The sequence below is a fragment of the Heterodontus francisci genome, unplaced genomic scaffold (genome assembly GCF_036365525.1).
Source record: "Heterodontus francisci isolate sHetFra1 unplaced genomic scaffold, sHetFra1.hap1 HAP1_SCAFFOLD_377, whole genome shotgun sequence".
Lineage (NCBI taxonomy): Eukaryota > Metazoa > Chordata > Chondrichthyes > Heterodontiformes > Heterodontidae > Heterodontus > Heterodontus francisci.
The window spans coordinates 1,613,731-1,685,819 of record NW_027142041.1 but is presented as its reverse complement, the minus strand read 5'-3'; the positions used below and the strand labels follow the sequence as shown (position 1 = coordinate 1,685,819).

At 49.4% G+C, this 72,089-nt stretch overlaps 1 protein-coding gene across 2 annotated transcripts; it reads left to right on the top strand.

The window, feature by feature from the left end:
* Nucleotides 1-15,384: 15,384 nt before the first annotated feature.
* Nucleotides 15,385-54,595, top strand: LOC137366361 (putative leucine-rich repeat-containing protein DDB_G0290503). Of its 2 annotated transcripts, none has more exons than XM_068028264.1 (2): nucleotides 15,385-15,473; nucleotides 46,727-54,595. In XM_068028264.1, the coding sequence occupies exon 2, from the start codon at nucleotides 46,738-46,740 to the stop codon at nucleotides 48,262-48,264; it is 1,527 nt and encodes a 508-aa protein (XP_067884365.1). In that variant the 5' UTR covers nucleotides 15,385-15,473; nucleotides 46,727-46,737; the 3' UTR covers nucleotides 48,265-54,595. The 2 variants fall into 2 exon arrangements, with proteins under 2 accessions (XP_067884365.1, XP_067884366.1); XM_068028265.1 differs by having other exon boundaries at nucleotides 15,391-15,464.
* Nucleotides 54,596-72,089: the final 17,494 nt, after the last annotated feature.

Below are 72,089 nucleotides of genomic sequence, written 5' to 3'. Positions count from 1 at the left end.
AAATATTACATTTCGTTCTGTCATCTAAATCATAAATATATATTGTGAATAGCTGGGGTCCGAGCACCGATCCCTGCGGTACCCCACTAGTCACTGCCTGTCATTCGGAAAAAGACCTATTTATTCCTACTCTTTGTTTCCTGCCTGCCAACCAATTTTTTGTCCATCACAATACACTACCCCCAATCCCCTGCACTTTAATTTTACATGCTAATCTCTTATGTGGGACTTTGTCGAAAGTATTCTGAAAGTCCAAATAAACCACATCCACTGGCTGTCCCTCATCAACTCTACTAGTTACATCCTCGAAGAATTCTAGTAGATTTGTCAAGCATGATTTCCCTTTCGTAAATCCATGCTGACTCTGCCCGATTCTACCACTGTTCTCCAAGTGCTCTGCTACAAAATCTTTGATAATGGACTCTAGAATTTTCCCCACTACTGACGTCAGGCTGACTGGTCTATAATTCCCTGCTTTCTCTCTACCTCCCTTTTTAAATAGTGGGGTTACATTAACTACCCTCCAATCTGTAGGAACTGTTCCAGAGTCTATAGAATCTTGGAAGATGACCACCAATGCATCCACTATTTCTAGGGCCACTTCCTTAAGTACTCTGGGATGTAGATTATCAGGCCCTGGGGATTTATCAGCCTTCAATCCCATCAATTTCCTCAACACCATTTCTCTACTAATACTGATTTCTTTCAGTTCCTCTCTCTCACTAACCCGTGTGTTCCCCAACATTTCTGGTATGATATTTTTGTCCTCCTTTGTGATGACAGAACCAAAGTATGCATTTAGTTGGTCAGCCATTTTTTTGTTCCCCATAATAAATTCCCCTGTTTCTGACTGTAAGGGACCTACATTTGTCTTCACCAATCTTTTCCTCTTCACATACCTATAGAAACTTTTACAGTCAGTTTTTATGTTCCCCACAAGCTTGCTCTCGTCCCCTTGTAAGCCATGGTTTGGCTACCTTTCCTGTTTTACTTTTGCGCCAGATAGGGATAAACAATTGTTGCAGTTCATCCATGAGCTCTTTAAATGTTTGCCATTGTCTATCCACCATCATCCCTTTAAGTAACGTTTCAAAATCCATCATAGCCTACTCGTGCCTCATACCTTCGTAGTTTCCTTTATTAAGATTCAGGACCCTAGTCTCAGAATCAACTACGCTGACCCCTGGACGCCTTCCTCGCCAGGTCGTAACACCGCCCATTCCAGGTATTAGTCTAGTAAACCTTCTCTGAACTGCTTCCAATGCATTTACATCCTTCCATAAATAAAGAGACCAGTACTGTACACAGTACTCCAGATGTGGTCTCACCAATGCCCTGTATAACTGAAGCATAACCTCCCTACTTTTATATTCAATTCCCCTCACAATAAATTATAGCATTCTATTTTACTTCCTAATTACTTGCTGTACCTGCATACTAACCTTTTGTAATTCATGCATGAGGACACCCAGATCCCTCTGCATCTCAGAGCTCTGCAATCTCTCACCATTTAGATAATATGCTAATTTTTTATTCTTCCTGCCAAAATGGACAATTTCACATTTTCCCACATTATACTCCATTTGCCAGATCTTTGCCCACTCACTTAACCTATCTATATCCATTTGTAGCCTCCTTATGTCCTCTTCACAACTTACTTTCCGACCTATCTTTGTGTCATCAGCAAATTTAGCAATCATACCTTCGGTCTCTTCATCCAAATCATTTATATAAATTGTAAATAGTTGAGGTCCCAGCACTGATCCCTGTGGCACACCACTCGTTACATCTTGCCAACCAGAAAATGACCCATTTATGCCTACTCTCTGTTTCCTGTTAGCTCGCCAATCTTCTATCCATGCCAGTATGTTACCCCCTGCATCATGAGTTTTTATTTTCCACAATAGCCTTTGATGTTGCACCTTATCAAATGCCTTTGGGAAATCTAAGTACAATATATCCACCAGTTCCCCTCAATGCACAGCACATGTTACCTCTTCAAAGAAATCCAATAAGTTGGTTCAACGTGATTTCCCTTTCACAAAACCATGTTGACTCTGCCTGATTACTTGAATTTTTCTAAGTGCCCTGCTATAACATCTTTAATAATAGCTTCTAACATTTTCCCTCTGACGGATGTTAAGCTAACTGGCCTGTAGTTTCCTGCTTTCTCTCTCCCTCCCTTTTTGAATAAAGGAGTTACATATTTTATTTTCCAATCTAATGGAGCCTTCCCCGAATCTAAGGAATTTTGGAAAATTAAAACTAAGCACCAACTACCTCACTAGCCACTTCTTTTAACAGCCTAGGATGAAGTCCATCAGGACCCGGGGATTTGTCAGCCCACAGCTCCAACAATTTGTTCAGTACCACTTCCCTGGTGATTGTAATTTTCTTGAGTTCCTTCCTCCTTCCATTTCCTGATTTACAGCTAATACTGGGATGTTACTTGTATCCTCAATATGAAGACTGATGCAAAATATCTGTTCAATTCATCTGCCATCTCCTTATTTTCCCTATTAATTCCCCAGACTCACGTTGTATCAGACCAACGCTCACTTTTTTAACTTTTCTTTTTTAAATATCTTCAGAAGCTCTATCTGTCTTTATATTTCTTGACAGCTTCCTCTCATACTCTCATTTTCCCTCTTTATTAATCTTTTAGTCGTTTTTTGCTGCTTTTCTGTCCAATCTTCTGACCTGACACCCATCATTGCACAATTATAGGCTTTTTTATTGCTGAAAATAGAGAAATGTTGTCAAAGTTTTTCATCTTGCCCTCATCAGGGCAATCAGCAAGAATACCAATATAAGGCAAAACAACAACTTTATACTGTATGAGAAGAGCGTGCTGATTGGTCAGCAACACCTCTACCTATCAAAGTTCACTTGCCAACCAATCAGCACTCTCTTCTCATGCAGTATAAAGTTGTTGTTTTCCCTTACATCGGTATTCTTGCGGATTGTCCTGCTAAGTACAAGACGAAAAGCATCGACAACATGTCTCCATTTTCAGCAATATATGCTTTTTCTTTAAGTTTGATACGATCTTTAACTTTTTAGCTAACCACAGATGATGGATCCTCCCCTTGCAATGTTTCTTTCTCATTGGAATGTAACTATTCTGTATATTCTGAATTATCCCCATAAATGTCTGCCACTGCATCTGTATTGATCTATTCCTTAACCTACTTTGCCACTTCACTTGTGCTAGCTCAGCTTTCATGCCCTCATAATTTCCCTTATTTAAGTTTAAAATACTGGAATCAGAATACTGAGGAAGAGAGAATCTTCTCTCCCTCAAACTAATTGTAAAATTCACTCATATTATGATCACTGCTGCCTATGGGTGCCTTCACTATGAGGTCATGAATTAATCCTATCTTGTTGCTCAATACCAGGTCTAGTATAGCCTGCTCTCTGGTTGGCTCCAGAACGTGCTGCTCTAAGAAACTATTCTGAACACATTCTATGAACTCCTCATCTAGGCTACCTTTGCCCACCAGATCTTTCCAGTCTATATGTAGATTAAAATCCCCCATGATTATCGCCATACCTTTCTGACAAAATCCCATTATTTCTCCCTTTATACACCTGTCCTACCATGTGGTTACTTTGAGGGGGCCTGTACACCACTCCCAGAAGTGACTTCTTGCCATTATCATTTCCCATCTCAACCCAAACTGCTTCTATATCCTGGTTTCCTGAACGTAGGTCATCCCTCTCCATTGTGCTAATAACATATACCACAAAAAGTAGGGGACCTTGTACTGAGCCGTGCGGAAATCCACCAGAAACAGCCCTCCAGTTGCACAAACATCCGTCAACAATTACCCTTTGTTTCCTGCCACTGAGCCAATTTTGTATCTAGCTTGCTACATTCCCCTGGATTCTATGGGCTTTTTAAAAAATCTGTCATGTGGGACCTATTCAAAAGCCTTTGTTATGATCAGGTGAGGAGGGGTCAAAAGAATCCCATCTTTTCCCTCTCCTTGTTGGATCGCAACGGAGTTTATTTCTTTCAAACAGTGAATGTGCTTACCAGTTCAGTGAGTGTTTAACCCTTTTTGTGCTATGATCATAAAAGAATGAATTGGACAGGTTTTCCTGTGTTTAAACAAGAAAGAAGTTAGTTTATTGTACATAAAATCAAAACCCGATCTAAGTAAAATAATAAAACTACATTCGAACGTTTACACACGCACACAACAATCACACATACAAATAAGTTACAGATTGATGAAGAATAATTTGGTTTTATTAGAATCCAGAACAAATAAAAATAATATACAGTCTGTGGGGTCTGGTAATTCAGTTGTCTTTTGGCTGAATTTGTGGTTCTGAAGTTCCTGGCTGATAGAAGTGCACTGGCAGCTGGTCCACCTGGTTCAGGATTTTCTTGGGGACAGTGATCTAGGTGGCTTTCTCCCCCAGGGTCTGAGTCTGTAGCAAGGATAGGCTTGGACAGGGTTCAAAGTTTGCAGTATACCAGGAGAGAGAGAGAGAGAAAGAGAGAGAGACAGCCCCACTGGGGTCCTGCACTGATTAGCTCTCAAAGTTTGTCTGCTGTGTGTCAGAAACTACAACTTTTCACACAGACTGGGGCGACTGTCACATGATTCTTTCAGTGCATTCTTTTGTTCACTTTAATGAGATCTAAATTCTAAGAATCTGAAATCTCACTCAGGTCTTATTGTTTCAATGTTCACCTCCTGGAGGTATGTCTCCACTAGTGAATGCTCCAAGATGACTTTGAATGACATGCTGACAAGAGCGATACCAGATAATTCACTCAACTGTTCGAACCACAGTTCTGGATGCCAGCTTTTTAGACATGCGTCTCCATTTCGATGCCTTGGAATGTGAGGTATTTCAATACAAATTATGGTGGCCCTCTTAGCTGCAGTTTTAAAAGTTGAATGCAGGATTCCAGCTTTCCTTTTTAAAAGTTTCATGTAGGTTTCTAACCGATGAGTTAAAAATCCTCATTTAGTACAGCAAATTTTCCTGACACCTTGCTAAAATCCAATGTCTTGGGTTACAGGAAGATATAGACGGGATGGTCAAATGGGCAGAAAAGTGGCAGATGGAATTTAACCCTGAAAAGTGTGAGGTGATACACTTTGGAAGGAGTAATGTGACACGGAAGTATTCAATGAATGGCCTGACATTGGGAAGTTCAGAGGAACAAAGTGACCTTGGCGTTTTTGTCCATAGATCTCTGAAGGCAGAAGGGCAGGTTAATAGGGTGGTGAAAAAGGCATATGGGACACTTGCCTTTATCATTCGAGGCATAGATTACAAAAGCAGGGAGGTCATGTTGGAGTTGTATAGAACTTTGGTAAGGCCACAGCTGGAGTACTGTGTGCAATTCTGGTCGCCACATTATAGTAAGGATGTGATTGCACTGGAGGGGGTGCAGAGGCGATTTCACCAGGATGGTGCCTGGGATTCACAGGGTGGCTTTCGTGCTGGACAAAGAACAGTCAAAATATTCTTTGTGGCACGTCTAACTCAAGAAATGTCCCGCAAACCAAGGTCTTTGACAGAGTAAACCATGAAGGCCTGTGAAAGGTGCTGTACAAATAGGAGTGCCCTGAAAAGATGATCAGGGTCATCCATTCAGTTCATGATGGTCAATGTGATGCAGAATGGTGCCTTATCAGATGCCTTTCCTGTCACTAATAGCACCAAACAAGGCTGCGTAATGGCTCCAGTTCTGTTTGCCATCTACTTTTTGGCCATGCTCTTTTCTGCCTTTAAAGGTCTCGACATAGGAGTACACATTCAGTTCAGGATAGATGGCAATCTCTGCAATCTGCAAAGGCTCAAGGCTCCCCCAAAGATCAAGGAACAGCTATTGAGTGAACTCTGCTTGTCGACAACTGTGCTCTTGTAGCACACACTCGAGGCTCAAGCCTCAGAATGTTTCGGCCTTACAATAAGTCTGAAAAAGAAAGAGATCTTGTACCAGCCTCCCCCTGGCCACAAACTCTAAGACCCCATAGTCACTATCAACAATACACCCCTCAACTCAGTTCAGAATTCTGCTCTCTTGGGAATACCCTCTGTAACATCACCATGTTGGATTATGAACTCACCCATCATCTGGCAAATACAAGCTCAGCATTCGGCAGGTTCACCCACAGGATTTGGAGAGAACATGGACTCTGTCTCAAAACAAAGATCAAAATCTAGCAGGCAGTGGTTCTCACATAACTGCTCTGTGGCTGTGAAGCATGGACAATCTACCAGTGTCACATAAAGCAACTAGATTCATTCTAGCTTCACTGTTTAAGATCTATCAAGTGGCAGGACCCATACCTGATATCGAGAGCACGATGATCAGAGCTCAGCTTCGCCGGGTCAGTCATTTGATTCATATGGAGGATTGCCGCATACCAAAGGCAGTATTATACAGCCAGCTGCATTTGGGAACCCACACCATAGGACGTCCCAAACTCAGATACAAAGACATCCTGAAAGCCAATCTCAGAGCCTATAAATTGGAGCCCCCCCCCCACCCCCCAACCCCTACATGGGAAAAAAACCATGGACAGGTCCAAATGGAAAAGTCTCTGTCGTTAAGCGATCTCAACATTTGAGGAAAACAGAGTCAGGTCCCTACAGGATAATTGAGCATGTTGCAAAGCCAACGCCTTCACCCATCCCTCCAACAGTGATTTCATATGTAATACCTGCAATTGGATCTGCAAATCAAGATTGGCTTTAACATTTGAGACGACACCAACCTAGACACTGAACAACCAGTCTCCTTGTAGAACTCTCATCCGTCAAAGCGACAGGAGAATCCATCACTCCAGGGTTTCAAATTCATTCCTTTAACCATCTCATGGTTCCTGGCTGAACTTGGCCACTCAATGGGCCTGACTTAATCCTTAAGACAGGCACCAAAAATTCCAGATCTAAAAGAACAAAATCTGTCTGCAAACTCTCTCCATCACAAAGATTTCCGTTTCCGCCTTGGTGCCAAGTTTCCTGAGCCCTGGGAAACTGGTTAGTGTTACATTTAAATCAGGCTCCTGATTGTAGTGAGGGACACAGACAAGTCTCGCAACATTGTAAAAAACAGTGGCAAGTGAGTTCACCTTGAGTTGGGGGTTGCATTACATGATTTTAATTTTTAACCCCCCCCCCCTCAGCCCCCCGACCCTCTCCAGTCTGTTGTGGGAGGATGTTAGTATCAACCCCAATGTCTTTCCTTTCTGTACTGCAGCTTAGCAACATATTGGTTAGTAAATATTCACCAGAGCTGATAGTTTGAACTCAATCCCTTACTGAATTTGGAGAATTGAAGAAAAGGGTTAATCTCCATCTCAGCTGAACAGATATAGAGCTTGTCGGGCTGAGAATGGATAGAATCAGTCACTTGCTGTAGGCAAATATATTTCACACAGAGATTTGAACAGTTCAATTTGATTTAGATACAGGTATCATCTTGACTTTGCTCAGTTTTTAACTCTTTAACGGCTGGAATTTATAAGCTCGTTCAAAAATGGTGGCCCAGGTATGCCAAAGAGCCACTGCAATCTCAAGCATGGGGGCTCATTTCTTCCTTCTCATATAACTGTCTAATTCCCTTCTGAATGCTTCAATTGAAAATGCCTCCACCATGCTCTCAGGCAGTGAATTCCGGATCTTAACCACTCGCTGCGTGAAAAAGTTTTTCCTCATGTCACTTTTACTTCTCTTACCAAATACTTTAAATCTGTGCCCTCTCGTTCTTGATCTTTTCACGAGTGGAAACAGTTTCTCTCTATCTACTCTGTCCAGACCCCTCATGATTTTGAATACCTCTATCAAATCTCCTCTCAGCCTTCTCTTCTCCAAGGAAAACAGTTCTAATTTCTCCAATCTATCTTCATAACTGAAATTCCTCATCCCTGGAACCATTCTGGTGAATCTCTTGTGTACTCTCTCCAATGCCCTCATGTCTTTCCTCAAGTACAGAACTGGACACAATACTCCAGCTGAGGCCGAACTAGTGTCTTATACAAGTTCAACATAACTTCCTTGCTCTTGTACTCGATGCCCCTATTAATAAAGCCCAGGATACTGTATGCTTTATTAACTGCTCTCTCAACCTGTCCTGCCACCTTCAATGACTTATTCATTTGCATATGTTAATTCAGGTCCCGTTGCCCAGCAGGGGGTGGGGGGGGTGGTGGTTGGTGGTAGTGGTGGGCCATCCTGGTGCCTCGCTGCCACCAGGAGGATTGGGCTGGGCCCTGCCGGCGTTGAGGTCCATGGTGAGCCTCATCCGGGGCCATCTTCAGGCCTCCCCCCTGCCACGAATCCTGATGTCAAGGGCTCCTTAAAATCCAGCCCTTTGTGTATTTCATAATTACATCCTGATCATTTATAAGTCTGCCACAATTAAATTAACAAAATAAAACTCACCCAAAGATTGTGACACAATTAAAAACAGGGAAATGATTTTCTCAGTCAAGTGTATATGAATTCTATCAAAGAACATTCAGCCTGTGTGGGTTGAGGCTCCTTTTTGCTAACTGTTAATGTGCAGAGGCAATTTTCCAACATTGTTAGTGAAGGGATACAGATTTTCCAATTTCTAGCATTGCTGCCAGGATTGGGAATCTCACAGTTACTCTGGATATTTAAATTAAAGCAAGGTTTCAACATTCAAAACCTGTATCCTTCAGGAATGAAAATCTCTTAAAGAGAAGCAATAGGTTAATTGATTACAGCATCACGGTATCTATCCTTTGCTGTATAACACAATCCTGTTGCTGGGGACAGAACTGGTGTTTATCTCAATTAAAAAGTAGAGTTTCTTTGGCCAGTTTCAGGTATCCAATATATCCACAACTTGTTCCGATTACTCTCTGTCCCGTTAGTAAATGAGTCATTTTTTGACATCTCCCTCTTGTTTTCACTCCCTCACTGTCTTGTCCTAATCTTTATGATTCTTACCTCTGACAAAGGAAGATTTTTCTCATGCTTTGTGTCCAGTGCAAGAACTCATTATAAACTAAAGCTCTTTGATTGTCTCTGTCTGGAATTCCTTTGAATTTGAGTTTCCCACCTGCCTTATGATGACACTTTCACTGTTTGAACAGATTCACTAAACAAGCTAAAGGTGTAAGTTAATGTTACTACAATATAAGTGTTGTGAAACTGAGTAGCCAAGCACTGCTAAAGAGGCTAATTGAAGATTTCCATGTGTAAGATGCAGCTCTGGTCACATGCTGTGCAGCTTGCGAGGGGTTAATGAATGAGAATGACACACATGGGTGCATGGTCTCTTGGTGGTGGAAGGGTGTGGATTGACGCTATCATCACCTCATTCAGCTGAATGTGCTGATGCAGTGCCAGGATCCCAAATTTGGTCAATTCTTAAGTTGCAAACATTCTGAAGAAAGATGGGCCTTGTTCTGGGGCTATTTAAAGTGTCATAGGCTCATAGGAAATAGGAGCAGGAGTCAGCCATTCAGCCCCTCAAGCCTGCTCTGCCATTCAACTAGATCATGGCTGATCTTCCATCTCAGTGCCATTTTGCTGCACTATCTCCATATCCCTTGATATCTTTAAAATCTAGGGGTGAATTTTACAGACCCCCCCCCCCCCAACGTCAGGGATCGTGGTGGGGGAGGGGGTGTGGAAAATGCCTTCGGCAGAGGCCCGCCACGGGCCTTGACACCAGGAAGGCCTGGCTCCATATCGCCGGTGGCAGCCCCCTGCAACTTGGCCGGGACACACATTAACATATTTAAATCCATTAAAATTAATGAATTAATCAGACCTGTGCCTCTGCCTTTTGTCTCGCTGCGATAGTGGTGCCAGTGGCAGGCACTCCCGCGCCTTCAGCTCTCCACTGGGGATCTGAGGTGGAATACTGGTGGAGAGGGGGAGCAGGTAAGTTTTTCAGTGCGTCAGTGGGGAGAGTGGGGTCAAACTCATCCGATTGGTGCAGGGGATGGTTGGAAGGGTTACAGTGCACAGGTTATGAACTTTGAGGGGGGAAAGGCCAGGTGCACAAGGTAAGTATTGTGAGGGTGGGGGAGAGGGCAAGGAATGAATTCTATGGTGATTGGGGAGGTGAAAGAGGGGCAATTTAAATAGATTTGAATTTTTTCATTAAACTTACCTTTAAATATTAAAATTGAAAGTTAGGGCTTGAAGCCCTTTACAAATAGCGTCAGTGCCTGTGCAAAGGCAGCTGGTGCCATTGCCGGGGACAGAAAGCCTCCCCCTCCACGTCATCCGGTTGGGAGGTCCGTCCTGTCCATTTAAATGAACTGCCACATTTAATATCGCGGTAGCTCTTCAACGTGCGGCCCGCATGGGCAGACAACCATTGTTGATTACAGCAGCGAGACTAGAAATTTCAGCTTCAGAAATCTGTTGATCTCTGTCTTGATCATACTGAATGACTGAGTCTCCACAGCCCTCTGGGGTTAGAGAATTCCAAAGGTACACAACCCTCTGAGTGAAGAAATTCCTCCTTATCTCGGTCCGAAATGGCCTCCCCCTCATTCTGAGACTGTGTCCCCTGGTTCTAGACTCACCAAACAGAGGAAACATCCTTCCTGCATCTACCCTGTTGAGCCCTGTAAGACTTTTGTAGGTTTCAGTGCAATCACCTCTCATTCTTCGAAACTCTGGAGAATACAGGCCCAACCTCCTCAATCTCTCCTCACAGGACAATCCCTCCATCCCAGGAATTAGTCTGGTGAACTTTTGTTGCATTCCTGCTATGGACTGGACTGGACCAGACAGGACAAGACTGGAGTGGACTGGACTAGACTGAAATGGACTGCTCTGGAGTGGACTGGACTGCATAGACTGGACTGGACCGTACTGGACTAAAGTGGACCGTACTGGACTAAAGTAGAGCGGACTGGACTGGATAGACTGAACTGGACCGTACTGGACTAAAGTGGACCGTACTGGACTAAAGTGGAGCGGACTGGACTGGATAGACTGAACTGGACCGTACTGGACTAAAGTGGACCGTACTGGACTAAAGTAGAGCGGACTGGACTGGATAGACTAAAGTGGACCGTACTGGACTAAAGTGGAGCGGACTGGACTGGATAGACTGAACTGGACCGTACTGGACTAAAGTGGACCGTACTGGACTAAAGTGGAGCGGACTGGACTGGATAGACTGAACTGGACCGTACTGGACTAAAGTGGACCGTACTGGACTAAAGTAGAGCGGACTGGACTGGATAGACTGAACTAGACCGGACTAGATCAGTCTGGACTGAACTGGATTGGACCAGACTGGACTGGACTGGATTGGACCGGACTTGACTGAACTGGACTCGACTGCTCTTTTAGGCACTGCTGGCTGTCTCCGGGCCAACCATGACTCATGGCCCTCCTGCCTTGGGCGCTATGGCATTGGAAGGATGAATGAGAATGGACACAGACTGCTTGAGTTGTGTACCTATCACAACCTCTGCATCACCAACTCGTTCTTTCACACGAAAACCTGTCACCAGGTTTCTTGGAGGCACCCAAGGTCACGTCGTTGGCACCAGTTGGACCTCATCGTCACAAGGTGAGCCTCTTTAAATAGTGTTCAAATCACACGCAGCTTCCACAGTGCGGACTGCGACACCGACCACTCCCTGGTGTGCAGCAAGGTTAGCCTCAAACCAAAGAAGCTGCATCACATATGGGATTAATGTAGGATTAGTGTAAATGAGTGGTTGATGGCCAGCACAGACTCGGTGGGCCGAAGGGCCTGTTTCAGTGCTGTATCTCTCTATGACTGTATGACTCCAAGCAGAAGGGCCGCCCGCGCATCAACACTAACAGAATTTCTTATCCACAGCTGTTACATAAGTTTCTAAATTCACTTGAAAAAGCCCTTCAAAACACTCCTACAGGGGATGCAGAGACCAAGTGGGCCCACATCAGACACGCCATCTATGACTCAGCAATGACCACCTTTGGCAAACGTGTGAAGCAGAATGCAGACTGATTTCAATCTCACTTTGAGGAGCTGGAACCTGTCATAGCCGCTAAGCACATTGCACTGTTGAACTACAAGGAAGCCCCCAGCGAGTTAACAGCTGTAGCACTTAAAGCAGCCAGAAGCACTGCACAAAGAACAGCCAGGTGCTGTACAAATGACTACTGACAACACCTATTCAGTCATATTCAGCTGGCCTCAGACACCAGAAACATCAGAGGAATGTATGATGGCATTAAGAGAGCTTTTGGGCCAACCATCAAGAAGATCTCCCCCCCCCCTCAAGTCTAATACAAGGGAAACGATCACTGACCAACGCAAGCAAATGGACCGCTGGGTGGAGCACTACCTAGAACTGTACTCCAGGGAAAATGTTGTCACTGAGACTGCCCTCAATGCAGCCCAGTCTCTGCCAGTCATGGATGAGCTGGACGAACAGCCAACAAAATCGGAACTCAGTGATGCCATTGATTCTCTAGCCAGTGGAAAGGCCCCTGGGAAGGAAGGCATTACCCCTGAAATAATCAAGAGTGCCAAGCCTGCTATACTCTCAGCACTACATGAACTGCTTTGCCTGTGCTGGGACGAGGGAGCAGTACCACAGGACATGCGCGATGCCAATATCATCACCCTCTATAAGAACAAGGGTGACCGCGGTGACTGCAACAATTACCGTGGAATCTCCCTGCTCAGCATAGTGGGGAAAGTCTTCACTCAAGTTGTTTTAAACAGGCTCCAGAAGCTGGCTGAGCGTGTCTACCCTGAGGCACAGTGAGGCTTTCGAGCAGAGAGATCCACCATTGACATGCTGTTCCCCCTTCGCCAGCTACAGGAGAAATGCCACGAACAACAGATGCCCCTCTACGTTACTTTGATTGATCTCACCAAAGCCTTTGACCGTGTCAGCAGACGTGGTCTCTTCAGACTACTAGAAAAGATCGGATGTCCACCAAAGCTACTAAGTAAGCGCCTGGAGGTGGTCAGTGGTTTGTGAAGCAGCGCCTGGAGTGGCTATAAAGGCCAATTCTAGAGTGACAGGCTCTTCCACAGGCGCTGCAGAAGAAATTGTTTGTCGGGGCTGTTACACAGTTGGCGCTCCCCTTGCGCTTCTGTCTTTTTTCCTGCCAACTGCTAAGTCTCTTCGACTCACCACACTTTAGCCCCGCCTTTATGGCTGCCCGCCAGCTCTGGCGATCGCTGGCAACTGACTCCCACGACTTGTGATCAATGTCACAGGACTTCATGTCGCGTTTGCAGACGTCTTTAAAGCGGAGACATGGATGGCCGGTGGGTCTGATACCAGTGGCGAGCTCACTGTACAATGTGTCTTTGGGGATCCTGCCATCTTCCATGCGGCTCACATGGCCAAGCCATCTCAAGCGCCGCTGACTCAGTAGTGTGTATAAGCTGGGGATGTTGGCCGCCTCGAGGACTTCTGTGTTGGAGATACGGTCCTGCCACCTGATGCCAAGTATTCTCCGGAGGCAGCGAAGATGGAATGAAGTGAGACATCGCTCTTGGCTGACATACGTTGTCCAGGCCTCACTGCCATAGAGCAAGGTACTGAGGGCACAGGCTTGATACACTCGGACTTTTGTGTTCCGTGTCAGTGTGCCATTTTCCCACACTCTCTTGGCCAGTCTGGACATAGCAGTGGAAGCCTTTCCCATGCGCTTGTTGATTTCTGCATCTAGAGACAGGTTACTGGTGATAGTTGAGCCTAGGTAGGTGAACTCTTGAACCACTTCCAGAGCCTGGTCGCCAATATTGATGGATGGAGCATTTCTGATGTCCTGCCCCATGATGTTCATTTTCTTGAGGCTGATGGTTAGGCCAAATTCATTGCAGGCAGCCGCAAACCTGTCGATGAGACTCTGCAGGCACTCTTCAGTGTGAGATGTTAAAGCAGCATCGTCAGCAAAGAGGAGTTCCCTGATGAGGACTTTCCGTACTTTGGTCTTCGCTCTTAGACGGGCAAGGTTGAACAACCTGCCACCAGATCTTCTGTGGAGGAAAATTCCTTCTTCTGAAGACTTGAACGCATGTGAGAGCAGCAGGGAGAAGAAAATCCCAAAAAGTGTGGGTGGGATAACACAGCCCTGTTTCACACCACTCAGGATAGGAAAGGGCTCTGATGAGGAGCCACCATGTTGAATTGTGCCTTTCATATTGTCATGGAATGAGGTGATGATACTTAGTAGCTTTGGTGGACATCCGATCTTTGCTAGTAGTCTGAAGAGACCACGTCTGCTGACGAGGTCAAAGGCTTTGGTGAGATCAATGAAAGCAACGTCGAGGGGCATCTGTTGTTCACGGCATTTCTCCTGTATCTGACGAAGGGAGAACAGAATGTCAATGGTCGATCTCTCTGCTCGAAAGCCACACTGTGCCTCAGGGTAGACACGCTCGGCCAGCTTCTGGAGCCTGTTTAATGCGACTCGAGCAAAGACTTTCCCCACTATGCTGAGCAGGGAGTTTCCACGGTAGTTGTTGCAGTCACCATGGTCACCTGTGATTTTATAGAGGGTGATGATATTGGCATCGCGCATGTCCTGAGGTACTGCTCCCTCGTCCCAGCACAGGCAAAGCAGTTCATGTAGTGCTGAGAGTATAGCAGGCTTGGCACTCTTGATTATTTCAAGGGTAATGCCGTCCTTCCCAGGGGCTTTTCCGCTGGCTAGAGAATCAATGGCATCACTGAGTTCTGATTTTGTTGGCTGTACGTCCAGCTCATCCATGACTGGCAGAGACTGGGCTGCATTGAGGGCAGTCTCAGTGACAACATTCTCCCTGGAATATTCCATAGAAAACCCAACTATTCATCCCCTATTGCCCTCCATATTGCCCTCAACATACTCCCAAGTTTGGCCCCCATATGCTGTGAGTTGAGATGTCGAAGAACGAGACTCTTATTGAGCAGAGCTGTGTGTCAGAAAGCAGATGGAAGTTATGCAGATGTTGTACCCCAGGGTAAGAATCATGAGGTTTCGACTGTGATCCAGAGTGAGGACCTGAAAGGGCAGTGAATTGTTTTGGGAGCTGAGTTTTACAAACAGATAGAGCTGAACGTAAGGAGCGATCGGCACAGAAACGTCCTCATGTGGGCGTGGGCAGGATCAAGGACAGATTGCCAAAGTATGGAGCACGTAACGGTTCCTGACTTCAATCCAACCCTTGACAACAATAAATCACAGACAAGCAGAGGCTTTTTCTAAAATGTTTCCAGAGAAAACAGATTGAGCAAGACCAGATAAGAATAGGCAATAGATATTCCTTGCCAACAACACCCACATCCAATAAACAAACATAAAAGTTGCATCTATTCACTATTCCCACCCCCGACATTCCTCTCAGTAACACGTCACTCACCAAAGCACATAAATCTCAAATGTCAACGCAACAGGAAACCAGTTCAAAGGCTGATTGGAATCCATCTATACAGTCTGGGTGAGCAGCTCCAGATCATCATCAAAGTTTGAACACAAACTATAAACAGGTAAATTTGGTGAGTACCTATCTTTCCTGATCAGGAGGGTGTTCCTGGCCTGGTTTAATGAAATCTGATCATACTTCGCTCAGATACTGTGACAGTTTCCAATCCTCTCTGGCTGCACGTGTGGTGTCATGAATTGCAGGACAGTTTAAAAAGGGAGGAAGGGATAGGCTGAGTAATTACAGATCAGACAGCCGAATCTTGGACAATATTAACTATGAATAAATATTGGATAGGTTGGGGTTGGTTTCTTTGGAACAGAGGAGGCTGAGAGAAGATGAAATTGAGGTGTATAAAATTATGAGAGGTCCAGATAGAGTGGATAGGGAGGACCTATTTCTCTCAGTAGAGTGGTCAATAACCAGGGCATTGATTTAAAGTAATTGATAGAAAGATTAGAAAGGAGTTGAGGAGTAAATTTTTCACCCAGATAATGGTGGGGATCTGGAACTCACTTCCTGAAAGAGTGGTAAAGGCAGAAAACACTTGGATATGCACCTGAGGTTCTGTAACCTAAAAGGGCTAAAGCCCAAGAACTGAAAAGTGGGACTATACTGGATAGCTCTTTGGCCAGCATGAACACAATGAGCTGAATGGCCTCCTTCTTTGCTATAAATCGTTCCATGTTTCTCTCCTTATATGTTTGTACTCAGTGTCCTGATGAAGAGAGATTCCTTTTATAGGGAAATATGCCAGTGTTTGTACTCACTACCCCATATATCATGAAGGGGAAAGAACCCTATTTGTCTAAAAAATAAAGCCATCGAAAACTAGAGCTAAGAGGCAACATAAAACTAAAGAAAAAGCAGAAAAAATGCAAAAATAGCACAGATCCTGGAAAATGGGAAAGATACAAAGAATAGCAAAGGGTGACAGAGTTGATTGTAAGAGCTACAAAAAGGCAGCATGACAAAAAAACTTACAAGGGATATCAAAATCAATGTAAACACTTTGTACACATGCGCTAACTTGTATCTAACACATACATAGAAGCATAGAAACATAGAAAAATAGGGGCAGGAGCAGGCCATTTGGCCCTTCGAGCCTTCTCCACCATTCATTATGATCATGGCTGATCATCCAACTCAGTAACCTGTTCCCACTTTCTCCCCGTATCCCTTAATCCTTTTAACCCCACAAACTATATCTAACTCTTTCTTGAATATATTTAATGATTTGGCCTCAACTGCTTTCCGTGGTAGAGAATTCCACAGGTTCACCACTCTCTGGGTGAAGAAATCCCTCCTCATCTCAGTCCTAAATGGCTTACCCCTTATCCTTAGTCTGTGACCCCTGGTCCTGGACTCCCCCGCCCTCAGGAACATCCTTCCTGCATCTAGTCTGTCCAGTCCTATTAGAATTTTGTAGGTGTCTGAGATCCCCTCTCATTCTTCTAAACTCTAGTGAATACAAGCCTAATCGACCCAATCTCTCTTCATACGTCAGTTCTGCCATCCCAGGAATCAGTCTGGTGAACCTTCGCTGCACTCCCTCCATAGCAAGAACATCCTTCCTCAGATAAGGAGACCAAAACTGCACACAATACTCCAGATGTGGCCTCACCAAGGTCTTGTATAATTGCAGCAAGACATCCTTGCTCCTGTACTCGAATCCTCTCGCTATGAAGGTCAACATACCATTTGCCTTCTTAACTGCCTGCTGCACCTGCATGCTTACTTTCAGCGACTGGTGCACAAGGACACCCAGGTCTCGCTGCACCTCCCCCTTTCCCAATCTATCGCTGTTCAGATAATAATCTGCCTTTCTGTTTTTGCTACCAAAGGGATAACCTCACATTTATCCACATTATACTGCATCTGTCATGTACTTGCCCACTCACTCAACCTGTCCAAATCACCCTGCAGCCTCTCTGCATCCTCCTCACAACTCACACTCCCACCCAGCTTTGTGTCATCTGCAAACTTGGATATATTACATTTAATTCCCTCATCTATATCATTAATATATATTGTGAATAGCTGGAGTCCTAGCACTGATCCCAGCGGTACCCCACTAGTCACTGCCTGCCACTCGGAAAAAGACCCGTTTATTCCTACTCTTTGTTTCCTGTCTGCCAATCAGTTCTCTATCCATGTCAGTACCTTACCCCAATCCCATGTGCTTTAATTTTTCACGTTAATCTCTTAGGTGGGACCTTATCGAAAGCCTTCTGAAAGTCCAAATACACCACATCCACTGGTTCTCCCTTATCTATTCTACCAGTTACATCCTCAGAAATTCCAGCAGATTTATCAAGCATAATTTCCCTTTCGTAAATCCATGTTGACTCTGTCTGATCCTGTCATTGTTTTCCAAGTGCTCTGCTATTACATCTTTTATACTGGACTCTAGCATTTTCCCCACTACTGATGTCAGGCTCTTCTTTCTTCTTTGGCCTCCTTATCTCGAGAGACAATGGGTAAGCGCCTGGAGGTGGTCAGTGGTGTGTGGAGCAGCGCCTGGAGTGGCTATAAAGACCAATTCTAGAGTGACAGACTCTTCCACAGGTGCTGCAGAGAAATTTGTTTGTCGGGGCTGTTACACAGTTGGCTCTCCCCTTGCACTTCTGTCTTTTTTCCTGCCAACTGCTAAGGCTAACCGTTCTATAATTCCTTGTTTTCTCTCTACCTCCTTTTTTTAACTAGTGGGGTTACATTAGCTACCCTCCAGTCCGTTGGAACTGTTCCAGAATCGATAGAATTTTGAAAAATGACCAGCAATGCATCTATTATTTCTAGGGCCACTTCCTTAAGTACTCTGGGATGTAGATTATCAGGCCCTGGGGATTTATCGGCCTTCAATCCCATCAATTTCCCCAACACCATTTGCCTACTAATACTGATTTCATACAGTTCCTCCTTCTCACGAGATCCTACATTCCCCAACATTTCTGGGAGGTAATTTGTGCCCTCCTTTGTGAAGACAGAATAAAGTATGTATTTAATTGGTCTGCCATTTCTTTGTTCCCCATTATAAATTCCCCCGTTTCTGAATGTAAGGGACCCACATTTGTCTTCACTAATCTTTTTCTCTTCACATATCTATAGAAGCTTTTACAGTCAGTTTTTATGTTCTCTGCAAGCTTACTCTCATAGTCTATTTACCCCTTCTTAATCAATCCCTTTATCTTCCTTTGCTGAATTCTAAACTGCTCCCAATCCTCAGGTTTGCTTCTTGTTCTGGCCATTTTATATTTCTCCTCCTTGGATCTAATACTATCCCTAATTTCTTTTGTAAGCCACGGTTGAGCCACCCTTCCTGTTTTATTTTTGTGCCAAACAGGAATGAACAATTGTTGTAATTCATCCATGCGCTCTTTAAATGCTAATTGCCTATCCACTGTCAACCTTTTAAGTAATGTTCCCCAATCTATCATAGCCAACTCGTGCCTCATACCTTCATAGTTTCCTTTATTTAGATTCAGGTCCTAGTCTCAGAATCAACTCTCTCACTCTCCATCTTAATGAAGATTTCTATCATGTTAGAATACCCAGAATAGATGCACCCATTACAGAGATTCACAAACTATTTAAACCCTTTAAATTGCAGAGAGATGTTGGAGGAGGTACATTTCATATAGTTTGGGATAAGCAGACTAGCAGATGTGAGAAAGATAGTGAATTTTTTCAGTGTGTTCAGGATAGTTTTTGTAATAATATGTCCCAGAATCAACTAGGAGCCTCAGGCCAGATTAGATTTAGTCATGATCCAGATTGAGTCAACAACCTAACAGTGTGTGCACATTGATCTAATCCTGATTATAATATGATCAAGTTTAATGTCGTGTTTGAAAGGGAGAAATGTGAAAGAGCAATGATTCTAGATTTAATAAATGTTGACTTTGATGCAATGAGACAATGACTGTTAATGGGGAAAGCGACAGAAGATCAATGGGATAAAAACAGAAAGTTCTGGAAATACTTAACAGGTCTGGCAACATCTGTGGAGAGAGAAGCAGAGTTAATGTTTCAGGTCAGTGACCCTTCTTCAGAACTGGCAGATATAAGAAATGTAAAAGATTTTAAGCCAGTAAAGCAGGGGTGGGGCAAGAGTTAACAAAAGAGAATATAAAAGGATGAGGTCACAGAATAGCTGATCAGTGGCAGGTGCTCAAAAAAGAATTTAATGTGCTACAGAACCAGTTTAAAGCCCTAAAGGGACAAGAGCTCTACTTGCCAAAAAAACAGCCATGAGAAACAAATGATGTAACGGACAACATAAAACGAAAAGGAAAAGTAGACAGAATGCAAAAAATATCACAGATCCTGGTGAATGGGAACGATACAAAAAGCAGCAAAGAGTGACAAAACATATAGAGATACAAAAAGCGAGTATGAAAAGAAACTTGCAAGGGAGACCAAAATCACCATCAACATTTTTTTACAATTATATTAGGAAAAAGGTGGTCGAACAAATGTGGGCCTCTTGACAACTGATAACAATGATATTGTCAATGAAAATAACAAATGGCAGACATGCTGAATAATTACTTTGTGTCAGTATTTACAGCATAGAGGAAAAGGCCAGCATGCCAGAGATCCCGAATCAAGAAACAGGGATTCACCAAAATTAACATAAGCTAAATGACAGTAAGGAAGAAAATAATGGCAGTACGAGTGACAAATTCCTGGGACCAGGTCGTTTCCACCCCAGGGAGTAAGTGGGAACATTGCAAATGCCCAAACTATAATATTCCAAAGTTCTCTTGATTTAGGAACCATTTTATTAGATTGCGAAAGTGCATGTCACTCTGCTGTTTAAGAAAGACAAGAAGGGAAAACCAGGAAATTACAGCCAGTTAGGCTAACAACTATTGTTGAGAAATTACTAGAGTTCATCATTAAAGATAGAGAGACTGAACACCTTGAAAGTTTTAGAGTCATAGAGTTACACAGCACAGAAACAGGCCCTTCGGCCCATTGTGTCTGTGCCGGCCATCAAGCACCTAACTATTCTAATCCCATTTTCCAGCACTTGGCCCGTAGCCTTGTATGCTATGGCATTTCAAGTGTTCATCTAAATACTTCTTAAATGTTGTGAGGGTTCCTGTCTCTAGCACCTCTTCAGGCAGTGTGTTCCAGATTCCAACCACCCACTGAGTGAAAATCTTTTTCCTCAAATCCCCTCCAAACCTCCTGCCCCTTACATTAAATCTATGCTCCCTGGTTATTGACCCCTCCGCTAAGGGAAAAAGTTTCTTCTTATCTAACCTATCAATGCTCCTCATAATTTTGTATACCTCAATCAGGTCCACCCTCAGCCTTCTCTGTTCTAAGGAAAACAGCCCTAGCCTTTTCAGTCTCTCTTCATAGCTGGAATGCTCCAGCCCAGGCAACATCCTGGTGAATTTCCTCTGCACCCTCTTCAGTACAATCATATCCTTCCTATAGTGTGGTGACCAGAACTGTACACAGTACTCCAGCTGTGGCCTAACTAGCGTTTTATACAGCTCCATCATAACCTCCCTGCTCTTATATTCTATGCCTGAGCTAATAAAGGCAAGTATCCCAAATGCCTTCCTAACCATCTTATCTACCTGTGCCCTTGCCTTCAGTGATCTATGGACAAGTACACTAAGGTCCCTCTGACCCTCTGTATTTCCTAGGGTCCTACCACCCATTGTGTATTCCCTTGCCTTGTTAATCCTCCCAAAATGCACCACCTCACACTTCTCAGGATTAAATTCTATTTGCCACTGCTCTGCCCATCTTACCAGACCATCTATATCATCCTGTAATCTAGGGCTTTCCTCCTCACTATTTACGACACCACCAATCATGTCATCTGCAAACATACTTATCATACCTCCTATATTCATGTCTAAATCATTAATGTACACTACAAACAGCAAGGGTCCCAGCACCGACCCCTGTGGTACACCACTGGTCACAGGCTTCCAATCGCAGAAACAACCCTCGATCATCACTCTCTGCCTCCTGCCACTTTTGGATTTTGGATCCAATTTGCCAAATTGCCCTGGATCCCATGGGCTCTTACCTTCTTAACCAATCTCCCATGCGGGACTGTAAACCGTGGCATGGAGTCAACTCCCCCTTGTCCCCTTTATTCCCGATACCCACTTGATCCTGGCCGTCACATGGGACTGAAGTCCTCTTAATTGAGGCTCAGGCTGGATGTTTGGGATATCAGGTTACAAGAGAGCCACCCTCCAGCTTAATCCACAGCTACAGTTAATGGCTTAGTACAAAGAGGAGGAAACTCAGTTTTTTTTAAACTATCAATTTACTTTATTCACGTTGTTGTCCAATGTAAGAATAAGGCTTATACACTTAGTTAGACAAAAGCATGCAACTCCAACTGAGTTATACAGTTAATAACAAAACTAGCTAGAATTCATAAGCACCCACTAGGTTCCTCTGACCTTTCCCTGACCGAGTCACAGAAAACTAAGGATAATACCCAAAAAAGGGTGAGTTAACGCTGGCCAGGCATTCCGTTCTCTCTCTCTCTTCTACGTCGTCACCGCGTTGCTCACGCAGGGTCTTCCACTTCCACGATGGTTGATCTCCAGAGTTTTCGCTGGCTCTATGCCCAAAAAGCTCTCTTCTTATCCTCCCTCTTATCTCTCCAAATTTGAGCTGTCTCTTTCCGGTTGGTTTAAGCCTGCTCACCTCGTTCACATCTTCTCTTAATTGCCCAGGCCCAAAGACCCCGGTATCACACCGTGTCCAAATAAGGCTGTTTTCCTGTGATCGATCCTTTGTCTTGTCTCATAAAGTAATTAGTTCAAACTGGTTTTTACCAGCACAGGCCAGTGTCCGAGCTCTAGGTTACTATAGGTCAAACAATCCCAGCAGTTTGTAACTGATTCTGTATTTCTTGCAGTCCCTGGCCAACAGGACATTATCAAAAGCTTTACTGAAATCCATGTAGACTACATCAACTGCTTTACCCTCATCTACACATCTAGTCACCTCTTCGAAAAATTCAATCAAGTTAGTTAGACACGATCTCCCCCTGACAAAGCCATACTAATTATCCCTGATTAATCCCTGTCTCTCCAAGTGGAGATTAATCCTGTCCCTCAGAATTTTTTCCAATAGTTTCCCAACCACTGATGTTAGACTCACTGGCCTGTAATTACCTGGTTTACCCCTACTACCCTTCTTGAATAATGGTATCACATTCACTGTCCTCCAGTCCTCTGGTACCTCTCCTGTGTCCAGAAAGGATTTGAAAATTTGTGTTAGAGCCCCTGCTATCTCCTCCCTTGCCTCTCATAGCCTGGGATACATCTCATCTGGGCCTGGGGATTTATCCACTTTTAAGCCCACTAAAACAGCTAATACTTCCTCCCTTTCAATGCTAATATGTTCAATTATATCACAATCCCCCACACTGATCTCTATACCTACATTGTACTTCTCCATAGTGAACACAGATGAAAAGTAATCATTTAAAACCTCACCTATATCCTCCAGTTCCACACACAGATTGCCACCTTGGTCCCTAATGGGCCCTACTCTTTCCCTACTTATCCTCTTGCCCTTAATATACTTATAAAATGCCTTAGGATTTTCCTTTACCTTGCCTGCCAGTGTTTTTTCATGTCCCCTCTTCACTCTCCTAATTACTTTTTTAAGTACCCCCCCTACATTTTCTCTACTCCTCCAAGGCCTCCGCTGTTTTCAGCACTCTGAATCTGCCATAAGCTGCCTTTTTTTCTTGATCCAATCCTCTGTATCCCAGAGTTTGCTGGACTTGTTGGTCCTACCCTTCACCTTACCGGGTACATGTTGGCTCTGAACCCTCACTATTTCCTCTTTGAATGACTCCCACTGGTCTGATGTAGACTTTCCTACAAGTAGCTGTTCCCAGTCCACTTTGGCCATATTCTGTTTTATCATATCGAAATCGGCCTTCCCCCAATTCAGTACCTTTATTTTCGGTCTGTCTTTGTCCTTTTCCATAACTACCTTAAATCTTACAGAGTAATGGTCACTATCCCTGAAATGCTCCCCCACTGACACTTCTACCACTTGTCCGGCTTCATTCCCTAGGATTAGGTCCAGTACTGCCCCTTCTCTTGTAGGACTTTCTACATACTGGCTCAAAAACCTCTCCTGTATGCATCTTAAGAATTCCGCCCCCTTTAGGCCTTTTGCACTTTTTTTTTCATTCATTCGGGGATGTGGGCGTCGCTGGCTAGGCCAGCATTTATTGCCCATCCCTAATTGCCCTTCAGAAGGTGGTGGTGAACTGCCTTCTTGAACCGCTGCAGTCATTTGGGGTAGGTATACCCACAGTGCTGTTCGGAAGGGAGTTCCAGGATTTTGACCCAGCGACAGTGAAGGAACGGCGATATAGTTCCAAGTCAGGATGGTCTGTGACTTGGAGGGGAACTTGCAGGTGGTGGTGTTCCCATGCATTTGCTGCCCTTGTCCTTCTGGTTGGTAGAGGTCGCGGGTTTGGAAGGTGCTGTCAAAGGAGCCTTGGTGCATTGCTGCAGTGCATCTTGTAGATGGTACACACTGCTGCCACTGTGCATCGGTGGTGGAGGGAGTGAATGTTTGTAGATGGGGTGCCAATCAAGTGGGCCGCTTTGTCCTGGATGGTGTTGAGCTTCTTGAGTGTTGTTGGAGCTGCACCCATCCAGGCAAGTGGAGAGTATTCCATCACACTCCTGACTTGTGCCTTGTAGATGGTGGACAGGCTTTGGGGAGTCAGGAGGTGAGTTACTCGCTGCAGAATTCCTAGCCTCTGACCTGCTTTTGTAGCCACGGTATTTATATGGCTACTCCAGTTCAGTTTCTGATCAATGGTAGCCCCTAGGATGTTGATGGTGGGAGATTCAGCGATGGTAATGCCGTTGAATGTCAAGGGGAGATGGTTAGATTCTCTCTTGTTAGAGATGGTCATTGCCTGGCACTTGTGTGGTGAAAATGTTACTTGCCACTTATCAGCCCAAGCCTGGATATTGTCCAGGTCTTGCTGCATTTCTACACAGACTGCTTCAGTATCTGAGGAGTCGTGAATGGTGCTGAACATTGTGCAATCATCAGTGAACATCCCCACTTCTGACCTTATGATTAAAGGAAAGTCATTGATGAAGCAGCTGAAGATGGTTGGGCCTAGGACACTACCCTGAGGAACCCCTACAGTGATGTCCTTTAGCTCAGATGATTGACCTCCAACAACCACAACCATCTTCCTTTGTGCTAGGTATGACTCCACCCAGCGGAGAGTTTTCCCACTGATTCCCATTGACTCCAGTTTTGCTAGGGCTCCTTGATGCCATACTCGGTCAAATGCTGCCTTGATGGCAAGGGGAGTCACTCTCACCTCACCTCTTGAGTTCAGCTCTTTTGTCCATGTTTGAACCAAGGCTGTAATGAGGTCAGGAGCTGAGTGGCCCTGGCGGTACCCAAACTGAGCATCATTGAGCAGGTTATTGCTAAGCAAGTGCTGCTTGATGTCACTGTTGATGACACCTTCCATCACTTTACTGATGATAGAGAGTAGGCTGATAGGGTGGTAATTGACCGGGTTGGACTTGCTTTTTGTGTACAGGACATACCTGGGCAATTTTCCACATTGCCGGGTAGATGCCAGTGCTGTAGCTGTACTGGAACAGCTTGGCTAGGGGCGCGGCAAGTTCTGGAGCACAGGCCTTCAGTACTATTGCCGGAATATTGTCAGGGCCTATAGCTTTTGCAGTATCCAGTGCTATAATAAAAACAAAAAATGCTGGAACCACTCAGCAGGTCTGGCAGCATCTGTGGAAAGAGAAGCAGCGTTAACGTTTCGAGTCAGTGACCCTTCATCGGAACCGATGAAGGGTCACTGACCTGAAATGTTAACTCTGCTTCTCTTTCCACAGATGCTGCCAGACCTGCTGAGTGGTTCCAGCATTTCTTGTTTTTATTTCAGATTTCCAGAATCCGCAGTATTTTGCTTTTATTGCAGTATCCAGTGCCTTCAGTCGTTTCTTGATATCACGCGGAGTGAATCGAATTGGCTGAAGTCTGGCATCTGTGATGCTGGGGACTTTAGGAGGAGGCCGAGATGGATCATCAACTTGGCACTTCTGGCTGAAGATTGTTGCAAATGCATCAGCCTTATTTTTCGCACTGATGTGCTGGGCTCCCCCATCATTGAAGATGGGGATACTTGTGGAGCCACCTCCTCCAGTTAGTTGTTTAATCGTCCACCACCATTCACGGCTGGATGTGGCAGGACTGCAGAGCTTAGATCTGATCCGTTGGTTATGGGATCACTTAGCTCTGTCTATTGCATGCTGCTTACGCAGTTTGGCACGCAGATAGTCCTGTGTTGTAGCTTCACCAGGTTGACACCTCATTTTGAGGTATGCCTGGTGTTGCTCCTGGCATGCCCTCCTGCACTCTTCATTGAACCAGGGTTGGTCTCCTGGCTTGATGGTAATGGTAGAGTGGGAGATCTGCCGGGCCATGAGGTTACAGATTGTGGTTGAGTACAATTCTGCTGCTGCTGATGGCCTACAGCACCTCATGGATGCCCAGTTTTGCAATGCTAGATCTGTTCAAAATCTATCCCATTTAGCACAGTGGTAGTGCCACACAACACGATGGATGGTATCCTCAATGTGAAGGCAGGACTTCGTCTCCACAAGGACTGTGCGGTGGTCACTCCTACCAACACAGTCATGGACAGAAGCATCTGCGACAAGCAGATTGGTGAGGACGAGGTCAAGTATGTTTTTCCCTCATGTTGGTTCCCTCACCACCTGCCGCAGACCCAGTCTAGCAGCAATGTCCTTTAGGACATGACCAGCTCGGTCAGTATTGGTGCTACCGAGCCACTCTTGGTGATGGACATTGAAGTCCCCACCCAGAGTACATTTTGTGCCCTTGCCACCCTCAGTGCTTCCTCCAAGTGGTGTTCAACATGGAGGAGTACTGAGTCATCAGCTGAGGGAGGGCGGTAGATGGTAATCAGCAGGAGGTTTCCTTGTCCATGTTTGACCTGATGCCATGAGACTTCATAGGGTCCGGAGTCGATGTTGAGGACTCCCAGGGCAACTCCCTCCCTACTGTATACCACTGTGCCACCACCTCTGGTGGGTCTGTCCTGCCAGTGGGACAGGACATACCCGGGGATGGTGATGGCAGTGTCTGGGACATTGTCTGTCAGGTATTATTCCGTGAGTATGACTATGTCAGGCTGTTGCTTGACTAGTCTGTGGGACAGCTCTTCCAACTTTGGCACAAACCCCCAGATGTTAGTAAGGAGGACTTTGCAGGGTCGAAAGGGCTGGGTTTGCCGTTGTTGTTTCTGGTGCCTAGGTCGATGCCGGGTGGTCCGTCCGGTTTCATTCCTTTTTATTGACTTCGTGGCGGTTAGATATAACTGAGTGGCTTGCTAGGCCATTTCAGAGGGCATGTAAGAGTTAACCACATTGCTGTGGGTCTGGAGTCACATGTAGGCCAGACCAGGTAAGGACAGCAGATTTCCTTCCCTAAAGGACATTCGTGAACCAGATGGGTTTTTACAACAATCGACAATGGTTTCATGGCCATCATTAGACTAGCTTTTAATTCCAGATTTATTAATTAAATTCAAATTCCACCTTCTGCTGTGGTGGGATTCCAACCCATGTCTCCAGAGCAATACCCTGGGTCTCTGGGTTACTAGTCCAGTGATAATACCACTACGCTACTGCCTACCCTAAGACTATCTCAGTTAATATTGGGGAAGTTGAAATCCCCTACTATTATTACCCTATTATTTTTACACCTCTCTGAGATTTGCCTACATATCTGCTCTTCTATCTCTCCCTGACTGTTTGGAGGTCTGTAGTACACTCCCAGCCGGGTGATTGTCCCCTTTTTGTTTTTAATTTCTACCCATATGGCCTCATTTGAGGAATCTTCTAAGATATTATCCCTCCTTACTGCAGTAAGTGGATCCTTGATCAACAGTGCAATGTTACCTCCTGTTTTACACCCTCCCCTTCATGTCTGAAGATTCTATACCCTGGAATATTGAGCTGCCAGTCCTGCCCCTCCCTCAACCATGTCTCTGTGATAGCAATAATATCATAATCCCATGTGTTAATTAATGCCCTCAATTCATCTGCCTTACTAGTAAGACTCCTTGCATTAAAATAGATGCAATCCAGCCTTGTATTTTTCACTTGTGCCTTAACAGGTCTATATTTGCTCTGCCTTCCAGACTGACTCAGTTTCTCTTCTATATTTGACTGTGTACCACCCCTTACTGTACCTTCACTCTGTATCCCATCCCCTTGACAAATTAGTTTAAACCCCCCACAGCAGCACTTGCAAACCTCCCAGCAAGGGCGCTGGTCCCATTCTGGTTCAGGTGCAACCCGTCCAACTTGTACAGGTCCCACCTTTTCCAGAAACAGTCCCAGTGATCCAGGAAACTAAAGCTCTCCCTCCTGCAACATCTGCTCTATCCTCCTATTTCTAAACTCACTAGCACATGGCACTGGGAGTAATCCAGAGATTACAACCTTAGAGGTCCTGCTTTTTAATCTGCTACCTAGCTCCCTAAATTCTTGTTGTAGGACCTCATCCCTCTTTCTACCTATGTCGTTGGTACCAATGTGAACCACGACCTCTGACTGTTCACCCTCCCCCTTCAGAATGTCCTGCAGCTGCTCCGAGACATCCTTGATCCTAGCACCAGGAAGGCAACATACCATCCTGGAGTCACGTTTGCGGCCACAGAAACACCTATCTGTGTCCCTTACGATAGAATCCCCTAACACTATAGCTCTCCCACTTTTTTTCCTCCCCTCTTGTGCAGCTGAGCCACCTGTGGCGCCACAGACTTGGCTCTTGCTGCATTCCCCTGAGAAGCTATCTCCCACAACAGTATCCAAAGTGAAAAATCTATTAGAGAGGGAGATGGACCCAGGGGACTCCTGCACTACCTGCTTAGTTCTTCTACTCTGCCTGGCAGTCACCCATTCCCTTTCTGTCTGAGCAGTCTTTACCTGTGGTGTGACCCCCTCCCTGTACGTGCTATCCACGATGATCTCAGCTTCACGGATGCTCCACAGTGTCCCCAGATCTGCTCCAGATCCGAAACGCACATTTTGAGTAGCTGCAGCTGGAGACACTTCCTGCACACGTGTTCTCCCTGGACACTGGAAGTGTCCCTGACTTCCCACATTACACAGGAGGAGCATTCCACACTGCCGAGCTGCCCTGCCATGACTTACCCTTAATTTAATTTATCCCCTTAAATTACCCAAAAATTAGATTATCTACACACGGGACCTTGATTCCCTAAAAAAACCACTACCTACTATATTAAAAAAAAACTGAAACCTTTCCCTTTACTTCAGTTACTTACCCAGCTATTTAGAGTTATTCCCTAACAGCAGTTACTCACCAACCAATCACCTTGTAGCTTTCCTGAGCCGTCACTATTGGCTTTTTTTTCCAAAAACTCCGGCGTGCTTGAAGAGGTCCGATTGTTCTCACACAGTTCCAACTGCTCTCACACAGGTCCGACAGCTCTCACACAGATCCGACAGCTCTCACACAGGTCCGACTGTTCTCACACAGGTCCGACAGCTCTCACACAGGTCCGACAGCTCTCACACAGATCCGACAGCTCTCACACAGGTCCGACTGTTCTCACACAGGTCCGACAGCTCTCACACAGATCCGACTGCTCTCACACAGATCCGACTGCTCTCACACAGATCCGACAGCTCTCACACAGATCCGACAGCTCTCACACAGGTCCGACTGCTCTCACACAGATCCGACAGCTCTCACACAGATCCGACAGCTCTCACACAGGTCCGACTGCTCTCACACAGGTCCGACAGCTCTCACACAGGTCCGACTGCTCTCACACAGGTCCGACTGCTCTCACACAGATCCAACTGCTCTCACACAGGTCCGACTGCTCTCACACAGGTCCGACAGCTCTCCGCTCCTGAAGGTAAGTGAAGGCCCCGAGCCGCGTGCTGAGTTTATCTGCTCCCAGTTCTCGGCGTTTCCACACAGCTGATCAGACACAGTCAGCATAGATTAGTAAAGAACTGTCATGCCAGATGATTCTGATTGAAGAGGTGACTGAGGTAGTGGACAGGGGAATGTCTATGGATGTTATTTATATGAACTTCAAGAATGCATTTGATAAAATCCCTCATAAGAGACTGTTAGCTAAATTTGAAGCTCATGGAATTGAAAGCAAATTATTGACCTGGTTTGGAAATTGGCTGAGTGACAGGAGACAGAGAGTAGGGATGATGGGCAGGTACTCTAATTGACGGGATGTGACTATTGGTGTCCCACATGGATCTGTGTTGAGGCCTCAACTATTCACTGTATTTATTAATGACTCAGATGATGAGGTAGAAACCCACATATCCAAATTTGCCAATGACACAAAATAAGTGGCATTGTAAGCACTGTAGACGGAAGTGTAAAATGGCAAAGAGATATTGATATATTAAGTAAATGGACAAAGCTGTGACAAATGGATTTCAATGTAGACAAATGTGAGGTCATCCATTTTGGACCTAGAAAGGATAGAACACAGTACTTTCTAAATGGTGAAAAGCTAGAAACAGTGGCGATCCAAAGAGACTCGGAGGTCCAGGTACATAGATTATTAAAATGTCAGGAACAGGTACATAAAATAATCAAAAAGGCTAATGGAATGCTGGTCTTAATATCTAGAGGATTAGAATACAAGGGGGTAGAAGTCATGCTTCAATTATACAAAGCCCTGGTTAGACCACACCTGGAGTTACTGTGAGCAGTTCTGAGCACCACACCTTAGCAAGGAAATATTGGCCTTGGAGGGAGTACAGTGTAGATTTACCAGAATGATACCCGGACTCCAAGGGTTAATTATGAGGAGACATTCCACAATTTCGGGTTGTATTCTCTGGAATTTAGCTTAAGGGCTGACAATGAAAGTTTTCAAGATATTAAAGTGGTTGGGGAGCCTCGGACTCGGAGGCATTGACTAAGAATTAGAGCCAGAGCTTTCATGGGTGAAATTAGGAAACTCTTCTTCATGGAAAGGGTGGTCAAAGTTTGGAACTCTGTTCTGCACAAGGTAATTGATGCTGGATCAATTATTAATTTTAAATCTGACACTGGTAGATCTTAGTTCACGAAAGTTATCAAAGGAGATGGAGCAAAGGTGGGTAAATGGAGTTAGGCCACAGATCAGCCATGATCTCAATGAATTACAGAACAGGCTCGAGGGGCTGAATGGCCTACTCCTGTTCCTATGTCTCTAAAAGATTTATTTGTACTGAGTGTAGATGAGTGTAGTCAGTGCCCCTCTGATGCTCAAGTTTAACTCCTATTATATATTATAATACATGATGGGTACGGTAGCATAGTGGTCATGTTACTGGACTGTAATCCAATGTTTGGACTGATCTGGAGATACGAGTTCAAATCCCACCTGGCAGTTAAATTCAGTTAATTAAATAAATTTAGAATAAAAAGCTAGCATGAATAACATGACCATGAAACTACTGGATGGCTGTAAAAATCCACCTGGTTCACCAATATCCTCCAGGAGAAGAAATTTGCTGTCCTTTCCTGGTCTGGCCTACATGTGACCCCAGACCCACAGCAATGTGGTTGACTCTTAAATGCCCTCTGAAATGGCCTAGCAAGATACTCTGTTGTACCAAACTACTACAGAAAGGTCGAATAAGCGTAAAACTGGATGGACCACCCTAGGCATTGACCTAGGCACTGGAAACAACAAAGGCACAGCCTGCAAAGCCTTCCGTACTAACATCTGGAGATTTGTGCCAAAATTGGGAGATCTATCCCACAGACTGGTCAAGCAATGTCCCAGACCCCTCCATCACCATCCCTGGGTATGGTCTGCCCAGCAGTGGAACAGACCCACCAGAGGTGGCGGCATGCTGGTATACAGTTGTGAGGGAGTTGCCCTGGGAGTCCTCAACACTGACTCTGGACCCCATGAAGTCTTATGACATCAGGTCAAACATGGGCAAGGAAACCTTCTGCTGATTACCATATACTGCCACCTCTCAGATGATGAGTTAGTACTCCTCCATGTTGAACCCCACATGGATGAAGCACTGAGGATGCTTCTATACAGGGCGGTGGGGGGGGGAGGGGTGGTGGGGGGGTGTGTGGCCGGGGTGCAGGAGGAAGGTTGGGAAAGCAAGGGCACAGAATGTTGGGGGACTTAATTGTCCATCACCAAAGATGGCTTGGTAGCACCACTACTGACCAAGCTGGCTGAATCCTGAAGGGCACAGCTGCCAGACTGGGCTTGTAGCAGGAGCTGAGGGAAACAACAAAAGGGAAAAGCCTGCTTGACCTCACCCTCATCAATATACTTGCCGTAGATGTATCTGCCCAGGACTGTATTGGTAGGTGTGACCACCGCACTGTCCTTGTGGAGACAAAGTCCTGATTTCACATTGAGGATACCATCCATTGTGGCTGTACGGCACTACCACTGTGCTAAATGGGATAGATTTCAGATCTAGCAGCTCAAAACTGGGCATCCATGAGGCACTGTGGGCCATCAGCAGCAGCAGAACTGTACTCAACCACAATCTGTAACCTCATGGCCCGGCATATCCCCCACTCTACCATTACCATCAAGCCAGGAGACCAATCCTGGTTCAATAAGGAGTGCAGGAGGGCATGCCAGGAGCAACACCAGGCATACCTCAAAATGAGGTGTTAACCTGGTGAAGCTACAACACAGGACTACTTGCATAGAGTCATATAGAGCACAGAAGAAGGCCATTCGGCTCATTGAGTCCATGCTGGCTCTCCATGGAGCTGTGCAGTCAGTCCCATTACCCCACTTAATTCCCATAGCTCTGCAAGTCTATTTCTCCCAAGTGCCCATGCAACTTTCTCTTGGTCATTGATCTTCTCCGCATCCAACAGCCTTGTGGGCAGTGAGTTCCAGGTCATTATGACCCACTGCGTAAAAAAGTGCTTCCTTATATTCCCCCTGTATCTTTTGTCCAAAACAGGAAGCAGCATGCAATAGACAGAGCTAAGGGATCCCACAACAAACAGTTTAGAGCATCTAGTCGTGAAGGGTGGTGGACAATTAAACAACTATCCAGAGGAGGTGGCTCCACAAACATCCCCATCCACAATGATGATCGAGCCCAGCACATCAGTGCAAAAAACAAGGCTGAAGCATTTGCAACCGTAGTGCAGAGTGGATGATCCATCTCGGCCTCCTCCTGAGGTCCCCAGCATCACAGGTGTCAGTCTTCAGCCAATCCGATTCACTCCACATGATATCAAGAAATAGTTGAAGGCATTGGATACTGCTAAGGCTAAGGGCCCTGACAACATTCCAATTGTAGGACTGAAGGATAGTGTCCAGAACTAGCTGGGCCCATAGCCTAGATGTTCCAGTACAGATACAACACTAACATCTGGGAAGAGTGATGCTTCCTCGTGGGTTTTCAGCCAGGGCCAAGTCCATAACATCAAAGTGGCTCAACTATACAGGACGGGAGGCGGGGTGGGGGTAGTGGGGGTGCAGGGTGCAGGAGGAAAGTTGGAAAAGCAACAGTGATCGGAGATTCTATTGTTAGGGGAATGGACAGGCACTGCTACAGCTACAGACATGATTCCAGGATGGTATGTTGCCTTCCTGGTGCCAGGGTCAAGTGCAGCACTGAGGGGGAGGGTGAACAGCCAACAGTCCTGATTCATATCAGTATTAATGACATAGGTAGAAAGAGGGATGAGGTCCTGCAGGCAGAGTTTAGGGAGCTAGGTAAGAAATTAACAAGCAGGACCTCAAAGGTAATGATCTCTCAGTACCTCAGTATCTCTCAATTACTCCCAGTACCACATGCAGGTGAGTATAGAAATAGGAGGATAAAGCAGATGAATGTGTGGTTGGAGAGATGGTGCAGGAGGGAGTGCTTGAGATTCCTGGGATCGGTTTAGGGGAAGATGGGACTTGTACAGGCCAGACAGGTTGCACCTGAACAGAGCTGGGACTAATTTCCTTGCAGAGTGATTTGCTAGTGCAATTGGGGAGGGTTTAAATTAACTTGGCAGAGGCGCAGGAACCCAAGAGGTAAGATTATAGAGAAAAAACAAGGTGCATAAAGATAGATAACATTAGAATAAGAAATAGCAAGGTATTAGGTGGGGTCAGAATAAGAAGGAACACACACAGGGCAGCACAGTGGCGCAGTAGTAGGGTGGCACAGAGGCACAGTGATGGGGTGGTACAGTGGCGCAGTGGTTAGCACTGCAGCCTCACAGCTCGAGTGACCCAGGTTCAGTTCTGGGTACTGCCTCTGTGGAGTTTGCAAGTTCTCCCTGTGACTGTGTGGGTTTCTGCCGGGTGTTCCAGTTTCCTCCCACAGCCTTGCAGGTTGGTAGGTAAATTAGCCATGGTAAATAGTGTAGGTAGGTGTTAGGAGAATGGTGGGGGTGTGGTAAGGAATATGGGATTAATGTAGGATTAGTATAAATGGGTGGTTGTTGGTCAGCACAGACCCGTTGGGCCAAAGGTCCTGTTTCAGTGCTGTATTTCTCTATGACAATAAAGTCTAAATTAGGTTTACTATGCATGGAGTGTGGTAAATAAGGTTGGTGAACTGCAAGCACAGATAGCTATGGGGAAATATGATGTCATGGCAATACTGGAAACCTTGCTCAAAAAAAAGGCTAGATGGGTATAAATATTCCTGGATACAAGATGTTCAGGAAAGATAGGGGAGGAAAGAAAGGAGGAGGGGTGGCAGTATTGATATTGATTAAGGAGAATATCATAGCACTGGAGAAAGAGGATGGCCGGAATTCTACAGAGAGCGGACGGGAGCCGGACGTAAATGTCAGTGACGAACCCACATCCGCCCAGCCTGGGGATCCATCCCGTATTTTACGGATCCCCAGGCTTTAATTGGCCCGAGACGGGACTTCCACCCACTTGAGGGAAGAGGTCCCGCCTCAGTGAGCTGCTGGCCAATCAGCAGGCCGGCTGCCCTTAGTCTCAGCAGCACCACTGGGAGCGGTGGCCACTGCTGGGACTGCAGCCCAGCCGATGTCATGGACCTGAGAGAGTGGGTAAGTTTGGGTTGCCTCACCAGGGGGATCAGTCGTGCCCTGGTGAGGCTAGGGTGGTCGTTTGGGGGGGAGGGGGCCGTCTTGGATCCTGGGGGAAGGTTGGGAGGTGGGGGTGGCCCTCAATCGGGCCTGACTGCCATGCCCCCACCTCGGAGCGCTGAAAGGCCAGCAGCCATCGCTGGGTGGCCTTTCACATCCCCAGCACACCCACTTGCCATGGGTAAAATATCCATGGAGGCGGGCGAGGACTCTTAAGTGGCCACCCACACGCCACCATCCAACCCGCTGGGGCAGCATAAAATTCGGGCCGATGTCCTGCAGGTGGCAAGAACAGAATCTATTTAGTTAGAGCTAAGAAAAAATAAAGGCACCATCACATTGCTGGGTGTGTTCTACAGATAGAAAGTGAGAAAGATATATAGAGAGAGGGGAGATTGTGGCATAGGGGTAATGTTGCTGCACTAGTACTCCAGAGGCCCAGGCCAATGCCCTGGGAAATGGGTTCAAATCCTACCACAGCAGCTGGGAGAATTAAAATTCAATTAATTAATAAGTTCAATTAATGAATAAAAAATCTAGAATTGAAAGCTAGTCTCAGTAACAGTGCCATGAACCTATCATCGATTGTCGTAAAAGTGCCAGGCAATGACAATATCAAACAAAAGAGAATCGAACCATCTCCCCTTGACATTCAATGGCATTACCATCACTGAATCCCCCACCATCAACATCCTGGGGTTTACCATTGGCCTGAAAATTAACTGGACCAGCCACACAAATACCACAGCTACAAGAGCAGGTCAGAGGCTAGGAATTCTGCAGCGAGTAACTCACCTCCTGACTCCCCAAAGCCTGTCCACCATCTACAAGGCACAAGTCAGGAGTGTGATGGAATACTCTCCACTTGCCTGGATGGGTGCAGCTCCAACAACACTCAAGAAGCTCAACACCATCCAGGACAAAGCAGCCCGCTTGATTGGCACCCCATCGACAAACATTCACTCCCTCCACCAATGACGCACAGTGGCAGCAGTGTGTACCATCTACAAGATGCACTGCAGCAACTCACCAAGGCTCCTTTGACAGCACCTTCCAAACCAATGACCTTTACCACCTATAAGGACAAGGGCAGCAGACGATGTGAACACCACCACCTGCAAGTTCCCATCCAAGTCACACACCATCCTGACTTGGAACTATATCACCGTTCCTTCACTGTCACTGGGTCAAAATCCTGGAACTCCCTTCCGAACAGCACTGTGGGTGTACCTACCCAACAAGGACTGCAGCAGTTCAAGCAGGCAGCTCACCACCACCTTCTCAAGGGCAATTAGGGATGTGCAATAAATGCTGGCTTGGCCAGTGACACATACATTCCACAAACGAGAATCTGCGATTTGAGCAGAGAGTGTGAAGGGAGATTCTACAGAGGTGTTCAATCTTGAAGTGTTTTAATAGAGTAAATAAGGAATAATAGTTTCCACTGGCAGAAGGCCAATAGCCAAAGAACACACGTGCAAGGTGATTGTCAAAAAAAGCAGAGGTGGTCTGAGGTCTGGAAGGTTTACACGATGAGTTGCTGTGATCTGGAATGCGCTGTCTAAAAGGGCAGTGCAAGCAGATTCAATAGTAACTGTCAAAAGAGAATCATATACATTTTTGAAAAGGAAAAGTTTGAAGGGCGATGAGGACAGAGCAGGGAAGTGGAACTAATTGGAGAACTCTTTCAAAGAGCAAGCACAGACACGAAAGACTGAATGGCCTCCTGCACTGTGTCATTCTATGATTCTATGAGGTCAGCACAGTAGGGCTGAAATGTGTTCTTTGTGTTCACAGAATCTCAGAACTGTTGCAGCGCAAAAGGAGGCTATTCGTCCCATCGTGTCTGTACCGGCTCTCCAAATCAGCACTCCGCGTAGTGCCATTCCCCCGCCTTCTCACCGTAACCATGCACATTCCTCCTTTTCAGTAACAGTCTAATTCACTTTTGAATGCTTCAATTGAACCTGCCTCCACCACACTCTCAGACAGTGCATTCCAGATCCTAAACACTCACTGAACCTGCCTCCACCACACTCTCAGGCAGAGCATTCCAGATCCTAAACACTCACTGAACCTGCCTCCACCACACTCTCAGACAGTGCATTCCAGATCCTAAACACTCACTGAACCTGCCTCCACCACACTCTCAGACAGTGCGTTCCAGATCCTAAACACTCACTGAACCTGCCTCCACCACACTCTCAGGCAGAGCATTCCAGATCCTAAACACTCACTGAACCTGCCTCCACCACACTCTCAGACAGTGCATTCCAGATCCTAAACACTCACTGAACCTGCCTCCACCACACTCTCAGACAGTGCATTCCAGATCCTAAACAATCACTGAACCTGCCTCCACCGCACTCTCAAACAGTGCATTCCAGATCCTAAACACTCACTGAACCTGCCTCCACCACACTCTCAGACAGTGCGTTCCAGATCCTAAACACTCACTGAACCTGCCTCCACCGCACTCTCAGACAGTGCATTCCAGATCCTAAACACACACTGAACTTGCCTCCACTGCACTCTCAGACAGTGCATTCCAGATCCGAAACACTCACTGAATCTGCCTCCACTGCACTCTCAGACAGTGCATTCCAGATCCTAAACACTCACTGAACCTGCCTCGACCGCACTCTCAGACAGTGCATTCCAGATCCTAAACACTCACTGACCTGCCTCCACTGCACTCTCAGACAGTGCATTCCAGATCCGAAACACTCACTGAACCTGCCTCCACCACACTCTCAGACAGTGCATTCCAGATCCTAAACACTCACTGAACCTACCTCCACTGCACTCTCAGACAGTGCATTCCAGATCCTAAACACTCACTGAACCTGCCTCCACCGTGCTCTGAGACAGTGCATTCCAGATCCTAAACACACACTGAACCTGCCTCCACCACACTCTCAGACAGTGCATTCCAGATCCTAAACACACACTGAACCTGCCTCCACTGCACTCTCAGACAGTGCATTCCAGATCCTAAACACTCACTGAACCTGCCTCCACCGCACTCTCAGACAGTGCATTCCAGATCCTAATCACTCACTGAATCTGCCTCCACTGCACTCTCAGACAGTGCATTCCAGATCCTAAACACTCACTGAACCTGCCTCCACCGCACTCTCAGACAGTGCATTCCAGATCCTAAACACTCACTGAACCTGCCTCCACCACACTCTCAGACAGAGCATTCCAGATCCTAAACACTCACTGAACCTGCCTCCACCACACTCTCAGACAGTGCATTCCAGATCCTAAACACTCACTGAACCTGCCTCCACCACACTCTCAGACAGTGCATTCCAGATCCTAAACACTCACTGAACCTGCCTCCACCGCACTCTCAGACAGTGCATTCCAGATCCTAAACACTCACTGAACCTGCCTCCATCACACTCTCAGACAGTGCATTCCAGATCCTAAACACTCACTGAACCTGCCTCCACCACACTCTCAGACAGTGCATTCCAGATCCTAAACACTCACTGAACCTGCCTCCACCACACTCTCAGACAGTGCATTCCAGATCCTAAACACTCACTGAACCTGCCTCCACCACACTCTCAGGCAGAGCATTCCAGATCCTAAACACTCACTGAACCTGCCTCCACCACACTCTCAGAGAGTGCATTCCAGATCCTAAACACTCACTGAACCTGCCTCCACTGCACTCTCAGACAGTGCATTCCAGATCCTAAACACTCACTGAATCTGCCTCCACTGCACTCTCAGACAGTGCATTCCAGATCCTAAACACTCACTGAACCTGCCTCCACCGCACTCTCAGACAGTGCATTCCAGATCCTAAACACTCACTGAACCTGCCTCCACTGCACTCACAGACAGTGCATTCCAGATCCTAAACACTCACTGAACCTGCCTCCACCACACTCTCAGACAGTGCATTCCAGATCCTAAACACTCACTGAACCTGCCTCCACTGCACTCTCAGACAGTGCATTCCAGATCCTAAACACTCACTGAACCTGCCTCCACCGTGCTCTCAGACAGTGCATTCCAGATCCTAAACACTCACTGAACCTGCCTCCACTGCACTCTCAGACAGTGCATTCCAGATCCTAAACACTCACTGAACCTGCCTCCACCACACTCTCAGGCAGTGCATTCCAGATCCTAAACACTCACGGAACCTGCCTCCACCACAATCTCAGGCAGTGCATTCCAGATCCTAAACACTCACTGAACCTGCCTCCACCACACTCTCAGACAGTGCATTCCAGATCCTAAACACTCACTGAACCTGCCTCCACCACACTCTCAGACAGTGCATTCCAGATCCTAAACACTCACTGAACCTGCCTCCACCACACTCTCAGACAGTGCATTCCAGATCCTAAACACTCACGGAACCTGCCTCCACCACAATCTCAGGCAGTGCATTCCAGATCCTAAACACTCACTGAACCTGCCTCCACCACACTCTCAGACAGTGCATTCCAGATCCTAAACACTCACTGAACCTGCCTCCACCACACTCTCAGACAGTGCATTCCAGATCCTAAACACTCACTGAACCTGCCTCCACCACACTCTCAGACAGTGCATTCCAGATCCTAAACACTCACTGAACCTGCCTCCACCACACTCTCAGACAGTGCATTCCAGATCCTAAACACTCACTGAACCTGCCTCCACCACACTCTCAGACAGTGCATTCCAGATCCTAAACACTCACGGAACCTGCCTCCACCACAATCTCAGGCAGTGCATTCCAGATCCTAAACTCTCACTGAACCTGCCTCCACCGCAATCTCAGACAGTGCATTCCAGATCCTAAACACACACTGAACCTGCCTCCACCACACTCTCAGACAGTGCATTTCAGATCCTAAACACCCGCTGAACCTGCCTCCATCATACTCTCAGACAGTGCATTCCAGATCCTAAACACTCACTGAACCTGCCTCCACCACACTCTCAGACAGTGCATTCCAGATCCTAAACACTCACTGAACCTGCCTCCACCACACTCTCAGACAGTGCATTCCAGATCCTAAACACTCACTGAACCTGCCTCCACCACACTCTCAGACAGTGCATTCCAGATCCTAAACACACACTGAACCTGCCTCCACCACACTCTCAGACAGTGCATTTCAGATCCTAAACACCCGCTGAACCTGCCTCCACCACACTCTCAGACAGTGCATTCCAGATCCTAATCACTCACTGAACCTGCCTCCACCACACTCTCAGACAGTGCATTCCAGATCCTAAACACTCACTGAACCTGCCTCCACCACACTCTCAGACAGTGCATTCCAGATCCTAAACACTCACTGAACCTGCCTCCACCACACTCTCAGACAGTGCATTCCAGATCCTAAACACTCACTGAACCTGCCTCCACCACACTCTCAGACAGTGCATTCCAGATCCTAAACACTCACTGAACCTGCCTCCACCGCACTCTCAGACAGTGCATTCCAGATCCTAAACACTCACTGAACCTGCCTCCATCACACTCTCAGACAGTGCATTCCAGATCCTAAACACTCACTGAACCTGCCTCCACCACACTCTCAGACAGTGCATTCCAGATCCTAAACACTCACTGAACCTGCCTCCACCACACTCTCAGACAGTGCATTCCAGATCCTAAACACTCACTGAACCTGCCTCCACCACACTCTCAGGCAGAGCATTCCAGATCCTAAACACTCACTGAACCTGCCTCCACCACACTCTCAGAGAGTGCATTCCAGATCCTAAACACTCACTGAACCTGCCTCCACTGCACTCTCAGACAGTGCATTCCAGATCCTAAACACTCACTGAATCTGCCTCCACTGCACTCTCAGACAGTGCATTCCAGATCCTAAACACTCACTGAACCTGCCTCCACCGCACTCTCAGACAGTGCATTCCAGATCCTAAACACTCACTGAACCTGCCTCCACTGCACTCACAGACAGTGCATTCCAGATCCTAAACACTCACTGAACCTGCCTCCACCACACTCTCAGACAGTGCATTCCAGATCCTAAACACTCACTGAACCTGCCTCCACTGCACTCTCAGACAGTGCATTCCAGATCCTAAACACTCACTGAACCTGCCTCCACCGTGCTCTCAGACAGTGCATTCCAGATCCTAAACACTCACTGAACCTGCCTCCACTGCACTCTCAGACAGTGCATTCCAGATCCTAAACACTCACTGAACCTGCCTCCACCACACTCTCAGGCAGTGCATTCCAGATCCTAAACACTCACGGAACCTGCCTCCACCACAATCTCAGGCAGTGCATTCCAGATCCTAAACACTCACTGAACCTGCCTCCACCACACTCTCAGACAGTGCATTTCAGATCCTAAACACCCGCTGAACCTGCCTCCATCATACTCTCAGACAGTGCATTCCAGATCATAAACACTCACTGAACCTGCCTCCACCACACTCTCAGACAGTGCATTCCAGATCCTAAACACTCACTGAACCTGCCTCCACCACACTCTCAGACAGTGCATTCCAGATCCTAAACACTCACTGAACCTGCCTCCACCACACTCTCAGACAGTGCATTCCAGATCCTAAACACTCACGGAACCTGCCTCCACCACAATCTCAGGCAGTGCATTCCAGATCCTAAACACTCACTGAACCTGCCTCCACCACACTCTCAGACAGTGCATTCCAGATCCTAAACACTCACTGAACCTGCCTCCACCACACTCTCAGACAGTGCATTCCAGATCCTAAACACTCACTGAACCTGCCTCCACCACACTCTCAGACAGTGCATTCCAGATCCTAAACACTCACTGAACCTGCCTCCACCACACTCTCAGACAGTGCATTCCAGATCCTAAACACTCACTGAACCTGCCTCCACCACACTCTCAGACAGTGCATTCCAGATCCTAAACACTCACTGAACCTGCCTCCACCACACTCTCAGACAGTGCATTCCAGATCCTAAACACTCACTGAACCTGCCTCCACCACACTCTCAGACAGTGCATTCCAGATCCTAAACACTCACGGAACCTACCTCCACCACAATCTCAGGCAGTGCATTCCAGATCCTAAACTCTCACTGAACCTGCCTCCACCGCAATCTCAGACAGTGCATTCCAGATCCTAAACACACACTGAACCTGCCTCCACCACACTCTCAGACAGTGCATTTCAGATCCTAAACACCCGCTGAACCTGCCTCCATCATACTCTCAGACAGTGCATTCCAGATCCTAAACACTCACTGAACCTGCCTCCACCACACTCTCAGACAGTGCATTCCAGATCCTAAACACTCACTGAACCTGCCTCCACCACACTCTCAGACAGTGCATTCCAGATCCTAAACACTCACTGAACCTGCCTCCACCACACTCTCAGACAGTGCATTCCAGATCCTAAACACACACTGAACCTGCCTCCACCACACTCTCAGACAGTGCATTTCAGATCCTAAACACCCGCTGAACCTGCCTCCACCACACTCTCAGACAGTGCATTCCAGATCCTAATCACTCACTGAACCTGCCTCCACCACACTCTCAGACAGTGCATTCCAGATCCTAAACACTCACTGAACCTGCCTCCACCACACTCTCAGACAGTGCATTCCAGATCCTAAACACTCACTGAACCTGCCTCCACCACACTCTCAGACAGTGCATTCCAGATCCTAAACACTCACTGAACCTGCCTCCACCACACTCTCAGAAAGTGCATTCCAGATCCTAATCACTCACTGAACCTGCCTCCACCACACTCTCAGACAGTGCATTCCAGATCCTAAACACTCACTGAACCTGCCTCCACCACACTCTCAGACAGTGCATTCCAGATCCGAAACACTCACTGAACCTGCCTCCACCACACTCTCAGATAGTGCATTCCAGATCCTAAACACTCCCTGAACCTGCCTCCACCACACTCTCAGACAGTGCATTCCAGATCCTAAACACACTGAACCTGCCTCCACCACACTCTCAGACAGTGCATTCCAGATCCGAAACACTCACTGAACCTGCCTCCACCACACTCTCAGACAGTGCATTCCAGATCCTAAACACTCACTGAACCTGCCTCCATCACACTCTCAGACAGTGCATTCCAGATCCTAAACACTCACTGAACCTGCCTCCACCACACTCTCAGACAGTGCATTCCAGATCCTAATCACTCACTGAACCTGCCTCCACCACACTCTCAGACAGTGCATTCCAGATCCTAAACACTCACTGAACCTGCCTCCACCACACTCTCAGACAGTGCATTCCAGATCCTAAACACTCACTGAACCTGCCTCCACCACACTCTCAGACAGTGCATTCCAGATCCTAAACACTCACTGAACCTGCCTCCACCACACTCTCAGACAGTGCGTTCCAGATCCTAAACACTCACTGAACCTGCCTCCACCACACTCTCAGACAGTGCATTCCAGATCCTAATCACTCACTGAATCTGCCTCCACTGCACTCTCAGACAGTGCATTCCAGATCCTAAACACTCACTGAACCTGCCTCCACCGCACTCTCAGACAGTGCATTCCAGATCCTAAACACTCACTGAACCTGCCTCCACCACACTCTCAGACAGTGCATTCCAGATCCTAAACACTCACTGAACCTGCCTCCACCACACTCTCAGACAGTGCATTCCAGATCCTAAACACTCACTGAACCTGCCTCCATCACACTCTCAGACAGTGCATTCCAGATCCTAAACACTCACTGAACCTGCCTCCACCGCACTCTCAGACAGTGCATTCCAGATCCTAAACACTCACTGAACCTGCCTCCACCACACTCTCAGACAGTGCATTCCAGATCCTAAACACTCACTGAACCTGCCTCCACCGCACTCTCAGACAGTGCATTCCAGATCCTAAACACTCACTGAACCTGCCTCCACCACACTCTCAGAGAGTGCATTCCAGATCCTAAACACTCACTGAACCTGCCTCCACCACACTCTCAGGCAGAGCATTCCAGATCCTAAACACTCACTGAACCTGCCTCCACTGCACTCTCAGACAGTGCATTCCAGATCCTAAACACTCACTGAACCTGCCTCCACCACACTCTCAGACAGTGCATTCCAGATCCTAAACACTCACTGAACCTGCCTCCACCGCACTCTCAGACAGTGCATTCCAGATCCTAAACACTCACTGAACCTGCCTCCACCACACTCTCAGACAGTGCATTCCAGATCCTAAACACTCACTGAACCTGCCTCCACCACACTCTCAGAGAGTGCATTCCAGATCCTAAACACTCACTGAACCTGCCTCCACCACACTCTCAGGCAGAGCATTCCAGATCCTAATCACTCACTGAACCTGCCTCCACTGCACTCTCAGACAGTGCATTCCAGATCCTAAACACTCACTGAATCTGCCTCCACTGCACTCTCAGACAGTGCATTCCAGATCCTAAACACTCACTGAACCTGCCTCCACCACACTCTCAGACAGTGCATTCCAGATCCTAAACACTCACTGAACCTGCCTCCACCGTGCTCTCAGACAGTGCATTCCAGATCCTAAACACTCACTGAACCTGCCTCCACTGCACTCTCAGACAGTGCATTCCAGATCCTAAACACTCACTGAACCTGCCTCCACCACACTCTCAGGCAGTGCATTCCAGATCCTAAACACTCACGGAACCTGCCTCCACCACAATCTCAGGCAGTGCATTCCAGATCCTAAACACTCACTGAACCTGCCTCCACCACACTCTCAGACAGTGCATTCCAGATCCTAAACACTCACTGAACCTGCCTCCACCACACTCTCAGACAGTGCATTTCAGATCCTAAACACCCGCTGAACCTGCCTCCATCATACTCTCAGACAGTGCATTCCAGATCCTAAACACTCACGGAACCTGCCTCCACCACAATCTCAGGCAGTGCATTCCAGATCCTAAACACTCACTGAACCTGCCTCCACCACACTCTCAGACAGTGCATTTCAGATCCTAAACACCCGCTGAACCTGTTTCCATCATACTCTCAGACAGTGCATTCCAGATCCTAAACTCTCACTGAACCTGCCTCCACCACACTCTCAGACAGTGCATTCCAGATCCTAAACTCTCACTGAACCTGCCTCCACCACACTCTCAGACAGTGCATTCCAGATCCTAAACACTCACTGAACCTGCCTCCACCACACTCTCAGACAGTGCATTTCAGATCCTAAACACCCGCTGAACCTGCCTCCATCATACTCTCAGACAGTGCATTCCAGATCCTAAACACTCACTGAACCTGCCTCCACCACACTCTCAGACAGTGCATTTCAGATCCTAAACACTCACTGAACCTGCCTCCACCACACTCTCAGACAGTGCATTCCAGATCCTAAACACTCACTGAACCTGCCTCCACCACACTCTCAGACAGTGCATTCCAGATCCTAAACACACACTGAACCTGACTCCACCACACTCTCAGACAGTGCGTTCCAGATCCTAAACACTCACTGAACCTGCCTCCACCACACTCTCAGATAGTGCATTCCAGATCCGAAACACACACTGAACCTGACTCCACCACACTCTCAGATAGTGCATTCCAGATCCTAAACACTCACTGAACCTGCCTCCACCACACTCTCAGACAGTGCATTCCAGATCCTAAACACTCACTGAACCTGCCTCCACCACACTCTCAGATAGTGCATTCCAGATCCTAATCACTCACTGAACCTGCCTCCACCACACTCTCAGACAGTGCATTCCAGATCCTAAACACTCACTGAACCTGCCTCCACCACACTCTCAGATAGTGCATTCCAGATCCTAAACACTCACTGAACCTGCCTCCACCACACTCTCAGACAGTGCATTCCAGATCCTAAACACTCACTGAACCTGCCTCCACCACACTCTCAGATAGTGCATTCCAGATCCGAAACACTCACTGAACCTGCCTCCACCACACTCTCAGATAGTGCATTCCAGATCCGAAACACTCACTGAACCTGCCTCCACCACACTCTCAGACAGTGCGTTCCAGATCCTAAACACTCACTGAACCTGCCTCCGCCACACTCTCAGACAGTGCTTTCCAGATCCTAAACACTCACTGAACCTGCCTCCACCACACTCTCAGACAGTGCATTCCAGATCCTAAACACTCACTGAACCTGCCTCCACCACACTCTTAGACAGTGCATTCCAGATCCGAAACACTCACTGAACCTGCCTCCACCACACTCTCAGACAGTGCATTCCAGATCCGAAACACTCACTGAACCTACCTCCACCACACTGTCAGATAGTGCATTCCAGATCCGAAACACTCACTGAACCTGCCTCCACCACACTCTCAGACAGTGCATTGCAGATCCTAAATACTCACTGAACCTGCCTCCACCACACTCTCAGACAGTGCATTCCAGATCCGAAACACACTCTGAACCTGCCTCCACCACACTCTCAGACAGTGCATTGCAGATCCTAAATACTCACTGAACCTGCCTCCACCACTCTCTCAGACAGTGCATTCCTGATCCTAAACACTCACTGAACCTGCCTCCACCACACTCTCAGACAGTGTATTCCTGATCCTAAACACTCACTGAACCTGCCTCCACCACACTCTCAGGCAGTGCATTCCACATCCTAAACACTCACTGAACCTGCCTCCACCACACTCTCAGACAGTGCATTCCAGATCCTAAACACACACTGAACCTGCCTCCACCACACTCTCAGACAGTGCATTCCAGATCCTAAACACTCACTGAACCTGCCTCCACCACACTCTCAGACAGTGCATTCCAGATCCGAAACATTCACTGAACCTGCCTCCACCACACTCTCAGACAGTGCATTCCAGATCCTAAACACACACTGAACCTGCCTCCACCACACTCTCAGACAGTGCATTCCAGATCCGAAACACTCACTGAACCTGCCTCCACCACACTCTCAGACAGTGCATTCCAGATCCTAAACACACACTGAACCTGCCTCCACCACACTCTCAGACAGTGCATTCCAGATCCTAAACACTCACTGAACCTGCTTCCACCACACTCTCAGACAGTGCAGTGCACTGTTGTGTAAGGCTGATTCATGGCCTGTTCTAATGTGAACCCCCTCTCTACAACAACGGAACAATTAAATGTTTGAGTTCTTCCAGCCGTGTTCATTCTCGTTACAGGAAATAGCAGCATGTCGGTGAAGCGGTTCCAGGCTACACAGCTCGAGCCCCAGCTCACCAGCCAGCAGCATGTTTCGAAATGCTTTGATGTGATGGTTCTGTCCCAGGTTAACTGGGAGATGTTTCTGCTGCCGACAACTACATCTGTCGCTATTTTAGGTGAACTGGTGCATCAGACTGCCAGGGTGAAAGTCATCAAACGAAACCAGAGCAATGCAGACAAGAAATCCCAGTTTAGAATTCCAGAGTCATTCTGGAGTTGCCTGATGGAGGTTTGCACTGGAACTGTAAACTCGTTTCAAGAGACCCGCAATAATCTGGACCAAATCCAGATGTATTGTGAGCTCCTTACTAAACAAGTGAAGAATGTGGGTGAAGGGTTAGTTCAGAACAAAGACTTTCCCAAGCTGCAGGAGAACATTCAGAAATGTGCAGCTGACTGCACGAATAAGGCTGAAACTGTGGTAAAGGAGCTCTCCTCTCTCAGTGAACTATTCAGTGAGCTGCTGGAGAACTGTGAAGCTTCCCAGATTGCCAGTCAGGATAAACTGGGAGAAGTCAGGAAAATCCTGGAGGAAACTCAACAAAGGAATGAGTCAATAGAGAAAGAGAAGAGGGATTTAGAGAATGAATGGATTGAGGTTTCCCAGAAACGTGAGGCACTGAACAATGAATATGCTGATGTGAGTTCGAGTACCCTCATTGACCAGTTCTGTGTGGAGGAACTTGAGCAGTTGAAGAATCTGCTCCCAAAGATTGTTGATCTTTTCAGCAATGTGACCAATCCAGTGAATCTCGCAGTGGAGCTGGGGAAAGGGTTAATGTTTCTCGTCCGCCTGGTGTCTGAACTCAGCAGCAAAGAATCCTCTGAATCTAACGCTGAAGTCAGCAACCTCCTCAAGACGGTGAGAGAACAAGCAGAACTGAAGATCAAGGAAGTCCAAGACAAGTTGCAGGAGTCGCAAAATAACTACAATGAATGTCTGCAAAAGATGAAATGTTTGGGTGATGAGAGTGAGAAGTTATTGAGAGAGATGACGGACAATCAGGCACAGGAGAAGGACATCAGTACAAGTATGGAGCTGATGGTGAAAGGACTGGGGGCACTTGGGAGCATCAAGTCCAACTGGTCACAGATGCTTAACTTCATTCTAATGATACCCAGGATAACTGAAGATTGCCAGAAGATATTTGAGAGGCTTGGTGCTGGGAATGATGGAGCCACACAGGGAATTCCAGGTATGTTGTCCAATGGTCAGTTCCAAGTATCCCAGGCAGTCAGAATCATGAGCCTGATTGGTGATATGATAAAAACCTATGTGGAGATTTATGACAATTACCTTAAAGATCCACTGAGAGACATGGGCCGACTGCTGAGTGAGCAGGGGACTGAACGCAAGTTTAAACAGATCCAGAAGAAATGTCTGAAAGCAAGAGCTGAAATACAACGCAGGATCACTGAGAATCAGGAAGTGTTTAACAAGAATGGAAGTGAAGTCATTGGGAAACTCACAAATCTGATGGACCCCAGGAAGTGAATGAATATCCCAGAATGAAACATATTCTCAGGGAGCGACTGAGACAGAGAAAAATTATACAAACTACACACAACACATTGAATCAGCTACAATCATCGACCGCCTCTCCAAACCCCTGGAATCTCTAATCCAATAATCAACCGCCTCTCCAAACCCCTGGAATATCTAATCCAATCATCGACCGCCTCTCCAAACCCCTGGAATATCTAATCCGATCATCGACCGCCTCTCCAAACCCCTGGAATCTCTAATCCGATCATCGACCGCCTCTCCAAACCCCTGGAATCTCTAATCCAATCATCGACCGCCTCTCCAAACCCCTGGAATATCTAATCCAATCATCGACCGCCTCTGCAAATGCCTGGAATCTCTAATCCGATCATCGACCGCCTCTCCAAACCCCTGGAATATCTAATCCGATCATCGACCGCCTCTCCAAACCCCTGGAATCTCTAATCCAATCATCGACCGCCTCTCCAAACCCCTGGAATATCTAATCCAATCATCGACCGCCTCTCCAAATGCCTGGAATCTCTAATCCGATCATCGACCGCCTCTCCAAACCCCTGGAATATCTAATCCAATCATCGACCGCCTCTCCAAACCCCTGGAATATCTAATCCAATCATCGACCACCTCTCCAAACCCCTGAAATATTTAATCCAATCATCGACCACCTCCCCAAACCCCTGGAATATCTAATCCGATCATCGACCGCCTCTCCAAACCCCTGGAATCTCCAATCCGATCATCGACCACCTCTCCAAACCCCTGGAATATCTAATCCAATCATCGACCGCCTCTCCAAACCCCTGGAATATCTAATCCAATCATCGACCGCCTCTCCAAACCCCTGGAATATCTAATCCAATCATCGACCACCTCCCTAAACCCCTGGAATATCTAATCCAATCATTGACCACCTCTCCAAACCCCTGGAATCTCTAATCCAATCATCGACCTCCTCTCCAAACCCCTGGAATCCCTAATCCAATCATCGACCACCTCTCCAAACCCCTGGAATCTCTAATCCAATCATCGACCGCCTCCCCAAACCCCAGGAATCTCTAATCCGATCATCGACAGCCTCTCCAAACCCCTGGAATCTCTAATCCAATCAACGACCACCTCTCCAAACCCCTGGAATCTCTAATCCAATCATCGACCGCCTCTCCAAACCCCTGGAATCTCTAATCCAATCATTGACTGCATCTCCAAACCCCTGGAATCTCGAATCCAATCATCGACCACCTCTCCAAACCCCTGGAATCTCTAATCCAATCATCGACCACCTCTCGAAACCCCTGGAATATCTAATCCAATCATCGACCATTTCTCCAAACCCCTGGAATCTCTAATCCAATCATTGACCGCCTCTCCAAACCCCTGGAATCTCTAATCCAATCATCGACCGTGTCTCCAACCCCCTGGAATCTCTAATCCAATCATCGACCGCCTCTCCAAACCCCTGGAATAACTAATCCAATCATCGACCGCCTCTCCAAACCCCTGGAATCTCGAATCCAATCATCGACCGCCTCTCCAAACCCCTGGAATCTCGAATCCAATCATCGACTGCCTCTCCAAACCCCTGGAATATCTAATCCGATCATCGACTGCCTCTCCAAACCCCTGGAATATCTAATCCGATCATCAACCGCCTCTCCAAACCCCTGGAATCTCTAATCCAATCATCGACCGTCTCTCCAAACCCCTGGAATATTTAGTCCAATCATCGACCACCTCTCCAAACCCCTGGAATCTCTAATCCAATCATCGACCGTCTCTCCAAACCCCTGGAATATTTAGTCCAATCATCGACCACCTCTCCAAACCCCTGGAATATCTAATCCGATCATCAACCGCCTCTCCAAACCCCTGGAATCTATAATCCAATCATCGACCGTCTCTCCAAACCCCTGGAATATTTAGTCCAATCATCGACCACCTCCCCAAACCCCTGGAATATTTAATCCAATCATCGACCACCTCCCCAAACCCCTGGAATATCTAATCCAATCATCGACCGCCTCTCCAAACCCCTGGAATCTCTAATCCGATCATCGACCACCTCTCCAAACCCCTGGAATATCTAATCCAATCATCGACCGCCTCTCCAAACCCCTGGAATCTCTAATCCAATCATCGACCGCCTCTCCAAACCACTGGAATATCTAATCCAATCATCGACCGCCTCTCCAAACCCCTGGAATATCTAATCCGATCATCGGCCGCCTCTCCAAACCACTGGAATCTCTAATCCAATAATCAACCGCCTCTCCAAACCCCTGGAATCTCTAATCCGATCATCGACCGCCTCTCCAAACCCCTGGAATATTTAATCCAATCATCGACCACCTCCCCAAACCCCTGGAATATCTAATCCAATCATCGACCTCCTCTCCAAACCCCTGGAATCCCTAATCCAATCATCGACCGCCTCTCCAAACCCCTGGAATCTCTAATCCAATCATCAACCGCCTCTCCAAACCCCTGGAATATCTAATCCGATCATCAACCGCCTCTCCAAACCCCTGGAATCTCTAATCCGATCATCGACCGCCTCTCCAAACCCCTGGAATATTTAATCCAATCATCGACCACCTCCCCAAACCCCTGGAATCCCTAATCCAATCATCGACCGCCTCTCCAAACCCCTGGAATCCCTAATCCAATCATCGACCGCCACTCCAAACCCCTGGAATCTCTAATCCAATCATCGACCACCTCTCCAAACCCCTGGAATCTCTAATCCAATCATCGACCTCCTCTCCAAACCCCTGGAATCCCTAATCCAATCATCGACCGCCACTCCAAACCCCTGGAATCTCTAATCCAATCATCGACCTCCTCTCCAAACCCCTGGAATCCCTAATCCAATCATCGACCGCCACTCCAAACCCCTGGAATCTCTAATCCAATCATCGACCGCATCTCCAAACCCCTGGAATCTCGAATCCAATCATCGACCGCCTCTCCAAACCCCTGGAATCTCTGATCCAATCATCGACCGCCTCTCCAAACCCCTGGAATCTCTAATCCAATCATCGACCGCATCTCCAAACCCCTGGAATCTCGAATCCAATCATCGACCGCCTCTCCAAACCCCTGGAATCTCGAATCCAATCATCGACTGCCTCTCCAAACCCCTGGAATCTCGAATCCAATCATCAACCGCCTCTCCAAACCCCTGGAATCTCTAATCCGATCATCGACCGCCTCTCGAAACCCCTGGAATATCTAAACCAATCATCGACCGCCTCTCCAAACCCCAGGAATCTCTAATCCAATCATCGACCGTGTCTCCAAACCCCTGGAATCTCTCATCCAATCATCGACCGCCTCTCCAAACACCTAGAATATCTAATCCAATCATCGACCGCCTCTCCAAACACCTGGAATATCTAATCCAATCATCGACCGCCTCTCCAAACCCCTGGAATATTTAATCCAATCATCGACCACCTCCCCAAACCCCTGGAATATCTAATCCAATCATCGACCACCTCTCCAAATCCCTGGAATCTCTAATCCAATCATCGACCGCCTCTCCAAACCGCTGGAATCTCTAATACGATCATCGACCGTGTCTCCAAACCCCTGGAATCTCTAATCCAATCATCGGCCACCTCTCCAAATCCCTGGAATCTCTAATCCAATCATCGACCGCCTCTCCAAAACCCTGGAATCTCTAATCCGATCATCGACCACCTCTCGAAACCCCTGGAATATCTAATCCGATCATCGACCGCTTCTCCAAACCCCTGGAATATCTAATCCAATCATCGACCACCTCTCCAAACCCCTGGAATCTCTAATCCAATCATCGACCGCCTCTCCAAACCCCTGGAATATCTAATCCAATCATCGACTGCCTCTCCAAACCCCTGGAATTTCTAATCCGATCATCGACCGCCTCTCCAAACCCCTGGAATATCTAATCCAATCATCGACCGCCTCTCCAAACACCTGGAATATCTAATCCAATCATCGACCGCCTCTCCAAATCCCTGGAATATTTAATCCAATCATCGACCACCTCCCCAAACCCCTGGAATATCTAATCCAATCATCGGCCACCTCTCCAAATCCCTGGAATCTCTAATCCAATCATCGACCTCCTCTCCAAACCCCAGGAATCTCTAATCCGATCATCGACCACCTCTCCAAACCCCTGGAATATCTAATCCGATCATCGACCGCCTCTCCAAACCCCTGGAATATCTAATCCGATCATCAACCGCCTCTCCAAACCCCTGGAATCTCTAATCCAGTCATCGACCGCCTCTCCAAACCCCTGGAATCTCTAATCCAATCATCGACCGCCTCTCCAAACCCCTGGATTCTCTAATCCAATCATCGACCGCCTCTCCAAACCCCTGGAATATCTAATCCAATCATCGACCGCCTCTCCAAACCCCTGGAATTTCTAATCCAATCATCGACCGCCTCTCCAAACCCCTGGAATCTCTAATCCAATCATCGACCGCCTCTCCAAACCCCTGGAATCTCTAATCCAATCATCGACTGTCTCTCCAAACCCCTGGAATCTCTAATCCAATCATCGACCGTCTCTCCAAACCCCTGGAATCTCTAATCCAATCATCGACCGCCTCTCCAAACCCCTGGAATCTCTAATCCAATCATCGACCGTCTCTCCAAACCCCTGGAATCTCTAATCCAATCATCGACCACCTCTCCAAACCCCTTGAATCTCTAATCCAATCATCGACCGCCTCTCCAAACCCCTGGAATCTCTAATCCAATCATCGACTGTCTCTCCAAACCCCTGGAATATCTAATCCAATCATCGACCGCCTCTCCAAACCCCTGGAATATCTAATCTAATCATCGACCGCCTCTCCAAACACCTGGAATATCTAATCCAATCCTCGACCGGCTCTCCAAACCCCTGGAATCTCTAATCCAATCATCGACCGCCTCTCCAAACACCTGGAATATCTAATCCAATCATCGACCGCCTCTCCAAACCCCTGGAATATCTAATCCAATCATCGACCGTGTCTCCAAACCCCTTGAATCTCTAATCCAATCATCGACCGCCTCTCCAAACCCATGGAATATCTAATCCGATCATCGACCGCCTCTCCAAACACCTGGAATCTCTAATCCAATCATCGACCGCCTCTCCAAACCCCTGGAATCTCTAATCCAATCATCGACCGCCTCTCCAAACCCCTGGAATCTCTAATCCAATCATCGACCGCCTCTCCAAACCCCTGGAATATCTAATCCAATCATCGACCGTGTCTCCAAACCCCTTGAATCTCTAATCCAATCATCGACCGCCTCTCCAAACCCCTGGAATCTCTAATCCAATCATCGACTGTCTCTCCAAACCCCTGGAATCTCTAATCCAATCATCGACTGTCTCTCCAAACACCTGGAATATCTAATCCGATCATCGACCGCCTCTCCAAACCCCTGGAATCTCTAATCCAATCATCGACTGTCTCTCCAAACCCCTGGAATCTCTAATCCAATCATCGACCGCCTCTCCAAACCCCTGGAATCTCTAATCCAATCATCGACCACCTCTCCAAACCCCTGGAATATCTAATCCAATCATCGACCGTGTCTCCAAACCCCTTGAATCTCTAATCCAATCATCGACCGCCTCTCCAAACCCCTGGAATCTCTAATTTAATCATCGACCACCTCTCCAAACCCCTGGAATCTCTAATCCAATCATCGACCGCCTCTCCAAACCCCTGGAATATCTAATCCAATCATCGACCGTGTCTCCAAACCCCTTGAATCTCTAATCCAATCATCGACCGCCTCTCCAAACCCCTGGAATCTCTAATCCAATCATCGACTGTCTCTCCAAACCCCTGGAATCTCTAATCCAATCATCGACTGTCTCTCCAAACCCCTGGAATCTCTATTCCAATCATCGACCGCCTCTCCAAACCCCTGGAATCTCTAATCCAATCATCGACTGTCTCTCCAAACCCCTGGAATCTCTAATCCAATCATCGACTGTCTCTCCAAACCCCTGGAATCTCTAATCCAATCATCGACTGTCTCTCCAAACCCCTGGAATCTCTAATCCAATCATCGACTGTCTCTCCACACAGGTGACCTCCCATTTCAGGTTTGAATGAAGCCTCTAAATGGGGAAATTTGGATGCCGATATTTAATCCAGCGACGAGTTTGGAGCATTCTTTGAATTAATGCAAACTGTTAAATGATTCTGCAATATGCAATAAGATTTGATTAGTTCTTGCTTACTCTGTATCCGCTTTTAAACTGATTTTGAAATCTGAAAGTAAATAAAGGAAGTGACATTATTTCCACTTAACAGCCGACAGTGTGTCACCCATTCTTTTCCTGATTCACTTTTCAAAGTTTTTATGATCAAATTAACAGAGTTTTGAACAAGAGAAGTAGAGACATTCAAATCAATCCGATATTTCTTTGAAAAAGAAAAAGCTTGCATTTATATAGCGCCTTTAACCATCACAGGATTTCCCAAAGTTCCTTACAACCAATTAAATAGATCCTATTGGTCATGACAGCACGGAGAACTCAGAAGCTCTTCATTGAAATATCGGCTGTGGGATATTTTACATCCAAAAAGAGATGGTGTCAGAGACTTCATTTAAAGTCAGGTCCCAAAAGATGGCACCACTGACAATACAGCACTCCCTCACCACTCACCCTCCGACAGAGCATCGCTCCCTCAGTACTGACCCCCCAACAGTGCAGCACTCCCTCAGTACAGACCCTCCGACAGTGCAGCACTCCCTCAGTACTGACCCTCCGACAGTGCAGCACTCCCTCAGTATTGACCCTCCGACAATGCAGCACTCCCTCAGTACTGACCCTCCGACAATGCAGCACTCCCTCAGTGCTGACACTCCGACAGAGCAGCACCCCCACAGTACAGCCCCTCTGATAGTGCTGCACTCCCTCAGTACTGACCCTGTGACAGTGCAACACTCCCTCAGTACTTCCCCTCTGATAGTGCAGCACTCCCTCAGTACTGACCCTCTGACAGTGCTGCATTCCATCAGTACTGACCTTGTAACAGTGCAGCACTCTCTCAGCACTGACCCTCCGACAGTGCGTCACTCCCTCAGTACTTACCCCCCAACAGTGCAGCACTCCCTCTGTACTGACCCTCCTACAGTGCGACGCCCTCAGTACTGACCATCCGACTGTTCGGCACTCCCTCAGTATTGACCATCAGACAGTGCAACACTTCCTCAGTCCTGACCCTCCGACAGTGCAGCACTCCCTCAGTACTGATTCTCCGACAGTGCAGTACTCCCTCAGTACTGACCCTCCGACAGTGCAGCACTCCCTCAGTACTGATTCTCCGACAGTGCAGTACTCCCTCAGTACTGACCCTCTGACAGTGCAACACTCCTCGTACTGACCCTCCGACATTGCAGCACTCCCTCAGTACTGACCCTGTGACTGTGCAGCACTCTCTCAGTACTGACCCTCTGACAGTGCAGCATTCCCTCAGTACTGACCCTCCGACAGTGCGTCACTCCCTCAGCACTGACCCCCCAACAGTGCAGCAATCCCTCTGTATTGACCCTCCGACATTGCGTCACTCCCTCAGTACTGACCCCCCCAACAGTGCAGCACTCCCTCTGTACTGACCCTCCGACAGTGCGACACGCCCTCAGTAATGACCCTCCGACAGTGCGGCACTCCCTCAGTTTTGACCATCAGGCAGTGCAGTACTCCCTCAGTACTTCCATCCGACAGTGCAGCACTCCCTCAGTACTGCCCTTCTGATAGTGCAGCACTCCCTCACTACTGACCCTCCGACATTGCAGCACTCCCTCAGTACAGACCCTCCGACAGTGCAGCACTCCCTCTCTACTGACCCTCCGACATTGCGGCACTCCCTCAGTACTGACCACCAGACAGTGCGACACTCCCTCAGTACTGACCCTCCGACAGTGCAGCACTCCCTCAGTACTGACCCTCCGACAGTGCAGCACTCCCTCTCTACTGACCCTCCGACATTGCGGCACTCCCTCAGTACTGACCCTCCGACAGTGCAGCACTCCCTTAGTACTGCCCCACTCCCTCAGTACTGACATCCGAGAGTGCATCACTCCCTCAGTACAGCCCCTCTGATAGTGCTGCACTCCCTCAGTACTGACCCTGTGACAGTGCTGCATTCCCTCAGTACTGACCCTCTGACAGTGCTGCATTCCCTCAGTACTGGCCCGCCGACAGTGCGTCAATCCATCAGTAATGACCCCCCAACAGTGCAGCACTCCCTCTGTACTGACCCTCCGACAGTGCAACACTCCCTCAGTACTGACCCTCTGACAGTGCCGCATTCCCTCAGTACTGAACCTCCTACAGAGCGTCACTCCCTCAGTACTGATCCAGCAACAGTGCAGCACTCCCTCTGTACTGACCCTCCGACATTGCAGCACTCCCTCAGTATTGACCCTCCGACATTGCAGCACTTCCTCAGTACTGACTCTCCGACAGTGCAGCACTGCCTCAGTACTGAACATCCGACGGTGCAGTATTCCCTCAGTACTGACCCTGTGACAGTGCAGCACTCTCTCAGTACTGACCCTGTGACAGTGCAGCATTCCCTCAGTACTGACACTGTGACAGTGCAGCACTCCCTCTGTACTGACTCTCCAACAGTGCAGCACTTCCTCAGTACTGACTCTCCGACAGTGCAGCACTGCCTCAGTACTGAACATCCGACGGTGCAGTACTCCCTCAGTACTGACCCTGTGACAGTGCAGCACTCCCTCAGTACTGCCCCCCGCAACAGTGCAGCACTCCCTCAGTACTGACCCTCCAACAGTGCAGCACTCCCTCAATACTGACCCTCCGATGCTGCAGCGCTCCCTCAATACTGACTCTCCGTCAGTGCAGCACTCCCTCAGTATTGATACACTGACAGTTCAGCACTCCCTCAGTACTATCCCTCCTACGGTGCAGCACTCCCATAGTACTGACCCTCCGACGGTGCAGCACTCCATCAGTACTGACATCCGAGAGTGCATCACTCACTCAGTACTGACCCTCTGACAGTGCAGCACTCCCTCAGTGCTGACACTTCGACAGAGCAGCACTCCCTCAGTACAGTCCCTCTGATAGTGCTGCACTCCCTCAGTACTGACCCTCTGACAGTGCTGCATTCCCTCAGTAGTGACCCTGTGACAGTGCAGCACTCCCTCAGCACTTCCCCTCTGAGTGTGCAGCACTCCCTCAGTACTGACCCTGTGACAGTGCAGCACTCGCTCAGTACTGACCCTGTGACAGTGCAGCACTCTCTCAGCACTGACCCTCTGACAGTGCAGCATTCCCTCAGTACTGGCCCTCCGACAGTGCGTCAATCCCTCAGGACGGACCCCCCAACAGTGCAGCACTCCCTCTGTACTGACCCTCCGACAGTGCGACACGCCCTGAGTACTGACCATCCGACAGTGCGGCACTCCCTCAGTATTGACCATCAGACTGTGCAACACTCCCTCAGTACTGACCCTCCGACAGTGCAGCACTCCTTCAGTACTGATTCTCCGACAGTGCAGTACTCCTTCACTACTGACCCTCCGACAGTGCAGCACTCCCTCAGTACCGACCCTGTGACTGTGCAGCACTCTCTCAGTACTGACCCTCTGACAGTGCAGCATTCCCTCAGTACTGACCCTCCGACAGTGCGTCACTCCCTCAGCACTGACACCCCAACAGTGCAGCAATCCCTCTGTATTGACCCTCCGACATTGCGTCACTCCCTCAATACTGACCCCCCAACAGTGCAGCACTCCCAATGTACTGACCCTCCTACGGTGCAGCGCTCCGTCAGTACTGACTTTCCGACAGTGCAGCATTCCCTCAGCACTGACTCTCCGACACTGCAGCACCCCCTGAGTACTGAACCTCCGACAGTGAAGCACTCCCTCAGTTCTGAACCTCCGACAGTGCAGCACTCCCTCAGTACTGACCCTCCGACAGTGCAGCACTCCCTCAGTCCTGACCCTGTGACAGTGCAGCGCTCCCCCAGTACTGACCCTCCGACAGTGTGTCACTCCCTCAGTACTGACCCTCCGACGGTGCAGCATTCCCTCAGTACTGACTCTCCGACACTGCAGCACTCGCTGAGTACTGAACCTCCGACAGTGAAGCACTCCCTCAGTACTGACCCTCCGACAGTGCAGCACTCCCTCAGTCCTGACCCTGTGACAGTGCAGCGCTCCCTCAGTACTGACCCTCCGACAGTGTGTCACTCCCTCAGTACTGACCCTCCGACGGTACAGCATTCCCTCAGTACTGACCCTCCGACAGTGCGTCACTCCCTCAGCACTGACACCCCAACAGTGCAGCACTCCCTCTGTACTGACCCCCCAACAGTGCAGCAATCCCTCTGTATTGACCCTCCGACATTGCGTCAATCCCTCAATACTGACCCCCCAACAGTGCAGCACTCCCTCTGTACTGACCCACCTCCGGTGCAGCGCTCCATCAGTACTGACTCTCCGACAGTGCAGCACTCCCTGAGTACTGAACCTCCGACAGTGAAGCACTCCCTCAGTTCTGAACCTCCGACAGTGCAGCACTCCCTCAGTGCTGACTCTCCGACAATGCAGCACTCCCTCAGTACTGACTCTCCGACAGTGCAGCACTCCCTCAGTACTGACCCTCCGACAATGCAGCACTCCCTCCGTACTGACCCACCGACGGTGCAGCGCTCCCTCAGTACTGACTCTCCGACAGTGAAGCACTCCCTCAGTACTGACCCTCTGACAGTGCAGCACTCCCTCAGTACTGACCCTGTGACAGAGCAGCATTCCCTCAGTACTGGCCCTCCGACAGTGCGTCAATCCATCAGTACTGACCCCCCAACAGAGCAGCACTCCCTCTGTACTGACCCTCCGACAGTGCGACGCCCTCAGTACTGACCATCCGACAGTGCGGCACTCCCTCAGTATTGACCATCAGACAGTGCAACACTCCCTCAGTACTGACCATCAGACAGTGCAACACTTCCTCAGTCCTGACCCTCCGACAATGCAGCACTCCCTCAGTACTGACCCTCCTGCGGTGCAGCGCTCCCTCAGTACTGACTCTCCGACAATGCAGCACCTCCTCAGTACTGACTCTCCGACAGTGCAGCACTCCCTCAGTACTGACCCTCCGACAATGCAGCACTCCCTCAGTACTGACCCTCCGACATTGCAGCACTCCCTCAGTATTGACCCTCCGACAGTGCGGCCCTCCCTCTGTATTGACCATCAGGCAGTGCAACACTTCCTCAGTACTGACCCTCCGACATTGCAGCACTCCCTCAGTACTGACCCTCCGACAGTGCAGCACTCCCTCAATCCTGACCCTCCGACAATGCAGCACTCCCTCTGTACTGACTCTCCGAATGTGCAGCACTCCCTCAGTACTGAACCTCCGACGGTGCAGTGCTCCCTCAGTACTGACCCTCCGACAATGCAGCACTCCCTCAGTACTGAACCTCTGACAGTGCGGCATTCCCTCAGTACTGACTCTCCGACAGTGTGTCACTCCCTCAGTACTGACCCTGTGACAGTGCAGCACTCCCTCAGTACTGACCCTCCTACGGTGCAGCACTCCCTCAGTACTGACTCTCCGACGGTGCAGCGCATCCTCAGTACTGAACCTCTGACAGTGCGGCATTCCCTCAGTACTGACTCTCCGACAGTGAAGCACTCCCTCAGTACTGACCCTCCGACAATGCAGCACTCCCTCAGTACTGACCCTCCGACAGTGCAGCACTCTCTCAGTACTGACCCTCTGACAGTGCAGCACTCTCTCAGTACTGACCCTCTGACAGTGCAGCATTCCCTCAGTACTGAGCCTCCGACAATGCAGCACTCCCTCAGTACTGACCCTCCGACAGTGCAGCACTCCCTCAGTACTGACCCTCCGACAATGCAGCACTCCCTCAGTACTGACCCTCCGACAGTGCAGCACTCCGTCTGTACTGACCCTGTGACAGTGCAGCACTCTCTCAGTACTGACCCTCTGACAGTGCAGCATTCCCTCAGTACTGAGCCTCCGAAATTGCATCACTCCCTCAGTACTGACCCCCCAACAGTGCAGCACTCCCTCTGTACTGACCCCCCAACAGTGCGTCACTACCTCAGTACTGACCCCCCAACAGTGCAGCACTCCCTCTGTACTGACACTCCGACAGTGCGTCACTACCTCAGTACTGACCCCCCAACAGTGCGGCACTCCCTCAGTATTGACCATCAGACACGGCAACACTCCGTCAGTACTGCACCTCTGATAGTGCAGCACTCCCTCAGTACTGACCCTCCTACGGTGCAGCACTCCCTCAGTGCTGACTCTCCGACAATGCAGCACTCCCTCAGTACTGACTCTCCGACAGTGCAGCACTCCCTCAGTACTGACCCTCCGACAATGCAGCACTCCCTCTGTACTGACCCACCGACGGTGCAGCGCTCCCTCAGTACTGACTCTCCGACAGTGAAGCACTCCCTCAGTACTGACCCTCTGACAGTGCAGCACTCCCTCAGTACTGACCCTGTGACAGAGCAGCACTCCCTCAGTACTGAACCTCCGACAGTGCAGCACTCCCTCAGTACTGACCCTCCGACAGTGTGTCACTCCCTCAGTACTGACCCTGTGACAGTGCAGCACTCCCTCAGTACTGAACCTCCAACAGTGCAGCACTCCCTCAGTACTGACCCTCCAATGGTGCAGCGCTCCCTCAGTACTGACTCTCCGACTGTGCAGCACTCCCTCAGTACTGCCCCTCTGACAGTTCAGCACTCCCTCAGTACTATCCCTCCAACAGTGCAGCACTCCCTTAAGTACTGACCCTCCGACGGTGCAGCACTCCCTCAGTACTGCCCCACTCCCTCAGTACTGACATCCGAGAGTGCATCACTCCCTCAGTACAGTCCCTCTGGTAGTGCTGCACTCCCTCAGTACTGACCCTCTGACAGTGCTGCATTCCCTCAGTAGTGACACTGTGACAGAGCAGCACTCCCTCAGCACTTCCCCTCTGAGAGTGCAGCACTCCCTCAGTACTGACCCTGTGACAGTGCAGCACTCGCTCAGTACTGACCCTGTGACAGTGCAGCACTCTCTCAGCACTGACCCTCTGACAGTGCAGCACTCCCTCTGTACTGACCCTCCGACAGTGCGACACGCCCAGAGTACTGACCATCCGACAGTGCGGCACTCCCTCAGTATTGACCATCAGACTGTGCAACACTCCCGCAGTACTGACCCTCCGACAGTGCAGCACTCCTTCACTACTGACCCTCCGACAGTGCAGCACTCCCTCAGTACTGACCCTGTGACTGTGCAGCACTCTCTCAGTACTGACCCTCTGACAGTGCAGCATTCCCTCAGTACTGACCCTCCGACAGTGCGTCACTCCCTCAATACTGACCCCCCAACAGTGCAGCACTCCCTCTGCACTGACCCTCCTACGGTGCAGCGCTCCGTCAGTACTGACTCTCCGACAGTGCAGCACTCCCTCAGTACTGACTCTCCGACACTGCAGCACCCCCTGAGTACTGAACCTCCGACAGTGAAGCACTCCCTCAGTTCTGAACCTCCGACAGTGAAGCACTCCCTCAGTACTGACCCTCCGACAGTGCAGCACTCCCTCAGTCCTGACCCTGTGACAGTGCAGCGCTCCCCCAGTACTGACCCTCCGACAGTGTGTCACTCCCTCAGTACTGACCCTCCGACGGTGCAGCACTCGCTGAGTACTGAACCTCCGACAGTGAAGCACTCCCTCAGTTCTGAACCTCCGACAGTGCAGCACTCCCTCAGTCCTGACCCTGTGACAGTGCAGCGCTCCCTCAGTACTGACCCTCCGACAGTGTGTCACTCCCTCAGTACTGACCCACCGACGGTGCAGCATTCCCTCAGTACTGACCCTCCGACAGTGCGTCACTCCCTCAGCACTGACACCCCAACAGTGCAGCACTCCCTCTGTACTGACCCCCCAACAGTGCAGCAATCCCTCTGTATTGACCCTCCGACATTGCGTCACTCCCTCAATACTGACCCCCCAACAGTGCAGCACTCCCTCTGTACTGACCCACCTCCGGTGCAGCGCTCCGTCAGTACTGACTCTCCGACAGTGCAGCACTCCCTGAGTACTGAACCTCCGACAGTGAAGCACTCCCTCAGTTCTGAACCTCCGACAGTGCAGCACTCCCTCAGTACTGACCCTCCGACACTGCAGCACTCCCTCAGTCCTGACACTGTGACAGTGCAGCACTCCCTCAGTACTGACCCTCCTACAGAGCGTCACTCCCTCAGTACTGATCCCGCAACAGTGCAGCACTCCCTCTGTACTGACCCTCCGACATTGCAGCACTCCCTCAGTATTGACCCTCCGACAGTGCGGCCCTCTCTCTATATTGACCAACATGCAGTGCAACACTTCCTCAGTACTGACCCTCCGACATTGCAGCACTCCCTCAGTACTGACCCTCCGACAGTGCAGCACTCCCTCAGTCCTGACCCTCCGATGCTGCAGCGCTCCGTGAGTATTGACTCTCCGACAGTGCAGCACTCCCTCAGTACTGACTCTCCGAATGTGCAGCACTCCCTCAGTACTGAACCTCCGACGGTACAGTGCTCCCTCAGTACTTACCCTCCGACAATGCAGCACTCCCTCAGTACTGACCCTCTGACAGTGCAGCACTCCCTCAGTACTGACTCTCCGACAGTGCAGCACTCCCTCAGTACTGACCCTGTGACAGTGCAGCACTCCCTCAGTACTGACCCTCCTACGGTGCAGCACTCCCTCAGTACTGACTCTCCGACAATGCAGCAATCCCTCAGTACTGACTCTCCGACAGTGCAGCACTCCCTCAGTACTGACCCTCCGACAATGCAGCACTCCCTCCGTACTGACCCACCGACGGTGCAGCGCATCCTCAGTACTGACTCTCCGACAGTGAAGCACTCCCTCAGTACTGACCCTCCGACAATGCAGCACTCCCTCAGTACTGACCCTCCGACAGTGCAGCACTCCGTCTGTCCTGACCCTGTGACAGTGCAGCACTCTCTCAGTACTGACCCTCTGACAGTGCAGCATTCCCTCAGTACTGAGCCTCCGAAATTGCATCACTCCCTCAGTACTGACCCCCCAACAGTGCAGCACTCCCTCTGTACTGACCCCCCAACAGTGCGTCACTACCTCAGTACTGACCCCCCAACAGGGCAGCACTCCCTCTGTACTGACCCTCCGACAGTGCGTCACTACCTCAGTACTGACCCCCCAACAGTGCGGCACTCCCTCAGTATTGACCATCAGACAGGGCAACACTCCGTCAGTACTGCACCTCTGATAGTGCAGCACTCCCTCAGTACTGACCCTCCTACGGTGCAGCACTTCCTCAGTGCTGACTCTCCGACAATGCAGCACTCCCTCAGTACTGACTCTCCGACAGTGCAGCACTCCCTCAGTACTGACCCTCCGACAATGCAGCACTCCCTCCGTACTGACCCACCGACGGTGCAGCGCTTCCTCAGTACTGACTCTCCGACAGTGCAGCACTCCCTCAGTACTGAACCTCCGACAGTGCGGCATTCCCTCAGTGCTGAACCTCCGACAGTGCAGCACTCCCTCAGTACTGACCCTCCGACAGTGTGTCACTCCCTCAGTACTGACCCTGTGACAGTGCAGCACTCCCTCTGTACTGACCCTCCGACATTGCAGCAGTCCCTCAGTATTGACCCTCCGACAGTGCAGCACTCCCTCAGTCCTGACCCTGCGATGCTGCAGCGCTCCGTGTATATTGACTCTCCGACAGTGCAGCACTCCCTCAGTCCTGACTCTCCGAAAGTGCAGCACTCCCTCAGTACTGAACCTCCGACAGTGCAGTACTCCCTCAGTACTGAACCTCCGAAGGTGCAGCACTCCCTCAGTACTGAAACTCCGACAGTGCGGCATTCCCTCAGTACTGAACCTCCGACAGTGCAGCACTCCCTCAGTACTGACCCTGTGACAGTGCAGCACTCCCAAAATTACTGACCCTCCGACATTGCAGCAGTCCCTCAGTATTGACCCTCCGACAGTGCGGCCCTCCCTCTGTATTGACCATCAGGCAGTGCAACACTTCCTCAGTACTGACCCTCCGACATTGCAGCACTCCCTCAGTACTGACCCTCCGACAGTGCGGCATTCCCTCAGTACTGAACCTCCGACAGTGCAGCACTCCCTCAGAACTGACCCTCCGACAGTGTGTCACTCCCTCAGTACTGACCCTGTGACAGTGCAGCACTCCCTCTGTACTGACCCTCCGACATTGCAGCAGTCCCTCAGTATTGACCCTCCGACAGTGCAGCACTCCCGCAGTCCTGACCCTGCGATGCTGCAGCGCTCCGTGTATATTGACTCTCCGACAGTGCAGCACTCCCTCAGTCCTGACTCTCCGAAAGTGCAGCACTCCCTCAGTACTGACCCTCCGACGGTGCAGCACTCCCTCAGTACTGAAACTCCGACAGTGCGGCATTCCCTCAGTACTGAACCTCCGACAGTGCAGCACTCCCTCAGTACTGAAACTCCGACAGTGCGGCATTCCCTCAGTACTGAACCTCCGACAGTGCAGCACTCCCTCAGTACTGACCCTGTGACAGTGCAGCACTCCCAAAATTACTGACCCTCCGACAGTGTGTCACTCCCTTAGTACTGACCCTCCGACGGTGCAGCGCTCCCTCAGTACTGATCCTCTGACAGTGCAGCACTCCCACAGTACTGACCCTGTGACAGTGCAGCCCTCCCTCTGTACTAACCCTCCGACAGTGCGGCACTCCCTCAGTACTGCCCCTCTGAGAGTGCAGCACTCCCTCAGTACTGACCCTCTCCGACAATGCAGCACTCCCTCAGTACTGACCCTCCGACAGTACAGCACTCCCTCAGTACTGACCCTCCGACAGTGCAGCACGCCCTCAGTACTGACCCTCCGATAGTGCAGCACTCCCTCAGTACTGAAACTCCGACGGTGCAGCGCTCCCTCGGTACTGACCCTCCGAAGGGTGCAGCACTCTCTCAGTACTGTCCCTGTGACAGTGCAGCACTCTCTCAGTACTGACCCTCTGACAGTGCAGCATTCCCTCAGTACTGAGCCTCCGAAATTGCATCACTCCCTCAGTACTGACCCCCCAACAGTGCGTGACTACCTCAGTACTGACCCCCCAACAGTGCAGCACTCCCTCTGTATTCATCATCAGACAGGGCAACACTCCGTCAGTACTGCCCCTCTGACAGTGCAGCACTCCCTCAGTACTGTCCCTCCTGCGGTGCAGCACTCCCTCAGTACTGACTCTCCGACAGTGCAGCACTTCCTCAGTCCTGACCCTCCGACAATGCAGCACTTCCTCAGTACTGACCCTCCTGCGGTGCAGCGCTCCCTCAGTACTGACTCTCCGACAATGCAGCACTCCCTCAGTACTGACTCTCCGACAGTGCAGCACTCCCTCAGTACTGACCCTCCGACAATGCAGCACTCCCTCCGTACTGACCCACCGACGGTGCAGCGCTTCCTCAGTACTGACTCTCCGACAGTGAAGCACTCCCTCAGTACTGACCCTCTGACAGTGCAGCACTCCCTCGGTACTGACCCTGTGACAGTGCAGCACTCTCTCAGCACTGACCCTCTGACAGTGCAGCATTCCCACTGTACTGGCCCTTCGACAGTGCGTCACTACCTCAGTACTGACCCCCCAAGAGTGCAGCACTCCCTCTGTACTGACCCTCCGACAGTGCGTCACTACCTCGGTACTGACCCTCCGAAGGGTGCAGCACTCTCTCAGTACTGTCCCTGTGACAGTGCAGCACTCTCTCAGTACTGTCCCTGTGACAGTGCAGCACTCTCTCAGTACTGACCCTCTGACAGTGCAGCATTCCCTCAGTACTGAGCCTCCGAAATTGCATCACTCCCTCAGTACTGACCCCCCAACAGTGCGTGACTACCTCAGTACTGACCCCCCAACAGTGCAGCACTCCCTCTGTATTCATCATCAGACAGGGCAACACTCCGTCAGCACTGCCCCTCTGACAGTGCAGCACTCCCTCAGTACTGTCCCTCCTGCGGTGCAGCACTCCCTCAGTACTGACTCTCCGACAGTGCAGCACTTCCTCAGTCCTGACCCTCCGACAATGCAGCACTTCCTCAGTACTGACCCTCCTGCGGTGCAGCGCTCCCTCAGTACTGACTCTCCGACAATGCAGCACTCCCTCAGTACTGACTCTCCGACAGTGCAGCACTCCCTCAGTACTGACCCTCCGACAATGCAGCACTCCCTCCGTACTGACCCACCGACGGTGCAGCGCTTCCTCAGTACTGACTCTCCGACAGTGAAGCACTCCCTCAGTACTGACCCTCTGACAGTGCAGCACTCCCTCGGTACTGACCCTGTGACAGTGCAGCACTCTCTCAGCACTGACCCTCTGACAGTGCAGCATTCCCTCTGTACTGGCCCTCCGACAGTGCGTCACTACCTCAGTACTGACCCCCCAACAGTGCAGCACTCCCTCTGTACTGACCCTCCGACAGTGCGTCACTACCTCAGTACTGACCCCCCAACAGTGCGGCACTCCCTCAGTATTGACCGTCAGACAGGGCAACACTCCGTCAGTACTGCACCTCTGAAAGTGCAGCACTCCCTCAGTACTGTCCCTCCTGCGGTGCAGCACTCCCTCAGTGCTGACTCTCCGACAATGCAGCACTCCCTCAGTACTGACTCTCCGACATTGCAGCACTCCCTCAGAACTGACCCTCCGACAGTGTGTCACTCCCTCAGTACTGACCCTGTGACAGTGCAGCACTCCCTCTGTACTGACCCTCCGACATTGCAGCAGTCCCTCAGTATTGACCCTCCGACAGTGCAGCACTCCCGCAGTCCTGACCCTGCGATGCTGCAGCGCTCCGTGTATATTGACTCTCCGACAGTGCAGCACTCCCTCAGTCCTGACTCTCCGAAAGTGCAGCACTCCCTCAGTACTGACCCTCCGACGGTGCAGCACTCCCTCAGTACTGAAACTCCGACAGTGCGGCATTCCCTCAGTACTGAACCTCCGACAGTGCAGCACTCCCTCAGTACTGAAACTCCGACAGTGCGGCATTCCCTCAGTACTGAACCTCCGACAGTGCAGCACTCCCTCAGTACTGACCCTGTGACAGTGCAGCACTCCCAAAATTACTGACCCTCCGACAGTGTGTCACTCCCTTAGTACTGACCCTCCGACGGTGCAGCGCTCCCTCAGTACTGATCCTCTGACAGTGCAGCACTCCCACAGTACTGACCCTGTGACAGTGCAGCCCTCCCTCTGTACTAACCCTCCGACAGTGCGGCACTCCCTCAGTACTGCCCCTCTGAGAGTGCAGCACTCCCTCAGTACTGACCCTCTCCGACAATGCAGCACTCCCTCAGTACTGACCCTCCGACAGTACAGCACTCCCTCAGTACTGACCCTCCGACAGTGCAGCACGCCCTCAGTACTGACCCTCCGATAGTGCAGCACTCCCTCAGTACTGAAACTCCGACGGTGCAGCGCTCCCTCGGTACTGACCCTCCGAAGGGTGCAGCACTCTCTCAGTACTGTCCCTGTGACAGTGCAGCACTCTCTCAGTACTGACCCTCTGACAGTGCAGCATTCCCTCAGTACTGAGCCTCCGAAATTGCATCACTCCCTCAGTACTGACCCCCCAACAGTGCGTGACTACCTCAGTACTGACCCCCCAACAGTGCAGCACTCCCTCTGTATTCATCATCAGACAGGGCAACACTCCGTCAGTACTGCCCCTCTGACAGTGCAGCACTCCCTCAGTACTGTCCCTCCTGCGGTGCAGCACTCCCTCAGTACTGACTCTCCGACAGTGCAGCACTTCCTCAGTCCTGACCCTCCGACAATGCAGCACTTCCTCAGTACTGACCCTCCTGCGGTGCAGCGCTCCCTCAGTACTGACTCTCCGACAATGCAGCACTCCCTCAGTACTGACTCTCCGACAGTGCAGCACTCCCTCAGTACTGACCCTCCGACAATGCAGCACTCCCTCCGTACTGACCCACCGACGGTGCAGCGCTTCCTCAGTACTGACTCTCCGACAGTGAAGCACTCCCTCAGTACTGACCCTCTGACAGTGCAGCACTCCCTCGGTACTGACCCTGTGACAGTGCAGCACTCTCTCAGCACTGACCCTCTGACAGTGCAGCATTCCCACTGTACTGGCCCTTCGACAGTGCGTCACTACCTCAGTACTGACCCCCCAAGAGTGCAGCACTCCCTCTGTACTGACCCTCCGACAGTGCGTCACTACCTCGGTACTGACCCTCCGAAGGGTGCAGCACTCTCTCAGTACTGTCCCTGTGACAGTGCAGCACTCTCTCAGTACTGTCCCTGTGACAGTGCAGCACTCTCTCAGTACTGACCCTCTGACAGTGCAGCATTCCCTCAGTACTGAGCCTCCGAAATTGCATCACTCCCTCAGTACTGACCCCCCAACAGTGCGTGACTACCTCAGTACTGACCCCCCAACAGTGCAGCACTCCCTCTGTATTCATCATCAGACAGGGCAACACTCCGTCAGCACTGCCCCTCTGACAGTGCAGCACTCCCTCAGTACTGTCCCTCCTGCGGTGCAGCACTCCCTCAGTACTGACTCTCCGACAGTGCAGCACTTCCTCAGTCCTGACCCTCCGACAATGCAGCACTTCCTCAGTACTGACCCTCCTGCGGTGCAGCGCTCCCTCAGTACTGACTCTCCGACAATGCAGCACTCCCTCAGTACTGACTCTCCGACAGTGCAGCACTCCCTCAGTACTGACCCTCCGACAATGCAGCACTCCCTCCGTACTGACCCACCGACGGTGCAGCGCTTCCTCAGTACTGACTCTCCGACAGTGAAGCACTCCCTCAGTACTGACCCTCTGACAGTGCAGCACTCCCTCGGTACTGACCCTGTGACAGTGCAGCACTCTCTCAGCACTGACCCTCTGACAGTGCAGCATTCCCTCTGTACTGGCCCTCCGACAGTGCGTCACTACCTCAGTACTGACCCCCCAACAGTGCAGCACTCCCTCTGTACTGACCCTCCGACAGTGCGTCACTACCTCAGTACTGACCCCCCAACAGTGCGGCACTCCCTCAGTATTGACCGTCAGACAGGGCAACACTCCGTCAGTACTGCACCTCTGAAAGTGCAGCACTCCCTCAGTACTGTCCCTCCTGCGGTGCAGCACTCCCTCAGTGCTGACTCTCCGACAATGCAGCACTCCCTCAGTACTGACTCTCCGACATTGCAGCACTCCCTCAGTACTGACCCTCCGACAATGCAGCACTCCCTCCGTACTGACCCACCGACGGTGCAGCGCTCCCTCAGTACTGACTCTCCGACAGTGAAGCACTCCCTCAGGACTGACCCTCTGACAGTGCAGCACTCCCTCAGTACTGACCCTGTGACAGAGCAGCTTTCCCTCAGTACTGGCCCTCCGACAGTGCGTCAATCCATCAGTACTGACCCCCCAACAGAGCAGCACTCCCTCTGTACTGACCCTCCGACAGTGCGACACGCCCTCAGTACTGACCATCCGACAGTGCGGTACCCCCTCAGTATTGACCATCAGACAGTGCAACACTCCCTCAGTACTGACCATCAGACAGTGCAACACTTCCTCAGTCCTGACCCTCCGACAATGCAGCACTCCCTCAGTACTGACCCTCCTGCGGTGCAGCGCTCCCTCAGTACTGACTCTCCGACAATGCAGCACCTCCTCAGTACTGACTCTCCGACAGTGCAGCACTCCCTCAGTACTGACCCTCCGACAATGCAGCACTCCCTCAGTACTGACCCTCCGACATTGCAGCACTCCCAAAATTACTGACCCTCCGACAGTGCGGCCCTCCCTCTGTATTGACCATCAGGCAGTGCAACACTTCCTCAGTACTGACCCTCCGACATTGCAGCACTCCCTCAGTCCTGACCCTCCGAATGTGCAGCACTCCCTCAGTACTGAACCTCCGACGGTGCAGCACTCACTCAGTACTGAACCTCCGACGGTGCAGTGCTCCCTCAGTACTGACTCTCCGACAGTGCAGCACTCCCTCAGTACTGAACCTCTGACAGTGCGGCATTCCCTCAGTACTGAACCTCCGACAGTGCAGCACTCCCTCAGTACTGACTCTCCGACAGTGTGTCACTCCCTCAGTACTGACCCTGTGACAGTGCAGCACTCCCTCAGTACTGACCCTCCTACGGTGCAGCACTCCCTCAGTACTGACTCTCCGACAATGCAGCAATCCCTCAGTACTGACTCTCCGACAGTGCAGCACTCCCTCAGTACTGACCCTCCGACAATGCAGCACTCCCTCCGTACTGACCCACCGACGGTGCAACGCTCCCTTAGTACTGACTCTCCGACAGTGAAGCACTCCCTCAGTACTGACCCTCCGACAATGCAGCACTCCCTCAGTACTGACCCTCCGACAGTGCAGCATTCCGTCTGTACTGACCCTGTGACAGTGCAGCACTCTCTCAGTACTGACCCTCTGACAGTGCAGCATTCCCTCAGTACAGAGCCTCCGAAATTGCATCACTCCCTCAGTACTGACCCCCCAACAGTGCAGCACTCCCTCTGTACTGACCCCCCAACAGTGCGTCACTACCTCAGTACTGACCCCCCAACAGTGCAGCACTCCCTCTGTACTGACCCTCCGACAGTGCGTCACTACCTCAGTACTGACCCCCCAACAGTGCGGCACTCCCTCAGTATTGACCATCAGACAGGGCAACACTCCGTCAGTACTGCACCTCTGATAGTGCAGCACTCCCTCAGTACTGACCCTCCTACGGTGCAGCACTCCCTCAGTGCTTACTCTCCGACAATGCAGGACTCCCTCAGTAGTGACTCTCCGACAGTGCAGCACTCCCTCCGTACTGACCCACCGACGGTGCAGCGCTCCCTCAGTACTGACTCTCCGACAGTGAAGCACTCCCTCAGTACTGACCCTCTGACAGTGCAGCACTCCCTCAGTACTGACCCTGTGACAGTGCAGCACTCCCTCTGTACTGACCCTCCGACAGTGCGACACGCCCTCAGCACTGACCCTGTGACAGTGCAGCACTCCCTCAGTACTGAACCTCCGACAGTGCAGCACTCCCTCAGTACTGACCCTCCGACAGTGTGTCACTCCCTCAGTACTGACCCTGTGACAGTGCAGCACTCCCTCAGTACTGAACCTCCAACAGTGCAGCACTCCCTCAGTACTGACCCTCCGACAGTGTGTCACTCCCTCAGTACTGACCCTGTGACAGTGCAGCACTCCCTCAGTACTGACCCTCCAATGGTGCAGCGCTTCCTCAGTACTGACTCTCCGACTGTGCAGCACTCCCTCAGTACTGACACTGACAGTGCAGCACTCACTCAGTACTGCCCCACTCCCCCATTAGTAACCCTCCTACGGTGCAGCTCTCCCTCAGTACTAACACTCCGACAGTGCAGCACTCCCTCAGTCCTGACTCTCCGACAATGCAGCACTCCCTCAGTACTGACTCTCCTACAGTGCAGCACTCCCTCAGTACAGACCCTCCGACAATGCAGCACTCCCTCCGTACTGACCCACCGACGGTGCAGCGCTCCCTCAGTACTGACTCTCCAACAGTGCAGCACTCCCTCAGTACTGACCCTCCGACAATGCAGCACTCCCTCAGTACTGACCCTCCGACATTGCCGCACTCCCTCAGTATTGACCCTCCGACAGTGCGGCCCTCCCTCTGTATTGGCCATCAGGCAGTGCAACACTTCCTCAGTACTGACCCTCCGACATTGCAGCACT

Coding starts and splice junctions, on each gene's coding strand:
- LOC137366361 (XM_068028264.1), top strand. CDS start 46,738: ATGTCGGTGAAGCGGTTCCAGGCTACACAGCTCGAGCCCCAGCTCACC.